The sequence below is a fragment of the Emys orbicularis genome, chromosome 20 (genome assembly GCF_028017835.1).
Source record: "Emys orbicularis isolate rEmyOrb1 chromosome 20, rEmyOrb1.hap1, whole genome shotgun sequence".
NCBI lineage: Eukaryota > Metazoa > Chordata > Testudines > Emydidae > Emys > Emys orbicularis.
In genome coordinates this window covers 10,681,386-10,736,329 of record NC_088702.1, presented here as the reverse complement: position 1 = coordinate 10,736,329, position 54,944 = coordinate 10,681,386, and the positions used below count along the sequence as shown (strand labels likewise).

The window sequence follows — 54,944 nt, the reverse complement described above, 5'->3', positions numbered from 1 at the left end:
GGGCTTGGTGCGGGGAGGGGAAGAGGTGCCCTCCAAGATGCCCTCTGGACACAAGAGCGGCCACTCAGGGCAGGACCAGCTGCAGGGCACTGGCTCCATGGCACAAAGGCTCCCTGAGGCAGGAAGGCGGCGGGCAGGCCCCCGGCCCCCCAGGCTGCGGTGAACGGCCCCGCCCCACGCACACGGCCAGGATCCTGCTCCCGCCGGAGCAAACCAGTCAAAATCCACTTGGTGCCAGGCTCTGCCCTGCCCCCACCGGCTGGGGCGAGAGCAGGGAGCCCCGCGAGGGCACTGCCCCCTCAGCCCACGATGATGCTGAAGCCGCAGTGGAAACGGTTCTTCCAGTGGTTGATGAAGGCGCCCAGGGCCAGGGTGACGGGCAGAGGCAGCAGCTTCTTCTCCAGGACGCCCCCCACGCACCAGTTACTGTCCAGGAGGCCTGCAGGGGAAGGGACAGGAGCCACTGGGAAGCTGGACACATCCCCACCCCCAGCAGCCGAGAGAGACCATGCCCCGAAGCCCAGCCCCCACAGCTCAGACCCCCCCTGCCCCCCATTCCCAGCTGGAGAAACCTCGGTTGGGTCCCAGACTCCAGCTCATCCTGCTCCGCCCCAAAGCCCAGCACAGGGCTGCTCCTGGCCCCGCTCCCTGGGGCTGCGGCCAGCTGCGATGGGCTCCTAGCCCCCCTCAGTGCCCAACAATCACAGCATGTCCCCCCCCCGGGCAGTGGAGCCTGCTGGGAGCCCCAACAGCACAGCGGGCGCCTTGGGGCCATGAGCACACCCCCAGCATGCCATCTGCCTGAGCCTTGGGGACTCCTCCTCCCTGATCCCAGCTCCTCTGGGGCTGTTGCTGAATCAGGGGGGCCAAGGGCTGGGAACCCCAGGCCAGAGGAGCTGCTGATGGAGCAGGAGGTGCCAGACAGAGTGCAGGGAGCCGGGCTCAGGAGGGGGGAGCAGCCAGGCAGCCCTGAGCACACTCAGGGGGCACACAGACGGGGACCTCTCCCGGGGCGAGGCTGAGTGTCGATCAGCTGCTGCCCCCTGGCAGCGGGGCGCAAGGATGTTTCGCGCCCTAGGCAAAGCTTCCACCTTGTGCCCTCCCCCCTCCCCGAGCCCTGCGGCAGCTCCCCCCCGCCCCCCGAGGCGCCTCCCCTGCAGCAGCTCCCCCTGCCCGCCCTGAGGTGCCCCCCCTGCGGCAGCTCCCCAACCCCCCTCTGCCCTGAGGCGCCCCCCCCGCCCCGCGGCAGCTCCCCAAACCCCCCCCCCGGCCCAGGGAGCCGTGCGGCAGCTCCCCACCCCAGCACCTCTGCTCCACCCCCTCCCCGAGCCCTGCGGCAGCTCCCCACTCCCCTCCGCCCTGAGGCACCTCCCCCATGGCAGCTCCCACCCCGCCCGGGGAGCCGTGCGGCAGCTCCCCAATCCAGCTCACCTCTGCTCCGCCCCCTCCCCGAGCCCTGCAGCAGCTCCCCACCCCCCCTCCGCCCTGAGGCACCCCCCCGTGGCAGCTCCCCACCCCCCCCGCTCTGAGGCGCCCCTCCCATGGCAGCTCCCCCCCCGCCCGGGGAGCTGTGCGGCAGCTCCCCACCCCAGCTCACCTCTGCTCCGCCTCTTCCCCGAGCACGCTGTCGCTGCTCCACTTCTCCCGCCTCCCAAGCTTGCGGTGCCAATCAGCTGTTTGGCGCCGCAAGCCTGGGAGGGAGAGAAGCAGAGCGGGGCGGCATGCTCTGGGGATGAACGGAGCAGAGGTGAGCTGGGGCGGGGAATTCCCCTGCGTGCCGCCCCCCCCCCCCTTACTTGCTGCAGGCGGCCCTCCCCACGCCCCCCTGCCCCAGCTCCCTCTGCCTAAATGCTGATGATGACCGGGGCAGCCGAAGATCCGGCCGCCGGGGTCGCCGCCGAAGAAAATGCCGCCTCCCAAATGCTAGCGCCCTAGGCGACCGCCTAGGTCGCCTAATAGGTTGTACCGGCCCTGCCTGGCAGTCCCACGGGACAAGTCACAGGGCACACTGGCTGCAGTCTCCACCCCTTGTGCTCCCAGCACTCAATGCAGTTCGGGGTTGGCCCCACACAGCCAGATCTGTGCCCCGCTCCTGCAGGAGAAAGCCCTGCCTCAGGCATCCTTTGGGAGAGAGCAGCGCTGGCTCAGGAACAGGGCCTTTCTCCTCTAGGGGGCGCCAGCTCCAATCCAGCCCAAGGGCAAAGGGATTGACGTGGGGGATATTGGGCCTTTCTCCTCTAGGGGGCGCCGGCTCTGATCTGGCCCCAGGGAAAGGGAAGTGACTGGCTCAGGGGATGTGAGTCACAGGGCTTTTCCCCTCTGGGGGCACTGGCTCTGATCTGATCCAAGGGTGAAGGAACTGACCTGGGGGATGTGGGGCCTTTCCCCTCTAGGGGGCGCCAGCTATGGTCCGGCCCCAAAGCAGGGGTGCTTACTGGCTCAGAGGGAGATGGGATATGGGGCTTTTCCCCTCTAGGGGATGCTGGCTCTGGTCCAGCCCCGGGGTGGAGGGACTGGCTGGCTCAGGAGAGATGGGATATGGGGCCTCCCCTGTAGGGGGTTCTGACTCCGATCCAGCCCTGGGGGTGGCGGACTGGCTGGCTCGGTGTGGGGGATGGGAGATTTCACAAACCCTGGGCAGAAGCTTCTAGCCCTTTTCACTAATAATACAGCCTTACGCACAATGAAGGCGGATGGGTCGCTACTGCCCCCTACTGGATTGGATACGAACAGCTCTGCGGAGTGCAATAAGCCCTGTACTGCTCAAGAACAGGGAGATTCCCCTGTAGCTCAGGGACTCTCAGCCTGCGCTGTGGTAGCTGGGGGGCCTGCTTCCATGCTTGCTGCCGCGAAGCCCCAGGATGGTGCTGGGAGCTGGACAGAGAAGCTGGCACAGAGGAGCGAGGGGAGAGCGGGTACGGGACAGGCTCCAGGCCCAGGCCAGCCCTCAGCAAGCGGGGTGGAGGGGATCAGAAGCCAAACCCCCTGAGCGGAGTTGACCCCAGCTATGAACATCCTCAGTCCAAGTCCCAGTCAGCTCCCGCCAGGACCACGCAGCCATGTTGGGGGAGGTGTGAGCTTGCACTGTGAGGGCAGGGAGTTTGTGGGTCCAATGGCCCTGGAGACGCCCTGCCCCCTGGGCAAGGCTGGCACAGCCCTGGGCAGCCCCCTGCCCGAGTGGGGGCTGGCCCGGCTCCACACTCACCTCGGAAGACCACGTTGGCCGGGGGCAGGTTGAGCTGGTAGCCGAAGGCGAAGGTCGTGTCCTGCAGTCGGGTGTTGGCCTCCAACTCCACCCCGACCTGCACCTGCAGGGGAGGAAGCGCAGGGTGAGGGGTGCCCCATGGCTGCCCTGGAGGATGGGGGCAGTCCCTGGGGGGGCCGGGCTCACCTGCTCGTTGGCTCTGTGGTAGTAGCTGGCATGGGCCCCGCCATAACCAATGTTCAGCGTCGCCACCCACTTGCGAGCTGCAGAGATACAGAGGGAGTGAAGCTGGCAAGGGGGGCAGGGCTGGCGACGGGCTGGGCACGGCCTTTAACTCACTCAGAAGCGTGCTGGGGTGGAAGCCTGGCCGGGAGGGGACAACTGGGGTAGGCGCTGTACAGGCTTCCCCTGCGATGCCCCTCTGTGCTGACCCACAGCCCCTGCTATCCCAGCCAATGCTCCCCAGTCCCACCCCTGCCCCCCACAATGGGTCTCTAAGCAGGGATACCAGCTGTGCCATCCCATGACATTTCTGTGCCCCAGGGCTGGGACAGCCTCCCCCCCTTTCCCCGAGGCTCAGCTCTGGCACAGGCAGGGGGCAGTGACCAAGCCAGGCTCGTACCCGTGTACTTCCCTGCCAGGGTGACGATGGCGCCCTCCTCGCCCGGGCGCCGGTGATACACCATCTCCCCGCCCAGCACCAGCCGCGAGGTCACGCTCTGCAGGAAGTGCGCCACCACAATGACTGCGGGGAGGGAGAGACCGTTAGCACTGCACTCCGCAACCGCCGCCCCACCTCCCGGGGCCAGCCGACGGGAAACTGAGGCACTGAGCAGGGAGGGGCCTGCCCAAGGTCACAGAACACAGGAGTCCTGACTCCCAGCCCTGCACACTAGCCAACGCTCCCCTCCCCATCTGACATGGGGGGGGGCTCATCGCCCCGCCGCTAGCCCCAGAGCAGCGTGGCCACGGGGCTGGGCACCAGGCTGTCCACACCCGGTAGGGGAGGGGAGGCTGCTCCGTGCCGAGCCCTGGGCTGCAGGTCTCGGGCATGAAGAGGGTGGAAGGAGCCAGTGGCAGGAGAGTTTAGGACAGGAAGTGAGGCAGGACAACGGGGCCCACAGCCTGGGGCTCACCTGATTGGCTGAGCACATCGGGGTTGCTCAGCGTCAGTGTGGCCGTGTAGTCATCGCCACGGAGCTCCCCGTCGAACTGCCACGTCACAAACCGGGCCTGTTGCGTCTGCAGGGAACGGCGGGGGCTTAGCCGGGGGTGCGGCACCCCCTGCCCCAAAACCCGCCCCACCCTCCCCACTACATGCCTGCCCCATTCCACATCACAGCCTCACCCTATCATAGCCCCACACTCTGCCCTGTCCCACACCTCACCCATTGACCCCATCTCATCACAGCCCCATGCCTCGCCCCACAGCCCCACCACCAACCCTGCCCCAACCCTTGCCCAACGCCCCAGCCCATCACAGCCCCATGCCCCACAGCCCCACCCTGCCCCACACCTTGCCCCATGTTGTCATACCATCATGAGGGCTCACCTGGGGAGCAGCCAGTAAATCTCACCTCTATCCACTCTCCTTCCCTCAGCAGCTGGGGCCGTGACCTGACTGTGGCCTCCCCTCAAGCCCCTTGGAGGGCCCTTGCTAGGGCTCCAGGTACAGCTTGGCACAGGGGAAAGCAGAGCCAGACCCTGGCAGAGAGGAGCAAACCCAAAGGAGGTCCCCACCCAAGCCAGGGCAGCTCCCCCGCCTCACTATGATCATAGGGGGCATTCCTGCTCCACCCAGCCTTCCTCTGGCCCCGTCCCGGGAGCTCCACCCAGCCTTCCCCACCCCCACCCCTCAGCCCTGAGGTGCTCTGCCCCCCCACCGGTGCTGCACCCAGATTTACCCCTGCATTTACAGCCTCCCCAGGGAGTTCCAATTAGCAGGGATTAAGCCCCGCATGACTGGTGCACACTGGGACACACCCAACACCCAGGGGTGGGTTGGACAAACTCTGCTCAAGGGGGGAGGGGAAGCTGGGCACCAGAGGGGATTTGATCCCTTCCCAAGCACAATGCCGCCATGATGGAGGCCGGTGAGCAGGGTCTGGCTACAGCCACAGCTGGAGACACACAACCTGTGGCACCACGTAGGGGATGTGAGGGGCCCAGCCAGGCGCTGGAAGGGGGCTGGGCCCTGTCACCGTCCCCACTGCAGAGAGGGAAACTGAGGCACAGCACCCGCCAGGCAGTGTTAGAACAAGCAAGGGGAACCCAGAGTCCTGGTTCCCACCCCTGCTCTAGCCACTAGTCCATGCTGCCCTCATTGCTCCTGTGCTTCTGCATGGAGCTGAGAAACTGGAGCCCCTCTCCCAGCCTCAGCCCTCTCCATTCCAGCCCAGGGCACCCGAGGCAGTGCAGGGACTGGCTGGGCTCCAGCCCCGCACGGCTCTAGGGGGTCAGTGCGGCCAGATTAGCAGCTGGGAGAGCGTGGCAACTGCCAAGGTCCTAGCGCTTAACTCTCAGCGTCAGCACTTTGAACAACACACACACGGCCATGCCCTACCCCCCTCCCCCATCTCCACACACACCCAGCCCCTCTCCTTCCCACACCCTGCTCCCCCAGCTCCACAACCCCCCAGGCCCCCCACCTCCACACACACGGCCAGCCTCCCCCACTCTGCCCCATGCCCTGCCCCCCCATCTCCACACACACACCCAGCCCCCCTCCTTCCCACACCCTGCTCCCCCACCTCCACAACCCCCAGCCCCCCTCTGCCACACACCCTGCTCCCCCCACCTCCACAACCCCCCAGCTCCCCCTCCTCACCACACCCTGCTCCCCCCACCTCCACACACACGCCCAGCCCCCTTCTGCCACACACCCTGCTCCTCCACCTCCACAACCTCCCACCTCCACCTCCACACACACGCCCAGCTCTCCCACCTCCACACACACGCCCAGCCCCCCTCTGCCACACACCCTGCTCCCACCTCCACAACCCCCCAGCCCCCACCTCCACACACACGCCCAGCCCCCCCACCTCCACACACTCTGCTCCCTGCACCTCCACACACATGCCCAGCCCCCCACCTCTACACACACACCCAGCCCCCTTCCTCCCCACACCCTACTCCACCCACCTCCACAACCCCCAAGCTCCCCCACCTCACACACACGCCCAGCCCCTGTGCCACACCCCCATTCCTTCACACATGCCCGGCACCCCCACTGCCATGCCATGCCCTCTCCCCCACACCACACATCGCCCCCCACTCCTCCAACACACCCTGGCCCCCACTCCACCTCTGCCTCCCCATGCTACACCCACATGCCATTCCCCGCCCCACACCCGTCTCCCCCGCTACCCTGCAGGCCCAGGGCGGGGCCTCACCTGGAAGACGGCCTTGGTGCGGATCCGCTCCGCCACCAGGTGCAGCACCTGAGCATTGAGGCTCCCGCAGCTGTCGATGTCCCCGACAAGCATGGGGAAAGTCTGCAGGGAGAAGGGGCACGGCGCTGGGATGGGCTACGCCGGGAGGCGCTGGGTCTCCTTGGGGGAGCCCCACGCCAGCTGCACACACCCCAGAGACGGTGCAGTCAGCAGCCCCGGGGGTCCCCAAGCTGTGGCAGGGGAGCCACCTGCCTAGGGAGCTTTCCCTCCTGCCGTGCTCCCACTCTGTTCGGGGGCGGGGTGCAGCAAGTCTGCCGGGTCTCCTCAGCCTGGCTCCTGGGAGCACTACCTGTGCTGGGGGCCTCCGCACCCCTCCCCAGAGCTGGAGCTCTGCCCCCATCCCACGCCTCACACACGCCTCCCTCGCCCTGTCTCCTGTGCACACAGGCCCTAGCGTGGACTGAGCACAGGCTGGGCTCTCCTGCTCCCCCTGGTGGCACCTTCCAAGCTAAGCGCTTCCAAAAGGAGAGAGCGGACGGGGGCTAAGCCCCAACACTTCAGCCTGACCCCCATTCCCACCCCTCTGTCCAACAGCCTCAGGAACACGCCCCACACGGACCAACACACAAACATGCCCAGCCCAGGCCCAGCCTCCAAGCCACAGCCCTGGCCCACACACACGGCCATGCCAATCCCGTCGGGAGGGGGCGGCTGCCCTGCCGGGGGGGGCTGCCAGCCCTCAATGTTCAAATATCTCGAGTCAGGCTCCAAAGCACCCTGCGATGGCTTCAGAATGAGGGGAGCGCTGGCTCCTTTCCCTCACCTGGGGCCTTTGGGGGGTTCTCTCCCTGGGCGGGAAGCCCATTCAGCACTGGGCCCTGGAGGCAGCTCGGCTGGGGGGCCCTGCAGCATCCAGCCCTCCTCCACCGCGCTGCAGCATGACCTGCAAGGAGCCCCCCGCCCCCCTGAAAGGAGGGGCACTCAGAGCCAGCTTGTGGCCACAGGCCCTCTCTGAAGGGGATGGGGGAGAGCGCTGCTGCTGCCATGGGCCCTATGCCCCTCAGGCACCTGGTTTGCCCAGCACTCCCTGTAAGAGCCTGGCAAGACGGTGCCAGCTGGATGCCCACATGAGCAGGATCCAGGGATTCTAACCCAGACGGGGGGTGAGCGACAGGGCTGGCTCCCAGAGGCTGCTGGTGGCAGGTCACACGTCCACCCAGCAGGCAGAGGAAATCTCCACTATGGCTCAGTCACTAACCTGCCAGGGAACGCAGCCTATGTGGGGATCCCATACATCCCTCAGCAGGGGACCCTTCCCACTGCTGGGGCAGAAACACCAGGGTCCCAACCCTCACCCAGCTCCCTGTGAAGAGGTTGAGGCCTTGACCACCACTAGCATCTCTCCCAGCTCTGCTCCTCCCTAGCACCAGAGCGAGCCACCAGCGTTCACGGACATGCTTCATACACCCTCTGCCCGCTCAGGGAGCTCCGGATCAAACCTGCTGCAGAGACGGGGGAAGGGATCCAAGTCAGTCAGAGGGGGGGGGGATAGAACCCAGGAGTCCTGGTCACAGCCCCCTGCTTTCATGGGGAGATTTTCTAGCATGCTCAGTTGCCACCAAGTACACTGGAGGATCCCCGCCCCCCCATTGAGAACAAGGGGAGCTGTGGGGTGCTGAGATCTGGGCATCTCAGACCCCACTCCATCTTGGCACTGGGAGCTGAGCTTGGACGCCTGGCTCCCAGCCCCTGCTCCCGCCCTCTGTGCATTTGGGTCCCAGCTCACCTCAGTGGGGCTGAGCTGCCGGTCTCCTACGTAGGTGGTGTGGAAGTGGTAGCTGGACTGGCCGACTGTGCTCATGTGAACGGTGTGGCTGAGCTGGGGAGGACACAAGGGGGTCAGGCTGTGCTGGGGTAGGATGCTGTGTGCAACCCTCAAGGGCTCCAGCTCCTTCCAGCCCAGCCAGCGTGGACAGTGCCACCTGATCACTGCCCCTCCCAGCCCAGCCGCGGCTCCCCTTCTCCAGGGCCTCCTCCATCTCTCTGAGGCTGCAGAGCCCAGAGAACACAGCCCCCCCATCGGCGACCCAGTGTGAACCTGCCTGGTTGCACTGCACACTGGGATGCGTAGTCTCCACAGGCCGCACCCTCAGAGCAAACAAGAGGGGTGGGGGAGGCGACAAAGCCCCGGCTCGTTGTGCCAACCCCTTGCCCAGATCCCAGCAGCATCTTCACCTTGACACCCAAGCCAATCCAGCCACCGGGAGGTGTTTCCCAAACAGCCTGTCGGTGGGTACCCAGCTGGTGGGTTTGAGCCCAACTCCGAGAGGGAACATGCCTACATCCCCCATCTCCATCCCTCCAGGCTCTCCTGGCTGCCAGCCCCTGAAGAGGGGCAAGGCATGCACCGGAAGGGGCCCTCCAGCTCCACGGGGGAAGTAGGTGCTAAGCTAAGGCCTGGAGGGTCCCGGGGGGAGGGAAAGCAGTTGGAGGCACGAGCTGCAACTGACCTGGAAATGGTTGTTCGGGTTCTTGTTGAGGATCAGCTTCACCCCTTCCATCTGCTGGGGGAAGACTTCTGCAAGGAGACGGGACGGAGGGGGCTTAGACACACAGCGCAAGGGCCCATGGAGCCAGAGACAGGGCAGCCGGCTCCTCTGTGCTCCAGGCCCCACAGCCAGGGCTGAGCTCAACAAGGACGAGTCGGAGGAATGGAAACTTGGGGTCTTCACCCCCATCCTCCCTAAACCGTTACTAGTCCAGGGCTCGGACCTCGGCTTCCCCAGCCATCTAACACAAGTTAACTACCTCCCGTCTGCACACGGTCACTCGTAGTGCTGCCAATCACAGAACAGGACCCCGGAAACACAGGCGAGCCGAGTGCCACAGCACCCCTGTTATGGGAGGCTGGAGCAGCTGGGAGCTCCCCCCACAGCCAGCGCCCCTGCCCTGGTACCTGCAGCACCCCCTGCTGGCAGAAGAGCACTCTCCAATCCCCTCAACATGCCTCTGTCACAGGAGGGGTGGCCCAGACTCACCTTTGCATTTCCGATGGAGCTCATCGAAGCTGCCTGGGTTGGTAAGCGGCTCCTGCCGGCGCAGAGGTCTGTGCAAGTCGAGCACTGGTGCCAGCACGTTCCCCATCGCCCCACAGGCTGTGCCGCCTGGCCCTGGGATGCAGGGGTGTAACCGCCCTCCAACCCACCCTCAAATCTCTGCCTCCAGTCCGAGGAGGAAAGACCCGGAGAGTTTGGGATCAGCAGGTGCCCGCGGGTTCCCCAGTCAGAGCACACCCAGCTGCCCCCTGCCCCAGGGACCCTACGCACATGACACCCAGCGGGGTCCGACACCTGCACGGAGCTGGGCTGAGATCGTGTCCCCACTCCCCAGCCCTTTGGGCCAGCACCCCGCAGCACAGCTCGGAGCCCGGGAGGGGGGCTGGCTGCCCACAGGAGCTGGGGTGCACGGGGGGCAGGGTGCCCTGAGGTGGAGAGAGGGGGTAACTGCCCACAAGGCAAGGGGGAAGAGGGAACGGGGGGCTAGTTGTCAGGGGGCAGGATGGGGCAGTGGGATCAAGGGGAGGGGATGTAGGGGTGCGGGGTTGGGGGGGCTGGTGTAGAAGGAACTCCCCAGGCAGGGGTTGGGGGGCTGGATGCAGGGGGCTCCCCAGCCGGGGGGCTGCCCCGCACGGTGCCTCTGGGCGCTGCCGCCCCCGGCTGCCCCCCGCCCGGCGTTCACACGGCCCGGCCCCCTTGCTGGGCTCCGCTCACCCTGAGCTTGTTGGGCGCGGCCATCTTGCGCCCGGGCCCCGCCCCCGCAGGAAGTGGCTTCACGGGAGCGGCCGCTGCCCCGGACGCCATGTTGGGAGCGGGCACCCGCCCCCCATGTGCCGTCGGGCTGGGGGCGAGGGGTCGGGCACGCGGGTCCCTGGGGGGCATAGGGTGAGCGGAGCAGCTGTTGACTGAGGCCCCGGGTGCTTTGCCGGCTCACTGCTTTGTACCGCTTGTTCTCGTTAATTATCCCTTGTGTTGCCAGGCGCCCCTCACCCTGGTATCCCGGCCCCGCCCCGGCAATGCCTTGGGGTTTGCCCCCCTCTGACCCATTGCTGTGCTTCAGCGGGCCCGGACGGGCCACGGAGGGACCAGGTGCTAGAGCCGGGCTTGGGTGTCAGGGGCACTTGTGGCACCTGTGACCCTGGACAGCTCCCGTTGCCTAGGGTTACCATATTTCAACAATCAAAAAAGAGGACATGGGGTGCCACCCTAGCCCCGCCCCCTCCCACTTCCCACCCCCCTCAGAATCCCCTACCCCCTACCTGTCCCCTGACACCCCCCCACCCTAACTGCCCCCAGGACCCCACCCCCTATCTAAGTCTTCCTGCTCCCTGTCCCTTGCTGCCCCAACCGCTCTCTATACCCCCTTCTCCCGACAGCCCCCCCCAGAACCCCCGACCAATCTAACCCCCCCGTTCCCTGTCCCCCGCCTGCCCCAACCGCTCTCTACACCCCCTTCTCCCGACAGCCCCCCCAGAACCCCCGACCAATCTAACCCCCCCGTTCCCTGTCCCCCGCCTGCCCCAACCGCTCTCTACACCCCCTTCTCCCGACAGCCCCCCCAGAACCCCCGACCAATCTAACCCCCCGTTCCCTGTCCCTTGCCTGCCCCAACCGCTCTCTACACCCCCTTCTCCTGACAGCCCCCCCAGAACCCCCGACCAATCTAACCCCCCGTTCCCTGTCCCCTGCCTGCCCCAACTGCTCTCAACACCCCCTTCTCCCGACAGGCCCCCACAGAACCCCCGACCAATCTAACCCCCTGTCCCCTGCCTGCCCCAACCGCTCTCTACACCCCCTTCTCCCGACAGCCCCCCCAGAACCCCCGACCAATCTAACCCCCCGTTCCCTGTCCCCTGCCTGCCCCAACCGCTCTCTACACCCCCTTCTCCCGACAGCCCCCCCAGAACCCCCGACCAATCTAACCCCCCGTTCCCTGTCCCCTGCCTGCCCCAACCGCTCTCTACACCCCCTTCTCCTGACAGCCCCCCCAGAACCCCCGACCAATCTAACCCCCCCGTTCCCTGTCCCTTGCCTGCCCCAACCGCTCTCTACACCCCTTCTCCTGACAGCCCCCCAGAACCCCCGACCAATCTAACCCCCCGTTCCCTGTCCCCTGACTGCCCCAACCACTCTCTACACCCCCTTCTCCCGACAGCCCCCCCAGAACCCCCGACCAATCTAACCCCCCCGTTCCCTGTCCCTTGCCTGCCCCAACCGCTCTCTACACCCCTTCTCCTGACAGCCCCCCAGAACCCCCGACCAATCTAACCCCCCGTTCCCTGTCCCCTGACTGCCCCAACCACTCTCTACACCCCCTTCTCCCGACAGCCCCCCCAGAACCCCCGACCAATCTAACCCCCCCGTTCCCTGTCCCTTGCCTGCCCCAACCGCTCTCTACACCCCTTCTCCTGACAGCCCCCCCAGAACCCCCGACCAATCTAACCCCCCCGTTCCCTGTCCCTTGCCTGCCCCAACCGCTCTCTACACCCCTTCTCCTGACAGCCCCCCCCAGAACCCCCGACCAATCTAACCCCCCCGTTCCCTGTCCCTTGCCTGCCCCCCCCTACCAGGCCGAGGGAGAGCTGCGAGCTCCACGTGCAGCCAAACACTGTGGCGCTGCTCTGCGGGGAAGGAGGGAGCGGGGAAGGGACTCTGGCTGCTAGAGGCCCCAGTGGCTGAGAGCGGCTTTCAATCAGGCCCAGCCGTCCAATCAGCCGCGCCGCATTCTGCATGAGGGGAAGGGGGAAATCCCGGACATTTCTACTTTATTAGAAATCCCCCCCGGACGGCCATTTAAAGCTGAAAAAGCCGGACATGTCCGGGGAAACCCGGACGGATGGTAACCCTACCGTTGCCCCTCTCTGCCTCAGTTTCCCCATCTGTACAATGGGGCAGTGATACTGACCCCCTGACTGTTGTGGGGCCGAGATCACTAGTGTCTGTGAAGCGCCTGATGGTCATTAGCCATCCCCCGTTTTTGGTTAAGGGGGGAGGGGCCCCTGGAGGCCTGCACAGACCCCAAACCAGGCAGCCCCACACACACTTTCTGTAGGACATTCCCTTTTCCGAGCCATTGGCACTGTTGCTATGCACTGTTAGCCCTCCCCCCCTAGGTGGCTGCATTTTCACGGGGCTGAGTGATCCCTCTGTATCTGGTTCAATGACTGTGCCTGGCTGGGGCCCCTCCAGGGGCAGGGATTTTCCTGCAAGAGGGCGGAAACTCATCAGTGTGTATTAAAGCAGAATGTGAGCTCCCCTGGGTCCGGTCGAGCAGGGCCTATGACAGGGCAATGGTTGTCCCTCACTCCCGATCCCTGGCTTCTCCCTGCCAGCGCTGGGGTCTGGGAGCCATGCTGAGCTCTTTCCACCTTCCACCCCCGCCCTCCACCCTGCAGGACCCATGGGGGTGGGCTCACAGACTTGTACCTCAGAAGAGACCATCGTGATCATCTAGTCTGATCTGCTGCACATTACAGGCCACAGAATCTCCTGCACCCACTCCTGTAATAGACCCCTAACCTCTGGCTGAGTTACTGACATCCTCAAATCATGAGTTAAAGACTTCAAGTTACAGAGAATCCATGGCCATGGGGCTTCCCAGCAGCGGGTCTGAGCAGCTGCAGTTTCCTGCCCCTGGGCTGGGTTTGGGGGTGTTTCCAAGCTGGGGGGCTGGAACTGGCTGGAGTGCAGCATTGGGGGAGCTGGCTGCTGAATGAGGGAGCGGATGAACTGGCGGGCAGGGGAAGTTGTAGGGTTACATACATCAGCAGGGGTAAGGGGGACCTGTTTTCTCCCTGCTCCAGCTCTCTATTCTGATGGGGGAGGGAGCCCCTTTCTCATCCCTTTCTCCCCAGAACCTCCTCCGATGACCCCCGATCACAGGGCCTAGATTGACCAGGTGATTCCCCTGCAGGGTGGGGTCCTGGCCATGTCGCCTCAGGCCAGGCATGTTAGTGACCCCCCCACCCCACTTAAAGGAGAGGAGCCCTCTGCACCCTGTGACCCAGCTGGAGCAGGGCCCTCACTGGCCAGCTCCTGCTTGCTCTCCAGGGCCCACTGCCTCCCCGCTGTCAACACAGGGCTTTCCTGGAAACAGAATCAAACAAACAAAGTGACCAAGCCGTGGGGGAGAAAGCCTGGCAGGGCCTCTGCGCTGCCCTCCTGCTCTCTGGCTGTGAGGGCAGGAGCCGAGCAGGGCCTGCCCCCTTGCATCCCCCTAGGGCCTGCGACCGTGCCTGTCCTGGGTGTGTTCCCAGCTGTGGGGAAGGAGCCTAGAAAAGGTCTGCCCGTGTGGGGGTGGCACTTATATAACTGGCCCTTTGCACAGAGGAACACAGGGCCTCTTTCAACATGGGGCCTCTCCTTGTGTCAGGGAAGCAGCCAGGTGTGGGAGCAGCCATGCAGCACTTTGGCGGTGCCACCTGACCAGGATGGTTTGTGCTGGACTGCAGAAAATGGGGTAGCCCAAACTCAGCCCCAGACACCTCTGGGCTTTAGGAGAATTCCTGCCTGGGCCCCATTTTAGTGGGGCAGGTGGAGTAGGCCCACCTGTGTTGGAAGGTGGCCCTAACCCAGAGGGCAGGGAGTGGGGCTGTGCCAACACAGAATAGAGCTGGCATGGAATAGAGCTGTTTGCGACCCAGGGCAATGCTTGGGTTACAGATGCCAGGGGTTAAGTCAGGAAATGCTGGTGCTAAGATGATCTGGGTAACTCTAACTGGGCCCTACGGGCATGGGCGGGGGGAAGGCTGCAGGCTCTTTCATTGACTGGGACTCCTCTGTACACAGGGAGTGAGCGGCTGATTTTCACCCACCAATGATTTTCATTTTAAATGAAGGAAAACCAGAGCAAGAAAGATGCAACACGTGGGTGAGAGCACAGTGTGTGTCTCCTCTAACAGTCTGCAGCACGTCTGAGCAAATAGCTGGAGGAGAGGGATGAGGAACATGATGGCGCCGCCCACAGAGGACACCAGGCTGCCCAGTTAGGAGCTCCAGACACTGCAGCGAGCATGTCCCAGGGGTTTGTCTACACACACGTCCTCTGGGCCTGGATGGGATCCTGGCCTGGCCTCTGCTCTCGGTTACAGCTGGGGGAATCCCCAGCAGGTGACTCCGGCTTCGCACTAATGTCAGCGAGATTCTGATCTGGGCGGGTGACCCTGTGTGCGTCCCCCAAGCGCCCAGTCGTCCTGCCAACATCGGGCCAAACCTAGGCAGTGACCCAAACCCATGGTCATTGCAAGCTCCAGTGGAAAAGCAAATGGTTCGGCACCTCTGGGTTGGGGGCTGTGGATCTGTAGGCACAGCGGCATGGGGGGCTCACCCTGCGCCCTAACGCTGTCCGCCAGGCCAGGCCAGGCCAGGCCAGGCCAGGCCAGCTGCAGAACCCCAGCCCACACCCCACCTGCACGGGGGGGGGGGGGGGGGGGGCTGCCAAACTGGGCCATTCTCTCCCTCCAAGGCCCCACACCAGCCGAGCCCTCCCCTCGCCAGGGCTGCCCTGGCACATGCAGCTGGAGGGCTCAGGGTTCCTTGCAGCCCCCGCAGAGGGCCACACGCTTAGGCCAGTGAGGGCTGAGGATCTGTCCTGCCCTTCTGGGCTCAGGGATTTGCTAGCCCCGTTGCCGGCTGCCCCAAGGTCTTGTCTCCCCATAATCCCGTGGCCGGTGAAGCCACAGGGCCCTTAGTACTGTGCCAGCTCCAGGGACCTGCCATGTGACAACAGGAGAGAGCCAGCAAGCCACTTTCTGCTGCTACTCACTGAGGAGCTTTGTCTGAGTCAGCGTCAGGGAAACCTTACAGCTGCTCTCCCTCTCTGCCATGGGCCCACCCAGCCAGGCTCCTCATGCTGGGCGCTGGCCTGTGGCAGGGGCAGTCGAAAGCCCCTGCTAGGTGCTCTGTGGAGTGCTTAGGCACAGGAGGGGGAGTGCTGCTCCTGGCTCTCTTGGGCAGGTCATGCCTTGGCTCTGTGCCTCAGTTTCCCCAGGGGCTGTGGGCCTGATAAATAAATGCTGCTCGAGGGCTTTGAGATCCTCCAAGGACAGGAGCTGGAGAGCAATGAGTGCTCTTCCGCCCCCCTGCACAGCTTAACCTGGAATGTCCCATGGGGCCATTCTCCCCCCCCACCCCCCACCCCGCTGACTCATGGTGACATGTTGGAGGTTAACGGTCAGTGAGTGATAAGATTAAGCCACACTGTCCTTCACCCTGTGGCTCACAACTGCCCCTGGGCGCACAGGCGGGTGCACTAGACTAGTCCAGGCAGGACAGCTCTGAGGGAGAGCAGGGGCTGGTGGGGTGCAGGGAGCCAGGAGACTTCTCCCCCCAGCCTGCACCCAGCTTTCCCCTGCAGGGCTCCAGGTCAGCTAGCAAACCAGCAGCCCCAGCCCCATGGATCAGACCCCCCCGGGGGGCTCCAGCCCCGTGCCCTCCTGCCAAGCAGTGCGGCCCTTTCCCATGGCAAATGCTGGCTAAGCCCCTAGGAGCTGGCTGTCCCTGTGATCTGGTGGCTCCGGTGGGAGGTACTAGTGAGGGTCAGGGAGGCAGGCTGGCTCCGGGCTCCTTCCTGGATCGAGGCCCCAGCAGCTGGAATCCCTCCCTCCTCGCTGGCCTGTGCACCCCACACAGGCTGTAAGGGTTAATGCTCTCCCTGTGGGGCACATGACAGGCAGGGCTGAGTCACCGCCCTGTCCAGCTCCACTAGCCCCACGCTTGCCCTCTCCAGGCCCCCCATTCACAGGGGAATAGGAGATAGCAGTGAGCCCTACCAGCTCAGCCCACAGCCCTGGGACCCACCCAGCCTGCACCATCTGCTTCCTGGGGCAGCCCGTCTGCTCCATTTAATCTAGAGCTCTTACCCGTGATGGGCAATTCCTGCTGCAGCACCGAGCACATCCGACCAGGTGTACAGTGCTACCCGGGGGGGGGGGGGGTTTCAGGTCGGGGATTCCTTCCTGACCCCTGCAGTGACCTGTCTTGAAGCCTGATACCTGCTCCACCTTATGGTGAGGCCCAGCCCCAGAGCTCACTCTTGGTCAGACACATCCAGGGCTGTGCTCAACTCTGACTCCCTGCAGCAGATCCACTGTGCAATCCCCTTTCCTAACGTGTAGGCGCTATGGGGAGAAGAGACAATGCCATTGGGGTGGGTGCCACCCCAGAGCATGTCCTTTGTGGCACAGCCTGGCACGCCACTGCCTTGCTCCTCCCCTGTATCTCATTCACAGCCGCCTTCCTGGCACATTCCCCTGCCTGGGGCCCAATTTATCAAGTCTGTATAAAGATACCATCTCCTTTGCCCCCCGCCCCTCCAGGCCCGAACCCTTCCCCCTGTGCCAGGATTCCACCACCCTCCACCCTGGGTCTGCTTCCCCAGCCCACCCGCAGCCAGGCTTCAGCCCTGCTTCCAGGGGCTCCCTGCTCCTAGGGTCACCCCACAGCCAGGCTTTAACCAGCTCCCTGATTAACACCTGGCCCCATTCCCCAGGTTGTCTGCTGCTCCCCTAAACACGTTTCCTTAAAGGGGGGATTTAGCGGGACAGAGACCGCGGGCCCCGGGCACCACTACCCCTTGAAGGGGACAGAGCGTGCTGCTGCAGTGCCCGTAGCAGTACTGCCCATGGTGCCCAGCAGACCCTAGCCAGTGCCTCACACACTGCCTGGTGACACTGGTGTTTGTCCCGTTGGCCCCATGCACTGTGCACTGGCCAGCACACCCCCACAGCGCGACCCTTAGCCCCGGCCTGTTTACCAGGGATTTGCCAGTTAGTGATTGTACAGCACAACATCAGCACATTCCCCTCCCCAGCACAGCAGCGAACCCCCAGCCGGGGGACCAATGAGTGGGCAGCGTGGGCTGGCCCAGCAGGCCGGGGGATATAAGCGCCTGCAGCCCCAGCCAGGGCACCCGCTGTTCCTGACCAGTTTCTAGCCCAGGCCTCAGGTGAGCAGCCCGGCAGGTCTGTCTGCAGAGCGGGGCGGGGGCGGTTTACAGAGAAACAATGAGCTTCTTTGAGATTTTGAATTAACGTTGGATTTTTTAACTGAGATTCGCCCTCCCTGGGTGGTTGAGAGCTGCCCCCCGCCTGTCTCGTCAGAGCCCAGCTGGCTCATGGGCATGAGAGAGCCTCTGCCCCAGGACTGGATTAGTTGGGTGGTTGGTGCCACTTCGGCCACCCAACAGCGAGAGCCACCCTGGAGCTGGCCCCGGCGGGCGGGGGGGGCACCAGGTGAGGCTGAGCTGCTCATGCCCCTCTCTAGGCCTCCCACAGGACTCAGATCCCCTGCCCCCATCACCCCCAGCTGCACGGCTGCAGTTGCCAAGGGCTCCCCAGGCTGCAGGGCACAGCATGAGCCAGGGGATCCACTCCAAGGCAGGGGAAGCCAGGCAAATCCCACCTTCCTGTCCTGGGGGCCCAGGAGAGCAAGGGTCAGAGACATCCCCTGTTGGAGCCCTCCCTGCCCTCTGGAAATGCACGGGGGCCTGGCCCAAAGGACCCAAAGGCTGGTGGGGGAAGAGATGGGGGCGGTGGGGAGCTGAGAAATGGGGTGGAAGCGTGGGAGACCAGGGACACGGCATAGCAGGACTGAGCAGGACAGTGGGGTGCCTGGGGACATGCAGGGCTGGGGCAGAGCTGAGCAGGGAAGCAGGGGGCAGCAGGCGGGGGGGGGGGCAGGGAGAGGGGACCAGGGAGGGACATGGCTGGGCAGGGCAGCTGACCCCATGAGCTCTGCTCTCAGCATCACAGACCCTTGAATTATTTCCTTCCTCTTCCTAGTGTCTTTCCATGGGGCCCCACCAGCCCTGTGCTGCTCCCTGGGCCGCTGGCACTGATCATAGGGCACGCAGCCCCTTTGCCTCCCCCTCCCAGAGGCCGCTCGGCTCCCCTGGGTCTAGCTCCCCTAGCTCCGTGCTGGCCCATGGCTGGGCGGCCGTGGCAGTGGGAGAGGGGAATTAGCGATTTATTTTATAAACAGAAATTGCCCTGGAAATGCTCCTTGGGGGGCGGGGAGACCCGGGAGCGTATCCAACCCTCGTTGGGAGCATCGGTGGGGTTAGGGCCACTTACTCCATCCAGGCTCTGGCCCAGTGCCCCTCCCCTGGCAGAGGTGGGAAATGCTGTCCCCCATGAGCATGGATGGGCACCGTGGTGTGGACAGGACCCGGTCAGATAGGGCTGGCTGGCAGGGTGGGTAAGTGCCCGCTTGCCCTCAGCTTCCCCCGGCTCCCTGTGCAGCGCCCCGGGGGGAGTCCTGGGTGGGTCCCCCGCAGCCGCTGCTGGAGGAGTCTCATTACCTGGCCTCCAGTGGAGCTGGGCTACCAGGCAGCCCCTGCCATGCCCACAACTACCCCCTGCCTCCTCCCTGTCCCAAGGTGGATGAGCCTTTGTCTCCCCGCTCAACCTGCGCTGCTGTCTGTGGCCTCCCAGGGACTCGGCCTACGCGGGTGGGGAGGCAGGGATCGGCTGTGCAGAGCCCCCCCCAAGGCCTGGCCGAGCTGAGTGCCAGGGCAGAGGGCCATTGTCAACTGGGGAGATCGACAGCCTGACCCCCTCCCCCACAGCTCTCATTGGTGCCCGTGTTAGGGGGTTCCCCTGTGCACGGCCTGCTCAGAGCCCTTCTGTCCTACAGACACCGCCCGGTCGTTACGCCCCGCGTTCCCCTCCGCCTCGCACTCCACAGCACCTGCGCTGTTAGCCAGCGTTCCTTGCCCTTCCCTAAAGGGGGTGCGCCTCCCTGCCCCCGCACGGCCTTCCTGGGCTCCTGTGGCTGGTCTCCTTGTTAATGGGGTAATTAGCCCCCATCTGCCCCTCTCCTTAATCAGGCCCTCCCCAGGGGCCTGACTGGTGAGCCAGGGACAAGGGGGCTGGCTGGGGCAGCTGCTGATTCCCAGCCCCCTCAGCCCTGCAGGTCCCGGAGCGCAGCGCCTGTCACGATGAAGGTGTTGGTCTTGGCCGTGGTGCTGCTCTGCGTGTGCAGCTTGGAAGGTAAGAGCCTCGCCAGGGCTATGCTCTCCACCCCCAGCATGGTCCGTCCGCGCTGGCCCCGGGATCATTGTGGGATGGGCCATGCCGCACGCTCGGCAGGAGCTGGATTCACTGGCGGGTGAGGTTCTTCCCTGTACGCTCCCGATCTCAGCCCCCTCGCCACCCAGTGCCAGCCTCTTCAGGGAGGGAGGGGCTAGGTTAGAGGGTAGCAGAGAGAATCAGGACTCCTGGGTTCTATTCCCAGCTCTGGGAGGGAGTGTGGCCTAGTGGGTTAGCGCAGGGAACTGGGCACAATCTTTGGGGCCCTTCCCACTGGGGCTGAGGGATCTCCTCACTCCCCCCCGCCCCATGGGGCTAACACTCCTGGACTCCATGGGGCTGATGGATCGCCCCAGCCCCACAGTTTGCATGAGGCAGGGGCCTAACCCAGCTCTCCGGGCCACCCAGGTGCTGTGGTGAAGCGCGACGCAGAAACCCCAGGCTCCAGCCTCCCGGATGTCTTCACCCAGTACTTCCACACGGTGTCTGAATACTTGAGCAAGCAGTTGCCGGAGAAGGCGAAGACCGAGGAGCTAAAGACCCAGGCAAAGTACGGGCTGCTGTGGGGAGTGTGGAGGGGGAGTACTGCCGTCCGGGGGTGGGGGGACCTGGAGGGAGAGGGGCAATGGGGAGTGCAGAACGGGCAGAGTCTGCTGGGTGCACCCAACCAGGTGGAGAGCCTCAGCACTTTAACGCTGCAGTGCTGGGAGAGCAGATTGCCCCTGCCCCTGCTCCAGAGCCTCTGACATGCCACCCCAGCCCGTAGTAACAAGGCAGGGCAGGTGGAGTGGGAAGGACAGAAAAGCCACAGTAGCAGAGTCCCAGGCTGCAGTGAGGATCATTTCCAGCCCAGTGCGCTGCACACAGCCTGGTCTGAGGCTGAGCAGGGGGCCAGGAGCCAATGAGTCCAGTGTGAGCCTGGGCAGGACAAAGGCCTGCTCTGTGCCTCAGTTTCCCCACATGGTATAGCGTGCAGTCCCCATGCCCAGGAGGCAGGCAGGGCCCCGGCTGCTGCGTCTCCCCAGCCAAGTCCTGCCCATCTCTAAGGAACCAGGTGTCTGTCACCCTAGGGCTTATCTGGAGCAGGCCAATGAGCAGCTTTCGCCTATCGCCAAGCAGCTGCACGCCGAATTCGTGGACCTCCTCACCAAGCTGCTGGAGACCGGGAAGAAGGCTGTGCAGTGAGTGAGTGGCCGGCTCCCAACAGCCCCGGGGCAGCTGCCGAGCAGGGCTGGGCACTTTCCATGGCAGCGAGAGGAGGAGACGCGTGGGCCGATTGTGGCGTTAAAGAGCTGGTGATATCACCTGACGGGGGGCGGGAAGGGGATCCCAGGAGCAATAAATCTGATGAGACTACTCACAGCGTCACGCATGGTGCAAAGCTCGGAGCAGAGGGTGAGCATGTGAGCATGCGGCCGGTGGGGTGGGTGTGCAAGGTGTGTGCGATGCAGGCAGAGCAGGGTCCTTGTCCCTCAGGCTCCCAGTCAGCACCGCCTGGTGTGTTTGGATCAGCATGTGTGTCAGCGTGGGCGCGTCACTGCCCCCTGCTGGAGGGGATTGAACTCTTCAGCTGTGTGGTTATATTGCCTTCCAGTGGCTGGACGTTTGGAAAGGCCCAAAGTCCTCAGCAGTCCCCATGGAGAACAATGGAGAGTCTCCCTCCCTCCACAGAGAACAATGAAGGGCCCCCCCCTTTCCTTCCCCCCATGGAGGACAATGGAGAGGTTCCCCCACCTGCATCACAGCTGTAGTTGAGCGCCCTCTCTTGTCCACTTATCGGTGTACTGTGAGTGATCCAATCTCTGAGTCCCCAGTGTGTCCTCCCCCCCCAGTCTGAACAGAGTCCAGGGATTGCCCCAGTCTCAGGGCACACTCCTGGGGCACAAATCTTCTATCTAGCACCCGCTCCTGAGAGCTGCAACCACATGGCCGCTGCCCAGCCCAGGGCTGGCCCCTCAGATGACCCCCTGTTGCTTAAAGACACCTGTGATGGGGTTCGGGGGCAATCCAGACCAGTGCGGGGCTGTGTCACCACTTGCTGTGCAACCTTGGGTGCCTCACAGTGCTCTGCCGCTGTAGCTTCCCACCCGGGGCACTCACAACCAGCCAAACAGCATGCAGGTCACACCCTGAGCCAGCGTCTCTGTGCTAGACAGTCCCAGGTCAACCGCTCTGACTCCAGCAGCCTGTCCATAGCCCCACTCTGGCTTCCACCAGCTTTGCTTACACCCAGCAAGAGTATATGATATAAATATATGAACAATAGGACACGGGTTAAGTGATGCCAAATTAAAGGAGTAAAGTTATAAGGAGTTACAAGGAAATAACAATGAAAAAGCATCTAAGAGTCTAAAACTTAATCTAGCAAGATACAGGCTTGGTTCCAGGTGGTTTCTCACCAATATTAAGATCCCAGAGACCTTAAACACCCCCCCTCCCTTGGTTGAAGGACCCCTCTTTCTCAGCTTGTAGGAGCTCCTCGTTTGTCTCAGTCTAATGATGGATGCCAAAGATGGCTTCCGCCCTTGCTTATATCTTCCTAAGTTCAATGAGCTTGTTTCAAGATGCAGGCTGACCTCATGTGGGGTCCCCGTTCCCCTGTATATAAACGGGGCTTCCATTGCTTTGAGTCCACCATGCTTAATTAACATAGGAGACAGGTAAATAGCTGTGACATTCCCTCCTGTCTCCCCATTTGCTCACAGACTTGAAAACATAATATCATGAAGTATCCGTATTTCCTCCTATGGTGTTTACTACAGATATTTCACAATGATAGTAATCCCCAGTGTGTCATTGGCTTTCAGAAAAGACCTCATGCTATACACTTCTACAATACAACATCATTGTATAGACAGTTGATTCAATTGCTTATCACTTGAGGTTCACCCCCCCACCCCGGTCTTTATAGACCCGTAAACCTTTGCAGTGGATTCTTTGAAAAGTAAAACCTAGACCAAGCTTCTCTCTCCTGCTGGGTTTAGACACCATGCTGTCTCCTCCCCCACCTGTTAGAGTCAGGTTTGCCTCCACCCCTTGTTAGCTTGAAGGGTCTGTTTACATGATATGTGAATACATTCTCATTGTCTTTCAAAGTACTTAGGAAATAACTCCCAGGTGGGGACAACACATTCCTTTGTCTACTGCAGCCCTGGTTACTAACTCCTCCCGGACATGCCTGGTTTAAACACACTTTAGTCATAATTCTAGCATATATCCATAACTCTTACTACCCACCACGTACATACATCACACAAGAATATTGATGATCAATGTGTTATTAGTTTTCAAATGACACCTCACAAGGCATATTCTGTATAAAGATGCTTACAATAGTGTGTAGGGTGTGAATACAGGGATGCTTTGGTGACACAACACCCTCTCCCAGAATTCCACCCGAAGGTATGAGCCTGTTGGGTTACCTCTTCAAGGGGCACGTGACTGGTGTAACACACAGACACTTTGCACAGGATTCTCACACCATTGCTCTGTACTTAATCACATGAGAAATACACAGATCTAGACAAAAAGAACAAACCCTCCATGCATTTTCCACAGCACTCCAGAGCATTCTTTGGGCTGGGGGCGGAGTCCTCTGGGGCATCCAGGGACCTTCTGCTGCGGTGCACAGCTTGGGTTCTGAAACACAGAGCCTGTTCCCCCGGCTCCTTCCTTCTCCTGTGAGTCCTTTTTTACAGGCTAGCATCACCACCTAGGTGTCCTTGTTCTTCTGCTGGGACCTTTCCACTCTGCAAACCCTCAGCTCCCTGCTGAAGGAAGTTAGAGAGAACTGGTTCCCTTAGGATGCGGTTACTCTTTCTAGCCTATCTACTGTCCAGTCAAAGCACAGTCATTCATCTCCATTGTCCCTAGTTTAGGAGGTATGGGCTAGGTCCTGTCAGCCCATGGTGAATACACATTGACAGCAGGACATTCCACAATACAGCAATTTTCATAGCAACAACGTGATCATGTCACCCAGCATTAATAAATTGTACAGATTTCCCCACCCATCACTGTGATCCTTTCGAGGTTACATGGTGAATTGCTACTGGCTGTTTTTAGCACCAGGGAGCCTTGTCTCTCCCCACAGGGAAAATTTGCCCAAAACTACCAACTGCTGGCACCACAAGTGCCCCACTCCAGGCTCTGCAAGCCCAGCTCTTCCCTCCTCAGGCTGGCAATTTGCACCCCCCAGCCCTTTGGCTCCCTGAGCGAGTCCTTGGGGCAGAGCAGAGAGAACGTGTGGCTAAATCTCTGGCAATAGTTACCCCAGCGTTTTGCTCTGTCCCCAGGCACTGATCCCTCCAACCTGTCTGTACGCCCCCACTTCATCGCACCCAGCCCCTCGACTTCTTGTCAGTCCATACAGACCTTGTCTAGTCAAGAGAGCTGGGATCCACTTTTCACGAGACACCCCCGCTGGCAGAGGGTTGCCTCCATAAGGGATCCCCTCTTGTGCCTTTCTTTCTCCTTTCATACAGTTCCAGCCCTTTTGTCTCTTGTCATAACTAGGACGTGGCTGGGGCAAAAGCTGTCAATTGTTTTCCCTCCTCGTGAGCTCTGAGAACCACCCTGCCCCGGTCCCCTGCTTCCCCTCCAGCAGCTTTGGACACAATATCCTGCATGCTACATAACTCTGACATTCCGAACATCCATCCTGCAATAACTGTGGCACCCAGCGAGTTCCTAGCAATCAGCAGAGACCGCTCATCACAGCCCCCTTCGGTGGAATACTGTGAAGATGGCACCGGGCGCCGGAACGGGGGGGCCAGGAGGACATGCCTATGCCCTCCCGCTTTTTAGGGGTCGTAGGGGCGACTGACGGGAGGGAGGGGGGCAGAGAGGAACAAGCAGAGGGCGGGGCCTCAGGGGGAATGGGTGGTGCAAGGGCAGGGGCTCGGGGAAGGGGCAGGGGCCTCAGGGGGAATGGGTGGTGCAAGGACAGGGGCTCAGGGAAGGGGCGAGGCCTCAGGGGAAGGGGTGCCGCGGGGGGGGGGGGCACAGTTTGGGCACCTGTGGGAGCCCCCCCCCCACATTTCTAGGGACCTTCAGTTGTCCCTGGATGGCGATCACAGGGGAAATATGCCTGTCTGGGCATGTCCCTGGGTATAGACTTGGAACTGTGTACCCGTCTGGTGCCAACCTGGGGCACCTGGGTCACAGTCACCCCCAGCCACAGGGAACAATGGAGAATCCCCTCCCCCATTGAGAACAATGGAGAATCCCCCTTTGCCCTCCATAGAGAATAACAGAGAGCTGTAGGGACTGGCTCTTTCTGCAGTCTCTGTTGGCTCCAGTGCCTAGCTGTCCTGCCGAGAGGAGGTAAACTGCACCAAACTGCCCAGCAAACGGGGGTTCTCCTGGCGATCTAGGGTGAGACTCCTGGGCTTTGGGCACTCTGGGCCTGGCTCCAAGTCCCAGTGCTGCAGCCAAGCTGGCCCGGAGATGCCTCACGCTGGCCTAGCGAGTGAGCATGGTGCATCGGGGAGGAGCTAACACTCAGCCCCAGCTGGCCTCGCTCATGATGCCACTAAAGTGAGTGAGGGGCCCGAATCTCTGCTCACCCGCAGGTCTGTAAACCCAGAGGCAGTGCAGTGAGCTCTGGGCTCCACCCCACAGGTGTCAGTCATGTTGCTCAGTGCATGACTGGAAGGTGCTCAGAGGCTCTGGCGACAAGCGTGGGATAAGAACTTTTCGAACAGGCTAGACTCCCAGCCTGGGCTCTCTGTTGTCGTACACCCCGGGCAGAGTGGGGTGAAATGCTACAAGGCCAGCATTGCTTTGTAAATGACAGCAGGAGGTGCCAGGCTGGGGAGACACGCCTGGGACTTGTGGGGTCTTCTCCTGCCTTTGCCTCAGTCTCCTCAGCTGCCCTGAGTCCCCTCCCCCCTCCCCAGGAGGCTGTGAGGACTCATTAGCTCATGTCCATAGAGTGAACTGACAATGAAAAGTGCTATCCAATGGCCCAGCGCCCACTGACCTAAGTGCATTTCCTGAATAAGCAGCAGATTCGGCCCACAGGCTGCCCTGGACCAGAGCTGTATTCACCCAAAGAAATCAGAGTCCTGAGATGGCGCAGCCCCAGGTACCGAGAGCAGGACGCAGTCTGCACGGTTAGAGAGCAGCTCAGCCACATTGGGACTTGTAGGATCTCATCAGGGTTCCCAACCCCAGCAGGGCTGGGCTGGATCAATAGCTAAGGAACATCCAGATGCCGCAGGAAATACTGTTCATGACTCAGCAGAGAGCACGTCCCTCTGGGTCAGTGCTGACTCCAGTGCCTCAGCACGGTGCTAGGGGGTCCTGTGCTGCAGAGATTGGGGTGGGGGCTCAGTAAGTGTCACCTTCCCCTGTGTATCAGTGCTCACCCCAATGCCCCAGCGCAGTGCTGGTGAGTGCTGTGCCACAGGGCGGGGGCTCAGTAAGAAGAGGCGTCCTCCCCACTGGCTCAGCTCAGGCCCCAGCGCAGGGCTGGACGTACCTTGTTGCCCCACAGATTATCAGTTGCATATGATAAACCTTGGCCACTTGTGTATGAATTACAAAACTGGAGAGCAGACAGCGAGGGAAGAGGAAGAACATGCTCCCCCCACCCATAGCTGGGGGGTGGAGAGTCTGAGAAAGCTGCCCACTCCCCTCCCGCCCCTCCCTCCCCAGCTCAGCAGCCAATGACTCCCCAGCCCCTGGCTCAAGCCAAGCAGAAGTGCCCCCTCCACCCCCAGCAGGTCCAGACTTGGGGAGGAAGGAAATTGTAGTGTGGCCTATACCTCCTTACCGCAGCGGGGTGCACCCCCCCAAAGTGACCCCAGGCTCCAGCACTGATATGGGGACACCCCTTGGCTGCATGCAGTGAGATGAGCTCCACTATATGGTGAGCAGGGGGGAGCTGTTGAATTTGGGGGGCATCTGACCAAATATTAAGCAGCACAAACACCTCCCACCACCCCAGTAAGGTACAAGAATTCCATAGATGGGAACTGAAAGTCCACGAGCAGCCAGCAAGGCCAAAGGCACCTATTAATCCCCATGTCCCAGCCCAATTCAAATCCCTGCAGAGAACAGTGCTGACCCTGAGGCCTTGGCCAGGTTCCAGCCACACCCCATATCTTGTATTGGCCGAACTTCTGTGGGTGAGAGAGACAAGCTTTGGAGCTCACACACAGCTCTTCCTCAGGGCTGGGAAATGTACTCAGGGTGTCACAGCTAAATACAAGGTAGAACAGATTGTTTAGTATCAGGATTAACACATTTCAAGGTGAAGTGGCCTGTTAACACCTCCACCTCTCCAATCATAGAAAGGGAAAAGAAAGGTAGGGGTGTGTGGGTGTGTGTGTGTGTGTGTGTGGGGGGTGTTACAGATTGTTGTAATAAGCCATAAATCCAGTGTCTCTGTTCTATCCATGATTTTTAGTGTCAAGCAAATTTATGAATTTAAGCTACCAGGCTCCTCTTTTGAAGATGTTGTGCATGTTTCCTTGGAGGACAAGGCCTGAGAGGTCACATACAGAGCGATCTCTTTGTGAAGCATGTTCACCTGCAGGTGCAATGGTGGTTTTGTCTTTTATCATTTTTCTGTGAGACAAGGGGGGATAAGGTAATATATTTTATTGGAACAACTTCTATTGGTGAGAGAGACAAGCTTCAAGCCACACGGAGCTCTTCTTCAAGAAGCAGCAGCAGCTCTGAGTTAATTCAAGAGCGTAGTGATTGTCTCATTTCACCCACATAGTGGTTATTGGGGCATTCAGTGTGCTGGATGACGTACACCACGTGTTGTGCTAGGCCTGTGTAGGACCCATGGATCTTGACAGATGTGTTGTGGAGGGGTGTTGATCGTTGTAGCAGCAGAGCTATGTCTACAGGTTTTGTATCTGTTGTTCTGGAAGAGTCTGGTGCAGGGTCTGGTGCTGCTTTGAGTTGGTGGGTACTGGTCTGTGAGGAGCCTGCTTCTGATGACAAGCTTGGTGAGGTTGGGGGGGGGGGGGGGTTGCTTGAAGGCTAGAGTAGGGAGTTCAGGAAAGATTTCTTTCAGGATGTGATACCCATCAAGCATGGGTTGTAACTGTGTAATGATACCCCGTATGGGTTCCAGTGTGGGGAGGTAGGTGATGACTAGGGGTGTGTGGGCAGAGGTGGTTTTATCTCTGTATTGAAGCAGGTTCTCATGGGGTATTTGGGTGGCCTGTTCCATGATGTGATCTGCTTCTTTGGTGGAGTGTCCATGTTTGGCGAAGGCGGTTTTAAGTGTGTTAAGGTGTGTATCCTGGACTTCCTCCTCAGAGCAATGTTTGTGGTATTTGAGTGCCTGGCTGTAGACAACAGGTTTCTTGGTGCATTTGGGTTACTGGATCCGTGAAGGCAGGCGTGGTGATCTGAGGGCTTCTTGTATATAGTCATCTGGAGGGTTTCATTGTTGAAGTTGATTGTGGCATCCAGGAAGCTGACGCAGCAATGTTCTAGAGAGAGTTTAATGGATACGTGTTCGTTATTGAAGTTTTGATCAAATCTATGCGGGAGTTCAGGTTGTTTGTCCAGATGATGAAAATATCATTGACGTCTCTCAGGTATTCATGGTGCATTTGTCCAGAAATTCTTCAAGGTGGCCCATGAAGAGGTTGGCATAATGGGGAGCCATCCTAGTACCTAGGGCTGTTCCCATGGCTTGGACAAAGTGTTTGTTGAACGTAAAATTGTTATGGATGAGGATGAAATGGACGCATTTGACGATGTGTTTGGGGCGGCTATCTGAGGGTTACCCATTGTCTGTAGGCAAGCAGCAATGCTGTAATTTAGAGTAAATGTAATAACACTCCAGTTTTAAAACGGTTCCTGGTCTGGGAGTGTAACGGGGAAGACAGCAGCAGCATAGAGGGGGACCTGCAGAGCCCAGCACATGGGGGGATCAGGGGCAGCATGGAGCTGGCAGGGCCTGCAGAGCCCAGCGCAAGTGGGGGGGGGGAAGGGACAGCATGGAGGGGGACCCGCAGTGCCCAGTACAAGGTGGAGCAGGGGCAGCATGTGGGGGGGGCGATGGGGCTCGTGCGGGTTTCCTGGCAATGACGAGTTACCACTTGGGTAGCGGCCATCGCGCCAGGCCTGCCCCCAGGGCAAGGGCACCCCGCCGCCTGGGCTGGGCACTGAGGGGGCGGGGCGCGAGGCGCGGCTGGGTCCCGGCCAGCTCAGCACGGATTGGTCAGGGCTTCCTCAGCCCCGCCCCATCGCTGCCATCAACAAACATGGCAGCTCTGCCCAGCCCGTGCGCGCGGTCATTTCCGGTGCCCTCCGGAAACATGGCGCCTCTGCCCAGCCTGAGCCTTGTTGTGACACCACTTCCGGTCCTTCTCCCCCAGTAAAGATGGCGGACGAGGCGACCCGGCGGGTGGTGGCGGAGTTGCCGCTGCTGAAGACGAACGCGGGGCCCCGGGACCGGGAGCTGTGGGTGCAGCGGTTGAAGGAGGAATACCAGGCGCTCATCAAGGTCAGGCTCTTCCGCTTCCGGGAAGGGTGTCACCGGCAAAGGGGCCGGGCGGAAACCGCTTCCTGTCAGCGCTCTGCTCCCGGGGTCTCTGGTGCGGGGAACGGGCCGCCCTTTCCTCTGGTGCCACCCGGTGTCCGGACGGGGAGGCCTCACTGTGGGGAGCATGCGCCCCTCTCGTACTGATGGGGCCCTTCCCAGACGGTGGCCAGAGAGAGTCATACTCAAATGTGCCCCCCCATCTCTCTACAGGGGACATGGTCTGCCCCTTCCCCCCATCTCTGCAGAGGACCTGGGGCTGCCCCCCCCCGTCTCTGGAGCATTAGCCAGGCCCCATTGGGGTTCCCTGTGCTCCAGGGGGTGCAGACTGCCCTGCTCCTAAGGTATCTGGGGGCTGCAGTAGCCGCACAGCGCAGGGATCTGTGGGGAGAGTATAGCTGGCTCCCAGGCCCAGAGTGAAGCACGTCCCCTGGAGGGACATTGGGGTGCCCCAGGGCGCCTACCTTGCCCTAAACTCTCCAGTTAGTGTAGCCTAAAGGACAGGTCACCTGGAAACCAGCAACATTCTCCCCCCGTGCTGCCCGGCCAGGCCTGTGTACTAAGGGCATCCCATGGGCAGCAACCAGACCCAGGAATCCTGCAGTCTGCCTCATGCCCAGTACCCCAGGGCTTGACAGAGTCTGCTTTTGGTGGCCCTGTGCGATGCTACTGCCAGTCTTGTGTTGCTGGCTGCGGGGCTTTTACAGCTGGTGTTCACCACAGCAGCAACAGATCTTTCTGCCTTGTGAGGAACATGCCTACGCTGTAAACATGTCCAGAGAGATCTCCATTATCTATGTAGATTTGGGGAACAGGAATTTTGGTTTCTGTGCAAGCTTCTGATGGATTGGGAGGCTAGACACAAACTGCATGGTATGGGGGTTCTGATTTTGTGGGGTTGCCTGTACCCACTCACTGCCTTTGTTTTTCCCTTCCCAGTATGTGGAAAACAACAAGAACGCTGACAATGACTGGTTCAGGTTGGAGTCCAACAAGGAAGGGACGAGGTAGGCATGGATAGGTTGCAGGGCGTGTTTGTGGCTGCCATGGCTCCAGGCCCTCCTGTCTCTCTGATGGGTTTCCTCTGCTATAGCCCGCTCTCTAGCCTTTGAGTAATTGTGAGCATACCAAGTCCCAGTCCTGTGGGAGCCCTTCACTGAAAAAGGAGCAGAGGGCTGAGTCTCTGGCAAACAGGTCTTGCCTTCCGATAGCTGCTGGGGTTAGAGGCATGAACAAGAAAGGGAATTTTGAACAGTCCTTTCTCACCTCTGTGTGACATCCTTCCTATCCTAATCCTGCTAGCTCTCTGGTTGGCCAGAGATCCCTCTGGGGTTGCGGGGAACTGAACATCTACTGTGCAAAGCATGCAGAACCCTGCTCCTCTCCCAGCTCTCCCTCCATCCACAAGGAGCAGGGAAGGCAACAAGCCCTTTTTCCCTTTGCAGGTCCCCCAGGTTGTGCCCTAATCTATCTCTTGGTGGAATAAAGTATAATAATCTCAGCCCCCTTGGCCCCTGGAGGCCATTTCTCATCCCTGCTTAATAAATATGGACATGTTCCATTACAGAGAATGCAAGGTAGGTGATTAGTGATCCAGTCTGCACTGTGCTTCCTGTGGTAGGAGGCACTGAAATGCCACCCCTCCCTGGGCTGTGTGGCATCTCGCCAGGAGCTCAAGGGCCACCCCCAATGTGTATACGAGGGAACAGGCTGCAGCTGCCCTTTTCAGTAGCAGGGAGATGGAAGTTAGGGACCTGCAGGCAATGTGGCTTGACTGCATGGGTCAGGATGGAGCACTGCATGCTGGGAGCTGTAGTCTCCATTTGGCTTCATCCACTGCAAGAGTGTTGGGGGCACCCACTGTGCTCCAGTGGTGTCGAGCAGTTGGAGGTGGTACTGCCCAGCAGGAGGGAGTACAATGCAGCTGGGTGCCCCACGTGTCCATGGACTGCCAGTCGTAGCTTATCCGGCTGCTCCTCTGGGACTTGTGACCCATTGCCAGGTGAGCTAATGGCTTCATAGTGCTCCCCGTGCCGCACCCGCCTTCCACCCAGGGCTCCTCAGGGGCTAGGATAGGCATCGATCCCCTATGTGCCACTCTGCCATTCTCATAGAGGGGCTCGGCTTGGGCCCAGCTGTTAGTGACACTGCAGAGAGGTGCCTACCCTTGTGCTCTCGCTACCAGCCCCCAAGCCCGGGGCTGTGAATGGACCCCCGCTTGCCTGCCTGCAGCATTGCTCCGTTGGGGGCAGTGCCCCATGTGCCCACACACAAAGGGACTCATTAGTTTGATGGGATGGAGCCTGGATCAACTGAGTGCCATGGAGAACGGGTCCAGGCTGCAGCAGCCAGAGCAGAGCTTTTAGCAAAACATCCCATCTTGAGTCAGACCTGGCCAGCGATGGAGGATCCCCCACGACCTTGGTTCCAATGGTTAAACTTCAGCTTCCAGCAATTGGGTCTAGTTAGACCTTTGTCTGCTGCACTGAAGAGCCCCCACTTGTCAAATTTCTGTTCCCCACATCCCCCCTTATCCGTCTCTTTGTTAAGCTGAACAGACGGCGCTCCTGGGGTCTCTCCGTGCCCCCTCCTTCCCGTCTCTCTGTCTTGCAGGTGGTTCGGGAAGTGCTGGTACATCCATGACCTGCTCAAGTATGAGTTTGCCCTCGAGTTCGACGTGAGTGTCCCTGGGGTGGGGGCATCTGAGGGAGGAGGGCCCTCCTGCTCTGCTCCGAGGCTGGGGAAGGGAGGGGTGTCTCGTCCACTCCCTGCGGCACTGGAGGGAGCAGGTGGGAGCTGGCCCTGGCTAGGTTCGCAGCATCGCTGTCCCCCTGGGCCACAGGAGCCAGGGGCTGAGGAAGGGAACACACCGAGGATGTTAACCGGGACGGGGCAGAGAATCGCCCGCCCCGCAGGGTGAGAGCGAGCAGGAAGGAGTCCGGTGGGACTTGGGTAGTGCAGCCCAGCCCCTGAGCGAGCCGGGAGCAGGGAGCCCTTTACATAGAGCTTTGCAATGGAATGCGCCACAAACCGGACCAATGGGATTGTGTCGGGGGACTTTGTGTAACGTGGGGCTTGCAAAGGGCTCTGCCTCAATGGGGCCCTGCCCCCTCCTGCCCCTCCTAAACTAGGGCATCCCCCTCCCGCCTACCCACGAGCTTCCACTTCAGCATCTGGGATGTAAACTCAGTAGGGAGCTCACAGGGGCCTAGGCTCAGTGCTCCCAGCTGTGTGGCTGAGCAGAGAGAGCAGCAGCTGGGAACTTGGGGTACACATACTGCTCCCCAAGGGGAGGGGGGCTGGCGTGGCCATGGGCACACTGAGCGGGTTTTTTTGTTTGCAGATTCCCGTCACTTACCCGTCCACCGCCCCCGAAATCGCCATTCCAGAGCTGGATGGGAAAACGGCCAAGATGTACAGGTCAGGCAGCCCTGGCCCGCTCCCACCTCCGCTCTCTGCAGGCCCTAGGGACCAGAGCTCCTGACTCAGATCCCAGGCTTTGGTTGGGTCTGTCTTTATATCGCTTCTTCCATCCCACTGATGTGTATAGGCTGTGGGAGGAGTCTCAGCTGTTGGTAAATGCAGCTGCCTCTGGGGTGAAACATGGCAGCTGTTGCTCAAAGCACAGGAAAGCAGCCCCTTGATGCAGGACAGGAAGTGGAGGAGATGTCATGTCTGAGTGGAACCCCAGGCGTCCTGATGAGGCAGGGGAGATGGTGCCAGGTCTGTGAGAGCTGCAGCTCCGTTCTGGGGCTGAGTGGGCTTGACACCCCTATGGCAGTGCCTCCGCATCTCCCCTGGTCCCACCATGCCAGGCTCTGGGCTCTATCTCCCCTCCGCGTCTCTCGTGGTCCTACAAGCCAGGCTCTGTCTCCCCCCGCCCCGCGTCTCCCCTGGTCCCACGACACCAGGCTCCGGGCTCTGTCTCCCCTCAGTGTCTCCTGTGGCCGGGGCTTCTCCCTCACATCTCTTTTGTCTCTTGCAGGGGAGGGAAGATCTGCCTGACTGACCACTTCAAGCCCCTGTGGGCCAGGAACGTGCCCAAGTTCGGGCTGGCCCATCTCATGGCCCTGGGGGTGCGTTTCCGTCAGTGGGGGGTGGGGGGAGTCTGTGTCTGAGCCGCGCTCACAGCCCCCTGTGCTCTTTGCCTTGCAGCTGGGCCCGTGGCTGGCAGTGGAGATCCCGGACCTGATCGCCAAGGGGCTCATCGAGCACAAGGAGAAGTGAGGGGTCCAGGCTGGCAGAGGCCTGCATGGTGGCTCCAGATGCTCCGGCGCTCAGACCTTGTCTTTCCACGCAGACACAGCAGCCTGCTGGCCCCGCGGCCCTGCCCTCAGTGCGGGGCAATGCACTCACTGTGCTGGGGACTCACGATTCCTGTCTGCTCCAATTCCATGTAACCCCTGCCCAGTTCCTGTAGGGGGGAGCTGCCCAATCTCCCCCAATAAAAACTGTAGCCTGACTAAGGCCTGCCTGGCTGCTGCCGTGCCTGGGGGCTCTTGCCAGGGGTTGCGTTCTGCTGAGGTAGCTGTGCTCTAGCTGCCTCTGCTGAGTCCCTGCTCCCACTGCACCAACTGCAACATCCTGATGCTTCCTGGTCCCTCCTGCTTAAAGAGACGGTTTGTAACTGAACTGGTTTCCAATTCACCATACCAGTGAGTGGGGGGCTGGCCCCTGCGTGTGAGGCTCCATCCAGTTCTCCTAAAGGACTCCCTAAGCCGGCCCCTCTGAGTGTACGAGCTCCCCCTCCTCTGCTGTGCCGCCCTGGGCCTCTCCCATGCAGGGGCTGGGATATGTCTCCTGGAGCCCTCAGTAACTTCAGCAGGAGGCTCGCTTCTTGTCACTGGTCCACCTAGCTTCTACCTGCACAGAATCACACAAGGGGGTGTCAGCTGGGGGCTAGATCAATGGTTTGTGCAGCACCTAGCGTGCGGGGCGGGGGAGGGAGAGGTCCATGGCTGAGGGTCCTAGGTGCTACCGTAATACACCTAATAAATGTATAGCACCTGGCACAGTGAGGCCCTGGTCCATGGCTGGGGTTCCTCAGTGCTGCCATAATACACCTACATGCACACGTAAGAACAGCTGTAGCAGGTCAGCCCAATGGTCCGTCTAGCCCAGTATCCTGTCTTCTGACTGTGGCCAGTGCTAGATGCTTCAGAGGGAACAAACAGAACAAGGCAATTTCAAATGATCATCTCCTGTCGTCTAGTGCCAGCTTCTGACAGTTGGAGGTTTAGGGGCACCCGGAGCACGGAGTTGCATCTCTGATCATGGCTAATAGCCATTGAATGACCTATCCTCCATGAACCCATCTAATTCTCTTTTGAACTCAGTTATACTGTTGGCGTTCACAGCATCTCATAGCAATTAGTTCCATGGGTTGACTCTGCATTGTGTGAAGAAGTACTTCCTTTTGTTTGTTTTAAACGTGCCTGTTAATTTCATTGGGTGACCCCTGGTTCTTGTGTTATGAGAAGGGGTAAATAACACTTTGTATTCACTTTTGCCACACCAGTCATGATTTTATAGACCTCTATCATATCTCCCTTTAGTTATCTCTTTTCCAAACTGAACAGTCTCAGTCTTTTTAATCTCTCCTCCTGTGGAAGCTGTTCCATACCCTGAATCATTTTTGTTGGCCTTCTCTGTACTTTTTCCATTTCTAATGCATCTTTTATGAGATGGGGTGACCAGAACTGCACGCAATATTCAAGACGTGGGCGTACCATGGATTTTTATAGTACCAATATGATATTTTCTGTCTTCTTATCTATGCCTTTCTTAATGATGCCCAACATTCAGTTCGCTTTTCTGACTGCCGCTGCATATTGAGTGGATGTTTTCAGAGAACTATCCACAGTGACTCCAGATTGTCCTTGAGTGGTAACATCTAATTTAGACCCCGTCATTTTATATGTATAATTGGAATTCGTTTTTCCAATGCACATTACTTTGCATTTATCAACATTGAATTTCAGCTGCCATTTTTTTGCTCAGTCACCCGGTTTTGTGAGATCTCTTTGTAACTCTTTACAGTCAGTTTTGGACTTAACTCTCTTGAGTAATTTTATGTTGTCTGCAAATTTTGCCACCTCCCAGTTTACCTCTTTTTCTGGATCACTAAGGAATATGTTGAACAGCCCTGGTCCCAGTGCAGATCCTTGGGGGACCCCAGTATTTACCTCTCTCCATTGCGAAAACTGACCATTTATTCCTATTCTTTGTTTCCTATTTTTTAACCAGTTACTGATCCATGAGAGAACCTTCCCTCTTATTCCATGACTGCTTACATTACAGAAGAGCCTTTGGTGAGGGACCTTGTCAAAGGCTTTCTGAAAATCCAAGTACACCGTATCCACTGGATTCCCCTTATCTCCCTGCTCGTTGACACCCTCAAAGAATTTCAGTAGACTGGTGAGGCTTTATAAAAGCCGTGTTGATTCTTCCCCAACATATTGTGTTCACGTGTGTGTCTGATAATTCTGTTTTTTCTGTAGTTTTAACCAGTTTGCCTGGTACTGAAGTTAAGCTTACAGGCTTGTGATTGCCAGGATCTCCTCTGGAGCCTTTTTAAAAATTGGTATCACATTAGTTATCCTCCAGTCATCTGCTTCAGAGGCTGAGTTAAGTGATAGGTTACTATCACTGTTAGCAGTTCTGCAATTTCATATCTAAGTTCCTTCAGCACTCTTGGGTGATACCATCTGGTCCTGGTGACTGTTTAATTTATCTACCTAACAATAATACACAGTGCCTGGCACAGGCTGGGGCCCCTAGGCGTTACTGTAATACCCCTACTAAATAATCCTGGCAGTTAGCTAAGGCTGTAGAGCAGACTCATTTTATCTCTCTCTCTAAGTGGTCTCGGCACCACTAGCTGGGACAGAACAACACACCCAGAAGGTGTGTGGGTTACAGTAGCACCGCACCTCCTGAGGTGCCGTACCAGCACAAACGCTGTGTGCGGAGCAGGCCGTCAGCTGCTTTGCAAACATCACTAATGCCTCTAGCCTCTGTCAAAAGGAGGCTGGCGGATGAGACGAGACAGAGCGAGAGAGATGAGGGGGATGATGACGTCTTTGGAGTAGTGATGTCACTGGACTTGATGTCACCGGAAATGACATCCCGACTGCGATGTTACAACCTCACCCTTTCCCTTCTGGGGCCTGACCTAACCCTTTGTGTCCCGAGTGGGCGGCTCACCTCGCCTAGGGAGGGAGGTGGTTACAGGTAGTGTGAGGCCCAGGACTGCAAAACCAGTGGCTGGTAAGGAGCCCCAGCCCCAGGGAGGGTAAAGAAACACGGGGCGGGGAAGGGTGAGAAAGTGAAAATGGAGAGAGAGAGAGAAATGTGTTTTAAATGATGTGCAAAGAAACATACTATGGGGAGAAATGCTTGTTTGTAAATGGTCACAAATCTCTCCAGTGCGCTTTCCCTCATGAATAACGAGACGGGCCTGATCCAATCCTCTTGCTCTGAGGTCCTCTAGGGCAGCAGTTCTCAAACTGGGGGTCATGACTCCATTTTAATGGGGTTGCCAGGGCTGGTGTTAGACTTGCTGAAGCCCGAGCCTCACTGCCTGGGGCTGAGGCTGAAGCTGAAGCCTGAGGGCTTTGGCCTGGGCGGTGGGGCTCAGGTTACAGGCCCCTTGTGTGGGGCTGAAGTCCTAGGGCTTTGGCCCCTCTACTGCCTGGGGCGGTGGGGCTCCGGTGGGTTCAGGCTTCGGTCTCCCCTCCAGAGGTAGTGTAGTAATTTTTGTTGTCAGAAGAGGGTCACGGTGCAATGAAGTTTGAGAACCCCTGCTCTAGAGTCTACCCTCCCTACCTAGAGAGGCATTTGGGGCATGGCCCAGCACCCTACTCCAATGAGTGATTCATAGATTCTAGGACTGGAAGGGACCTCGAGAGGTCATCGAGTCCAGTCCCCTGCCCTCATGGCAGGACCAAAGACTGTCTAGACCATCCCTGATAGACATTTATCTAACCTACTCTTAAATATCTCCAGAGATGGAGATTCCACAACCTCCCTAGGCAATTTATTCCAGTGTTCAACCTGTTGACTCATATTTAGCTTGTGGTCCACTATAACCCCTAGATCCCTTTCTGCCGTACTCCTTCCTACACAGTCTCTTCCCATTCTGTATGTGTGAAACTGATTGTTCTTTCCTAAGTGTAGCACTTTGCATTTCTCTTTGTTAAACATCATCCTGTTTACCTCAGACCATTTCTCCAATTTGTCCAGATCATTTTGAATTATGACCCTGTCCTCCAAAGCAGTTGCAATCCCTCCCAGTTTGGTATCATCCACAAACTTAATAAGCGTACTTTCTATGCCAATATCTAAGTCGTTAATGAAGATATTGAACAGAGCCGGTCCCAAAACAGACCCCTGCAGAACCCCACTTGTTATGCCTTTCCAGCAGGATTGGGAACCATTAATAACAACTCTCTGAGTACGGTTATCCAGCCAGTTATGCACCCACCTTATAGTAGCCCCATCTAAATTGTATTTGCCTAGTTTATCAATAAGAATATCATGAGAGACCGTATCAAATGCCTTACTAAAGTCTAGGTATACCACATCCACCGCTTCTCCCTTATCCACAAGGCTCGTTATCCTATCAAAGAAAGCTATCAGATTGGTTTGACACGATTTGTTCTTTACAAATCCATGCTGGCTATTCCCTATCACCTTACCACCTTCCAAGTGTTTGCAGATGATTTCCTTAATTACTTGCTCCATTATCTTCCCTGGCACAGAAGTTAAACTAACTGGTCTGTAGTTTCCTGGGTTGTTTTTATTTCCCTTTTTATAGATGGGCACTATATTTGCCCTTTTCCAGTCTTCTGGTATCTCTCCCATCTCCCATGATTTTCCAAAGATAATAGCTAGAGGCTCAGATACCTCCTCTATTAGCTCCTTGAGTATTCTAGGATGCATTTCATCAGGCCCTGGTGACTTGCAGGCCTCTAACTTTTCTAAGTGATTTTTAACTTGTTCTTTTTTTATTTTATCTGCTAAACCTACCCCCTTCCCATTAGCATTCACTAGGTTAGGCATTCCTTCAGACTTCTCGGTGAAGACCGAAACAAAGAAGTCATTAAGCATCTCTGCCATTTCCAAGTTTCCTGTTACTGTTTCTCCCTCTTCACTGAGCAGTGGGCCTACTCTGTCTTTGGTCTTCCTCTTGCTTCTAATGTATTGATAAAAAGTCTTCTTGTTTCCCTTTATTCCCGTAGCTAATTTGAGCTCATTTTGTGCCTTTGCCTTTCTAATCTTGCCCCTGCATTCCTGTGTTGTTTGCCTATATTCATCCTTTGTAATCTGTCCTAGTTTCCATTTTTTATATGACTCCTTTTTATTTTTTAGATCATGCAAGATCTCGTGGTTAAGCCAAGGTGGTCTTTTGCCACATTTTCTCTCTTTCCTAACCAGCGGAATAGCTTGCTTTTGGGCCCTTAATAGTGTCCCTTTGAAAAACTGCCAACTCTCCTCAGTCGTTTTTCCCCTCAGTCTTGATTCCCATGGGACCTTACCTATCAGCTCTCTGAGCTTACCAAAATCCGCCTTCCTGAAATCCATTGTCTCTATTTTGCTGTACTCCCTTCTACCCTTCCTTAGAATTTCAAACTCTATGATTTCATGATCACTTTCACCCAAGCTGCCTTCTACTTTCAAATTCTCAATGAGTTCCTCCCTATTTGTTAAAATCAAGTCTAGAACAGCTTCCCCCCAGTAGCTTTTTCAACCTTCTGAAATAAAAAGTTTTCTGCAATGCAGTCCAAGAATTTGTTGGATAGTCTGTGCCCCGCTGTGTTATTTTCCCACTATCCCTAGAAATGATAGAGAACTGCAGAGAAAACAAGGAGACAAGCTTCGATGTGAAAAGAGAGAGCAGGGAGCCTTAAAATACTTGCAAAGAGCCCGATAAAGGAAAAAGGCACAGGGGTAGATCTAGGCATTACCAAAACCTCCCCAGTTTGTTTCTTCGCATGAATATTTGAAAAGAAAGTAAAAGGCCGCCCTGGGATGTTGTAAAAGGGATTTTTAATAATCTGTGAGATAAGTGTTATATTTTTATTACACATTTTTTCTTAGAAAGCAAAGGGTAGGCTTTGTATTTAAAGATAAACCGAAGTGTTGGCATCCTTAAGTATTAAAAGAGAGGAAACCAATATAACAAATAGGGAATATGGCAGCACGGAGGCGCTGTAGTTATGTGTTCAAGTAGATATTCATAGGGATTTGTAAAAGTTCTGTCAATCAATTTTTAAAATCAGATCATCCCATTTTCCCCATCTTTCCTCAAACAGGTCAACTGCTCATCTAATACAGGCAGTAGGTCACTCCATTTCTTGTGATTCTTGTATTCTGCCTCTGTAGATGGTTTATGTTTTTGCAATCAAAGCGACAACGTGCATGTGTTGGGTGCAGCCACAAACATTCCAAACAGGTGCCCGTCTTTAGTTCACTTCAGACACAGCAGGATAATGTTCTTAGCCCTTTGGCCACAGGAACTTGGGGGATGTGGGTCCTGAAAGGACTTTTGCATCAATTTTCTTACATCAGAGCAGTGCTTTATACCTGATTTTAAAGCCAAAAAGAAAGCACATGTATTGTCAACGTAGATATGCTTTTTTATGTTCTGATTAACCCTTTATACCCATGAATGGAGAAAGTACTTGTAATACAGCTACGTTTTAAATTGTTACAGTTAAAAGCCATGCAAACAGGATAATGTTATTACAATCATTGTATTCATTCTTACTGGTGCAGAGTAAACACCACTAAGTGTATGCAGGTGCTCACTCTGTCCTTAAGGGGGAGGGAATTGGGGAAAATGTCCAGGTTTTCACATGACACTAGTTAGCTTACTTTTAAAGCCATAAACACACACACACATGCCACCAACCCATACCCCAGTGGTTCTCAACCCGGGATATGCAGAGGTCTTCCAGGGGGTAAATCAACTCATCTAGATATTTGCCTAGTTTTACAACAGGCAACATTTCATTTCATGCAGACAGTGACTTGTTTATACTGCTCTGTATCCTATACACTGAAATGTAAGTACAATATTTATATTCCAATTGATTTATAATTATATGGTAGCAGTGAGAAAGTTGGCAATTTGTCAGTACCAGTGTGGCTGTGACACTTGTATTTTTATGTCTATTTTATAAGCAAGTAGTTTTTAAGTCAGGTGAAACTTGGGGGTACGCAAGACAAATCAGACTCCTGAAAGGGGTACAGTCATCTGGAAAGGTTGAGAGCCACTGCTGTACCCCATTCCTCTCTCTTCCCAAAACAGCAAAACAGATATTCAAAGTAACTGAGATTGATAGTTTAAGGCCAGAAGGGACCATTGTGATCATCTAGCCTGACCTCCAGCACCAGCAGAACACGGGCCAGAGAACTTCCCTGAACATGGATCCTATTACACAGATAAGCCACTTGAAGCATAGAGTCAAGTATCAGAGGGGTAGCCGTGTTAGTCTGAATCTGTAAAAAGCAACAGAGGGTCCTGTGGCACCTTTAAGAACTTCTTACCCACAAAAGCTTATGCTCCCAATACTTCTGTTAGTCTTAAAGGTGCCACAGGACCCTCTGTTGCTTTTTGAAGCATAGATACATTCAAACCAGCCAGTCCTTTATTGCACAGCTACATCATGCACCCAAACATACTGGAAATACAACTGCAAACTAACAAATGGGAAAGAGAATTGCAGATTATCCGTTTATTTAACTGGCCCAAACTCCTAAGAAAAGTTCCTTGAAGAAGCAGTTGGTTTTTCTCTGGCATCTTCAGCTGTGTCTGGGATCACCAAGCAGCGGTTCTCCATGGGAACATACAGACCTGTTTTCATGGATTTATAGATTCCAAGGCCAGATGGGACCACTGTGATCATCTAGTCTGCCCTCCTGGATAACACAGGCCAGAGACCTGCCCCAAAATAACGTATTTTGAACTAGAGCACGTGGTTTTTAAAACAATCCAATCTTCATTTTAAAATGGCCAGTGATGGAGAATCCACCACAAATCTTGGCACGCTGTTCCAATGGTTAATTTCTCACACTGTTAAAAATGTACGGCTGATTTCCATCTCAATTTGTCTAGCTTCAGCTTCCAGCCACTGACGTTGTGTGTATAAAACACAGAGAAAAAGCATTAAATCCATTCTGAATGGCTGCATTATGGATCACATCCTCCCCCCCAGCCCCCTCCCCCGCAATACACCCCCTTCCCACAGCACGCTCCCTCTTCCTTGTTACAGAAAGTGCTGATAGTGTTAAAATCTCACAGTAATGGGGATAACTGTCTGCAGGGCAGTGTTTGTGGAACAGGGGAAAGGCTTTTTGTCAATTTCACAGCCCCCACATACTGCTGTTTCAGTGTGGTACAAAGGGATATTGATGTGGGGGGGGGCAGCAGCATGAGCTCTTCAGAATTATAACACAGAGAAATATCAAACAGGTGTTTGTTGAAACTATAAATATCCATTGATCAGCACCAGAAGTTTGCACTGTAACCGACATGTGTTACCTGTTGCTTGGTCTTTCCTTCTCTGCCCAAAAGGAGAAGCATGTGCAGAGGAGTCTTGTTTTCATAGGCTTTCTTTTAAATTTTATTTGATGGTTACGATTATTGCCATTTATAACTATACCTGTTGCCATGTGTTTCTGTTAGAGAAGGCGGGGCAAAGAAATATGCCTCGCACGTGGAGTGGAAAGTGACATGGTTTGTGACGGTTCTTAGTTCTCGGGGGAATTCATTCACAGTCTCGGGGCAGCCCTGGAGAAAGTTCTGTCTCCTGCCCAGACAGGCTTTACTCTTATAGTTGAGAGCTCCATTGAGCCAGAGGAGTGAAGTTGTTGACCACGGTCTTCGTCCTGGAGCTCTTAACGGTCTTTAAGTATTCTGGGCCCAGGGCATGGAGCGCTTTGAAGATAAAAACCGCAACCTCGAACTTGGTCTGATTTTCTGTGGCAGCTGGCATAGGGAGCAGAGGATGGATCTGATGTGCTTGTGGCAGCCTGTGCTGCTGAAGAGACGTGGCTGCAATGTTCTGTACCAGTTGGAGTTTCCTGAGTGCCAAAGCCTTCATGCCCAGCCTATCACCTGGCTGCCATCCGGCTGAGAGGTGACGAAGACGTGAATAATTTAGGTCAGGTCATCATCTGCCAAGGTGGGACAGAGTCTCCCAGCCAACCAGAGATGGTGGAAAGTGTTACTTGGGCAGTTGCTATGTGAGTGCTCAGCATCAGCAAGGAACCCAAGAGTACTCCTAAATTGACAGACCGAATTAGCCAATTGCAGATGTGACCCTTCAGTCAAAGGAGACTGCATTGTGGCGGCAAACTCTGGAAAATACTATCCTCTGCACCAGCACCACCTCTGTCCTCCTCGAATTCAGCTTCAGCCAGCTCTTCTTCAGCCATGAGCGGATCTCAGCCACGCACAAGTTTAGTGTATAGAATCATAGAATATCAGGGTTGGAAGGGACCTCAGGAGGTCATCTAGTCCAACCCCCTGCTCAAAGCAGGACCTAATCTGAACTAAATCACCCCAGCCAGGGCTTTGTCAAGCCTGACCTTAAAAACCTCTAAGGAAGGAGATTCCACCACCTCCCTAGGTAACCCATTCCAGTGCTTCACCACCCATCTAGTGAAAAAGTTTTTCCTAATATCCAACCTAAACCTCCCTCACTGCAACTTGAGACCATTACTCCTTGTTCTGTCATCTGGTACCACTGAGAATAGTCTAGATCCGTCCTCTTTGGAACTCCCTTTCAGGTAGTTGAAAGCAGCTATCAAATCCCCTCTCATTCTTCTCTTCTGCAGACTAAACAATCCCAGTTCCCTCAGCCTCTCCTCGTAAGTCATGTGCTCCAGCCCCCTAATCATTTTTGTTGCCCTCCACTGGACTCTTTCCAATTTTTCCACATCCTTCTTGTAGTGTGGGGCCCAAAACTGGACACAGTACTCCAGATGAGGCCTCACCAATGTCGAATAGAGGGCAACGATCATGTCCCTCGATCTGCTGGCAATGCCCAAAATGCCGTTAGCCTTCTTGGCAACAAGGGCACACTGTTGACTCATATCCAGCTTCTTGTCCACTGTAACCCCTAGGTCCTTTTCTGCAGAACAGCTGCCTAGCCACTTGGTCCCTAGTCTGTAACAGTGAATGGGATTCTTCCGTCCTAAGTGCAGGACTCTGCACTTGTCCTTGTTGAACCTCATCAGGTTTCTTTTGGCCCAATCCTCTAATTTGTCTAGGTCCCTCTGTATCCTATCCCTACCCTCCAGTGTATCTACCACTCCTCCCAGTTTAGTGTCATCTGCAAAGTTGCTGAGAGTGCAGTCCACGCCATCCGCCAGATCATTAATGAAGATATTGAACAAAACTGGCCCCAGGACCGACCCTTGGGGCACTCCGCTTGAAACCGGCTGCCAACTAGACATGGAGCTGTTGATCACTAGTGTAGTATTTCCCCACCGTATCCCTGGGGACCCCTGCATTTGGGAGGGGGTACGGGACATGCCAATGTACCCTATAGGTATGCCAAGAGACATGTCCTCCGTGGGCAGGCTGGCTTAACCCTTTTACTTACACATCTAGTGCTGCATCTCCCCACCCTGGTAGCATAGATGTAGTGTGTCCCACACCTCCCAGCACAGGGGGCCCCACAGGATGTGGTATGTCCAGTACCCCCAGCACAGGGGTCCCCAGGGGACATGGTTAGGGTTAACACCGTGGTGTGTCCCCTGCCCCCCCAGCACAGGCGTCCCCCCAGGGGATGTGGTATATCCCGTGCCCCCAGCACAGGTGCCCCCCTCGCATGTCTCAGACTGGGGGGGGCTTGTGACGATAATCGGGTGCCAAAGCTCCCTTGAACAGCAGCAGCCGGAGCCTCGGCGATCCTACTGTAACTTTCCCTGTTAGTGCTACTGTCTCTTTAAGGGTGGGGGGGGGGACGCCTCTCTGCCTCCATGGCGACGGGATGTGTCATTAGAGCAGGACGGTGACGCACGCGCAGACTGGGCCTAGAAGCAGAAGGCTGCGGATGGCAGCGCATGCGCCATGAGTCGACCGAAGTAACTTGTAGCCGGGCAGCGGGGACAGAAACAAAGATGGCGGCTTCTGGTGCGGGAGTTGTTGCTATGGCGTCCTGCAGGAGGTAGGGTCCGACCCACCTCCCAGGGCCTCGGAGGGGGTGGGCACCCTCCATGGTATGTGGTGTTAGGGGGGTTTCCTCGGGCTATAGGGATGGGGGTGAGGTATATAGGGGGGCTGTATATGGGGGTTACTCTCTTGGGGCTGGGGCCTGCATATAGGGTGTAATGTATATATGGGAGTTACTCTATAGGGGGTTGGGGCCTGCATATAGGGGATAATGTATGTATGGGAGGCTGTATACAGGGGGTTACTCTATAGGGGGTTGGGGCCTGCATATAGGGGATAATGTGTATATATAGGGGGCTGTATATAGGGGATTGAGGTTTGGGGCCTCCATATGGGGGTGTAATATATATATATATGGGGGCTGTATATAGGGGTGATTGCTCTCTCTCTAGGGGTTGTGGGATGATGGATAGATGCCTCTGCATAGGGTTATGGAATGGTGTATAGGGGGCTGGGGCTGTAGGGGGTCTCTAGGGAGCTGGAGGTCACATAGAGTAGATGTGGTTTGGGGGGCAGGGTGAGGGAAGGCTGGAATGATCAGTAACTGGGCTCTGCACAAGGACACTGCCCTGCCACTTGTACTTGAGTTCTCTCCCTTCAGGCAAGGGGCAGGCTGGCTGGCTGGCAGCAAGGGGTGTGTGAACTGGGTAGGATGAGGAATGACGGAGGTGAGCGTGGCTGGTGGGGGAACATCACAGAAAGTTTTGAAAATAAATGTTCTTTATTTGAGTGAGCCATACAGAGATTGCCTCAGGAGATGAAAAGTCCTTGCTGTCTGGGAAATGAAAAGTCTTTGCTGTCTGGCGCTGTCCGTGGAAGTGCGGCCTGAAGAGACTACTGGTCCCAGCCAGCCATGCAGCACGGCTGCTTAGCTTGAGAGGGAGCACTGCATGCTGGGATCTGTAGTCGCTGTGGGCAGCACCTCTATGTATAAGATGGAAGGCGGATGCAGCTTTCTCCATTTTATACAAATTTTGGGCAGCCCTTGGGCTCCTGGCAACTTGACCAATGCCATGCTCAGATGGGCAGAGTCTGCGCACTGCGCCATCCTACTTGCAAGGGGAAGTGTCATATGACTTGGCTTTGACTGGCCAGCTGCTCTGAAGCCCTGGCCTGGTGTCCCAGTTCATGGCATTCCCCTGTGCTTTCCCTTTCTGAAATGCCACATACTCTGTCTTGAGGCCATTGAGCAGTAGCAGGGGCCTGTGCTGGTTTTTCTGAAGCAAATCGCAAACGAATCGTGCTCCTCTTGTCTCAATATGTATTGCGGAGATTTGCTATTGTGACACGTTTGTGGCTTCCCAATTGCCATTATGCTGGACCGGTAGGAACTTCATGATGACATCAGGGATAGAAAAAACACTGATCCTCCTGCTCCAAAAGCATAGACCTCTGTTATTTGAGTTAAAAGGGAATCCCCATTAGCTTTTGTGAATATCGGGCCTATGACACACAGCTGAGTAAGTCTGATTCCATGCAGAAGATGGCAGCATTGTGCATACACATTAGCCAGTTACCGACAGTGTACAGAATTGTGCCGATGGACCCTAATTAAGGCTTCTAGCTCTCTTTGATCCTATATGCCAAATATTGGCTGGCTTCATTGTGTGGGGTCTGTGCCCTCTCCACTGTTCTGTGCCGGATGCCAGAAGGCAGGAATGGCCAGTGCTCCTGTTCTAGAGCGCGGGGGTGGGGAATCAGTCAGTTTCTTTGCCAGATATGAGCACTGCTTCTGGTTATGAGCTCTGCACTGGCAAAGCCCAGCCCCTGCCAGAGGCGGTTGGTGGGAGTAACTGGCAACCCACATCCTGACTAGAGGCTCAGTGACTCACCCTAATCACCTCTGTAGTTCAGCGAACAATGAGAGCCTCACTCGCCCAAATCCCTCAGCTCAGTTGAGTGAGAGGTGAGGGGGTTTGACAGTAGCACCGTATGGGGAAAAGTCCGAATGGAGAGCAAACTGGGACCGCTGACGGGCCTTAGCCATGCCATGGAGAGACCCCTGCGGGAGAGGAGTCTGGTCACCAGGGCCCGTTCAGCCCTTGGCCTCTCTGTCAGACTGACACAAGGCACCCATTGATCCCCATGTGGTGCAGGCTCCTGCTCAGTAATTGCAGCAAGATCAGTGGCTCCTTCTGCACAGACCACCTAGCTGCAGTTAGCGGCAAGGCCTCAGAGGGTATGTCAGTACTGTGATTAGACACGCATGGCTGGCCCGTGCCAGCTGACTTGAGCTCACAGGGCTCGGGCTAAGAGCTTGTTAACTGCGGTGTAGATGTTTGGGCTTGGGCTGCAGCCTCAGCTCTGGGTCCCTCTCACCTCGCAGGGTCCTAGAGCCAGGGCTCCAGCCCGAGCCTGAACATCTACACTGCAATTAAACCGCACCTTAGCCTGAGTCAGCTGGCACAGGCCGGCCGGGGGTTTTCACTGCAGCGTCGACATACCCTTAGTTACACCTGCCTGGCGCTTGGTGGTCTTGGCTGGAAGGCACCAGAGCCCATTAACTCTCTCCCTTGAAAACCTGCTGAAAGGGGAGTAAAAGGCCGTCTCAGGAGACTGTCCTCGAAGCAGAGCGGAAAGGGGGGTAGATGGCGTGATGCCGCCTCTAGCTAGGCGCAGTCACTCCTGGCTCTGCTGTGTGATGGTGCTGGTGCATTGTGGGATAGGGAGAGCCTGTGCCCAGCTTTCTCTCTTCACTAGCAGCACCACCTGTTGCCCTCCTGAGGATACCGCATCATTTCCCACCCAGATGTGCAGTATCCTACTCTGGTGGGTGGAGTCCCATGGGGCCTGTCTCACTGCAGACCCTTCCTCCCTTTCCCTTGGGACATGGACCAGTTTGAGCCGCTCTGGCTCTGTTGCCTTTCAGAGGGTTTCCCAGAGATTCTGGCGGCCAGAAGTCCTGGATGAAACTGCCATAGGAGCCTGTGCGTGGATCATCCTGTCTTGTGTTCTAGGGCCTCAGCCAATGGGAATCTCCACCTGGACAGCCACCGTGGAGGGGTGTGAGCTTGGCACTGGTGGGGAAGAGACGCTCGCAGATTGTGAGAGGTATGTCTGGTTGTGCTGCCTCGGAGCCCCGGTCTCTGCAGCCCAGCATCTGTGCCTCAGCCGTGGCCAGTACCTGATGCTGCAGAGGAAGGTTTCTGCTTTCCATAATGCAGCTAGCCAGCTTCGAATTCCAGAGAATCCACCCAAGTTACACAGGGAATCGGCGCTGGAATCCAGGAGCCTGGTCTCCCATTCCCTTGCTGAACCCACTAGACCACACTGCCCTCCTGGAGCTGGGATTGGCAGCCTGGAGTCCTGCCTCCTGGTAGCTGGGCTCCATTTGAGTGACACTGGCTTTGATCCGTCGCGCTGACTCGTCTTTCTCCTGTCTCCCCAGGATTCTCCTCTTCATTGTCTCTACGATGCCCCAGGCCTCTGAACACCGGGTCAGCCGGGCTAGAGAGCAGGTCATCACATCGCAGCCCAAGGCCACCACCAAGCTCCTGAACGGACACCGGGCCGTGAACCAGGAACGTCACACCTCAGTCTCCCCTGCACTGGCCAATGGGCTCTCCATGGCTCCCAAGCTTCGCCCGCTGCCTCCCCGGCCCAGCCCGCTGGACGATCGGGGGAAGAAGCAGGAGCTTGAAAGGGGCCGTGCTTCGAAGCGCAGCGACCAGCTGCGGGGCTCGGTGCCCAGGCGAGGGCCAGTGAAGGCTGACCATGCGGTCAAGGTGCCCAACTCCCCACAGCCTGGCACCATGTCAGGCAGCGCCTCCTTCTCCCTGCCATCAGGAGTGTTGCTGGTGGAACGAGACTCTGAGCGTAGGAGAAACAACCTCGCCCGCTCCAAGTCTATCAGCATTGGGGACCTGAGCCAAGCGGGGGGGCGAGGGGAGGAGCTGAGCATGGTGCTCAGCCGCCTGGTGCTCCGGGACCGCAGCCCGTCCTGCAGCCAGAAGCTGGGCCTGGGGCCCTTGGCTCTCCAGCGGAGCTCCTCGCTCAGGAGGGTCAATGTGTCTCCTGGGCTGGATGGGAAGCCCGCAGGCACACTGCTCTCTGTCCGCACTGAGGGCTGCACCAGGACTCTCACCCCCGATCCTCAGGTCTCCGAGTACGTGCACCCCCAGGATGTCCCAGTGGCTGGGAGCCCACCCCAGGGCAAGGTACCGCCTCCAGCTCCGAGCAGGCCCAACAAGAAGGTGTCTGCTGTAATTGCTGTTTGACATCTACTGAGCGGGGCGGGTAGCACTCCGCGTTGCCATCCTCCCTGTGCTCTGCTCCCAGGCCTGCTGGGGTGGATGAGCCTCGTTACTGCAGACTGCTAGAGAGTGGCAGTACCTGGCCTGATGTCTGGGGGCTCCAATCTGGGGCTTCCTCAAGGGGGAGGGGGGCTTTCTCCCATCTTGCCCCAGCCCTTACTTTCCATGGTGGAGTCTAGGCCAAAGGCTCCCCCTTGAGCCCTGGTGCTCTGTGGTTTTGCCCCAAGCTGCCCCCAGCCTCCTCGTTCCATGAGAACCCAGCACCTTGTGGGTGGGATCCTGGGAAAATGAACTTGTGGTCGCTGTGATTCCGGCTTCAACCTGCTGAGCAGGCAAGTGGAAAGCCAGCGCCACCATGGACTCTCCCGGTCTGCCTGTCCAGTTGAGCACTCTGCCTCCCATAGAGCTAGCGACAGAGTTGCTGCTGTCAGAACGACGCTGCCAGGAGGCAGAATAGCCGGGTGTGCTGGGTTGGCGGGAGGGTGATATGCCTCAGCAACGTTGGCAGCTGGGACTTCGAGGTGGAGTGATTTTTCGAGTCCCTTGTCTGGCTGTGCTTCTCCCAGGAGCATCCTTCCACCACACCATGCTTTCAGCATCCTCCTATCTGCCCTCATACACGTGCAAGCCTGTGGGGACTGGGCTGCATCAGCATTTAGTCGCCGGGCCTGCAGGAAGTCTGGGGGGGTCTCTGGCTCTGCTGAGCAGGCGCATGGCATGCCAGCAAGCAAGCAGTCCCAGCGTGGATGATATCCCTATGGGCCCTGACTTGCCTCGCAGCAGCGACTTTGGCTGCTCCAGGAACTGCATCCAGCGCTCCATCGGCTGGGGGGCCCTCGGGGTGGGAGGGGCAGAGAACCAGCTCGTGGTTTCAGTGAAGACATCTAGCTAGTGGGATTGCGTGTGAAGTTAACAGATGCCCCGACAATTGTTGGATTGCTCATCCAGGAGACTCTGGGATGTGTGATGGGGGGGCGGTGAGTGATGTGCAAAACCACAGAGGTCAGCAATGGCCCCTCAATCTCTCTGGAGATTGATACTGCAGGAGTATCCCCTACAACAGATCTGATGTCCAAGGCTCTGCCCCAGGTGATCAAAGTGGCCGAAACTGTCCAAATACTCACTCAAATCTTGAGCTACCAGCTTTGGGATTCCCCCATAGCCTGACCCAGACCTTCCCCTCAGCCCCTGCCTGCAGCTCCTCATCTTCCCTAGCAAAAGAACCTCCCAGGTGTGTCCACCAAGCACTGGCTGGAAGTGTAATCAGTTCCTTCTAGGAAATCTCTTATGTAATCTGTCTGAGCACAGGCATGGGGCTGACCACTAGGCATGGCCTGTCGCCCCGGGCAGGGCTAGCTGGCTGTGCAGAAGCTTGGCATGTGCCCACCTAGCAATCCAGTGCACTATGGCAGCCCTGAGACAGGTCAGCCCGGGATAGCTGGTTTCTCCCCTACCCCCATCCCTTCTAGGAGTGTGCTGTGCCTGCTGCATGGTCGGTGAGTGTTTGGTTGTATTTTCCTTCTCTGTTCCATGGTTCTTCAAACACCCATTGTCCCCAAAGTAGCTCTCCTTGCTAATTAATCCCACAGAGATGAGCCTCGAGCAGGGCCCGGAATAGCCAGGGGAAATCGGATCAGCTAATGAGCTGATGGTTTATAGAGGCAGAGGGAGGGCCCTGTGGTCCCTTCAGTTGGTGCCGCAAGGCAAGCTCAGCGCTCCGGCTGCCCGCTCCTCCGTGCGGCAGGAGCCATGCCAGGCCTGCAGGGAGCCACCCTGGTGGAGCTGCCTCGAAAGCTGCACCGCACGTTGGCCACCAAACGAGAGCTGCAGGGCAAGGGGGCGGATATCTCAGAGTCGGTGGTGCACACGGCGGTGATGGGGCTGCTGCTGATGACCAGTGAGGTAATGCACCATGCTCTTCCTTCTGCTGGCTGTAGGCAGTGGGACACCTCCAGCCTCTGGGGGCCATGAGCTGGCTGTGTGCATGTGTGTGTGGAGGGAATGGGTTGGCCTGGCTGTATCTATGGATGGGCTGGCCATGTGTGGCCATCCTCCTGGGGAGACATGAGGTAGAGATCAACCTATTTACAGTATTACGGCACGGACTCTTCCTGCTCATGCTTTGCAGTCCCTTTCCCAGGTGTTCATCCCATCTCTCTCTCATCTTCTCAGACACACCACACCCTCCTCCTGGGCTCTGGGCACATTGGACTCCGCAATCTTGGCAACACGGTAAGCACCCGGCGTTCAGTGCTGGGGAACCCTGGGCAGCGGGACACCACCCCACACACACACAGACGCTGGGGGGCAGGATGTCCCCTGTAGAAGGCTTTTTGAAAAGCCATTAGCCTGTGTTTGATGGTGTCAAAAATATCAGTTGGTGCCTGGGAAAGTGTTTGACATGCAGAGGGGCTGGAATTGGGAAGACTCGAGGTAGCACGTCCTCCCCGCATTGCACCCCCCTCTGCTGTGCCCAGTTCAGGCCTGTTTCTCCCTGTGCAGCCCTCACCATTGTTCACACCAGGGCAAGATGAGCACTGCACCATGGTGTTTCACACCCGCTTTGTACTCGAGTCAGTGACGCAAAGTGCAGAGAATGGAGACCTGGGCTGCCTGGTTTCTACATGACTGGGGCCATGATTCCCCGATGTGCTATGTGGGGGTGCCCCTTCCCTTGGGGGTGCCCCACCAAGGAGATCTGAGGTCGCTGAGTGCTGTAGTTTCTCACATGAGTCTAATGTCATCATGGTCTATGTAACCTCCCCCAGTCGTCCTTTCCTCGGTGTTCCCAGGTCTGTCCCTTCCCTGATGCGATGAGCACCCTTGGAATACTGCTCACCGGCCACTGTTCTCCCACTGCCGCCATCTGAGCCAGCGCCTGCCTGCCTGCTTTAATCCTGGTGGGATTGGGAGTGCAGCAGCCTTTCCCCAGCAGTGCAGATGGGCTCCCGGAGCCCTTGGGCTGGGACAGGCGGATGGGGGCGGTGATCAGGGGCTGTGCCTGTTACTGCCAGCAGTGTGGTGGGCCAGAGCCTGCACATGCCGATACAAAGACCCCGTTGAGTCCAATCAAAGGGCTGTGCCTGTGTTGCATGGAGGAGCCAGCAGTTGTGCTGTGAGTGGAGCTGACTCACCTGCAGCCACCTTTCCCACCCAGCTGTGGTTCCCCTTGCACCCCCTGGGCTTGTTGCCTCTGCGCTGTTCCCTGCAGCCCCGGCGCTGGAGGGCACTAAACCATCCCAGGCTGCTCTGGGGGCTTTCTGGCCCTCTGCCCAAACCCTGCTGTGTCTAGCACCGTGTCACTGCTGTGTCTCAGAGGCCCTGTGCTGCTGATGGAGATTCTCCTGTAGCCCAGGTGGCAGGGGTTTGGCTGAGCCGAGTTCTGCCTGTGTTGTGTGAGAGGCTCCAAGAGACCCTGGTGCAGCAATGAGTAGCAGCAGCTTGAGTCTAGCTGGGGAGGTGGTTGAGCAGCTGCACATGGCCAGTGACTGTCTTCCTGGTGGTGTTGGGGGGTTTGATCTCTAGGGACCCTCCTCCCCATCACCAGCATTGATCCGCTTCACTGCGGGTGGCCCCCTCCTTTGGGAGCCCATTGGTGCCCCTGCTACATCTGCTGCCAGCCAGCCCGGTCTCTGCACAGTGGCAAGAGATCTGTGGCTTCAAGAGCACCCTCTTGTGGCTGTCAGGATGGCCGGGTTTGGAGGGGGATGCTTGGAGCAGAGCTTGGCAGGGTGAGCTGGCTGAGAGGGGTAACGGTGGGTCCCAGTGCCCACGTGCCTGCACTCTGTGGGCTCGCCGCTCTCCATGGCGCCTGTCCAGTAGGAACTACAGCCCCTCCTGGGCTGGCCAATCCCAGCTGGCCAGGTGCTGCATGCAGACAGCTGGGGGAGCCAGTGCCTGGGGCGTGGGGCCCATTGTGACTGCCTACCTGTGCCCCTGCAGTGCTTCATGAACGCTGTGCTCCAGTGCCTGAGCAGCACCAAGCCTCTGCGTGACTACTGCCTGCGCAAGGAGTTCCTCCAGGAGCAGCCCGGCGCCTCGCGGGCCCAGCAGGAGCTCACGGAAGGTAGGTGAGCCGGCCGGACGCCTCCCTGCTGCTCCCCAGCCCTGCGCTCACACAGCTGGCTCGCTGCCCAGGAGCTCCCTGGGGCCTGGGTCTGGCTGCCGTGGGAGCTAATCCCCGCGCCAGTGACCAGGGTTATGTAAGCACCCTGCTGAAGTGAGGCCAGCTGGAAAGTTGGTTACATAAGCAGCAGGGCCGAATTCCCTGCTGTGGCAGTAGTGATACTGTGCCCAGCATGGGAGCGGGGTGGGCACAGGCGTATGGAGGATGGGCCCTGAGTGCTGAGTGTGTCCGTATCGCTCTGGGCACCGCAGGGCAAGGGCAAGGCTGGAGGGCCGTCACGAAGCATGGGGGAGAGATCTTGGTGGCAGAGTCAGGAATAGGATCCAGGCATCCTGACTCCTCCTGGGCTCCGCTCACTGTCCTACGCTCCCTTTGACCCCATCTAGCTGTTCCTTCACCCCTCCCTGTCCCCCAGTCTGTGCCACATGCAGGGGTTTGGGAGCAGCAATACCCTGTGGGTCTGGGGATATTTCCTGCTTCCCCCTCTCCCCCTGCCCCCAGGGCTGCTCCAGCACGGTCCAGTTGGAGATTGGCCCCTCCCCAGAGGCAGGGAATCCCGCTCCCCCGCCCCATGGCTGCCATGCCAGCTGGGGTGAGTGAGCTGGCTGTGGGGCGGTGCAGGTGGGGTAACGTGGCTGGTGGCTTGTCTCCCCTCAGCATTTGCAGATGTCATCAATTCCCTGTGGCACCCAGACTCCACCGAAGCTGTGAACCCCGGGCGCTTCAAAGCCGTCTTTCAGAAATACGTCCCGTCCTTCACTGGTTACAGGTGAGAAGGCTCCATGTGTGCCCTGGACCCCTTCTCCCACAGCCATGGGGAGGTGCCGTCCTAGAGCACCATGGGAATGCAGCCACCTCTGGGCAGAGTTTAGCAGCCAGCATAGTGTGCACCTGGGAGGAACCGGTCTGGCCAGGGCTTGGGATCCCTGCGATGTCAGGTCTGTGCAGAGCAGCCAGGACCTCCTCTGGGTCCTGCCTGACAGTCCCTTCCCGCAGCGGTCTGCCAGAGCTCTGCTCCTCTGCCCTGGCAGGGTGATGTGCTGAGTGAGGGGGGGGCCAACAGCAGCAGTGCTGGGCTCAGAGCCTGGCTGCCAGAGCTGCAGGGAAAGCCCCACCGCTGATGAATCTTGAGTGTGGAGAGCTGTGGGGCCAGGGGAGGGGACCCTGAATGTGGACAGTCCTGCGTGGTAGAACTGAAGCCAGGGGAGGGACCCATTGTGTAGAGGGTCCTGGGGGGCAGGGCTGGGGGAGGGGACCAAGTGTATGGAGGGGGCTGGGGACAGGGCTGAGGCTGGGGGAGGGGACCCAGTGTGTGGAGGATGTGGGTCTGGGGTAGGGGATGCAGTGTGTGGAAGCTCTTGAAGGGTGGGGTGGGGCTGACTGGCCGTTCCTGTCTCTAGCCAGCAGGATGCCCAGGAGTTCCTGAAGTTTTTCATGGACCGGCTGCACGTGGAGATCAACAGGAAGGGGCGCAAAACTCCCAGCATCCTCTCTGATACCAAATGGCCCTCGGTGCTAGAGGACTCGGACCCCCTGAGGTGAGCAGGCCAAGCTGGTCGGGGGCTGCAACTCCCAGGGACGCAGCGAAATGTGGCTCGTGTTGTGAGCTGGTCCTTGTAGCCCTGCACTGAGGGTCTGAAAGCAGCAGGACTGCCCCTGGCAAGGACTCCGTCGCTGCCCGGCTGGGGCTGGGGGCTCAAGGGGGCGGGAACCAGGCCAGTGTCCTGACTGGGTCTGGTTAGTCTGGCCTTGGCTTAGGCCCCGGGGACAGGAGCGGCGAGAGCCCCAGGGCCAGCAGGCAGCTCTCAGTGGATTTGGGGCATAGGGTTCCCAGGCTCCCCTCCCAGCAGCTGCATTGTCACCCAGGGGGCAGGGAGCCTGCGGCGGGGGCAAGGGGGCAGGTGGGGAGGAGATTGACAATAGCACATGGTCTGCTCTCAGCCTGGGGGCTGCCTGCTCGGGGCCTGGGGCGGGGAGGACTTTGGGGAGTCTCAGCCCCGCCAGCAGGATAGGAGCCCCCAAGGCACAACCCCGCCCCTGGCTGCCTTGCAAAGGGGCTGCGGAGAGCCCAGGCTGGTGTGTGGAGGGAGCTGCCCTTGGGGTTCCTCCCTCAGCAGCCCCCCACTATTGTCTCCCTCCTAGTGATGACGAACGAGCCAACCAGATGTGGAAGCGCTACC

At 58.0% G+C, this 54,944-nt stretch overlaps 4 protein-coding genes across 6 annotated transcripts in view; 3 read left to right on the top strand and 1 right to left on the bottom strand.

Moving 5' to 3' along the window:
• Window positions 1–299: 299 nt before the first annotated feature.
• On the bottom strand, window positions 300–9,881 carry TOMM40L (translocase of outer mitochondrial membrane 40 like). Of its 3 annotated transcripts, XM_065420282.1 has the most exons (9): window positions 9,636–9,881; window positions 9,108–9,175; window positions 8,384–8,476; window positions 6,598–6,699; window positions 4,342–4,447; window positions 3,828–3,950; window positions 3,392–3,468; window positions 3,206–3,308; window positions 300–439 (listed from the first exon to the last, which is right to left on the bottom strand). In XM_065420282.1, exons 1-9 carry the CDS (start codon window positions 9,739–9,741, stop codon window positions 300–302), a joined length of 918 nt encoding a protein of 305 aa, XP_065276354.1. In that variant the 5' UTR covers window positions 9,742–9,881. The 3 variants fall into 3 exon arrangements, with proteins under 3 accessions (XP_065276354.1, XP_065276355.1, XP_065276356.1); XM_065420283.1 differs by lacking the exon at window positions 6,598–6,699; XM_065420284.1 differs by lacking the exons at window positions 6,598–6,699; window positions 8,384–8,476.
• Window positions 9,882–19,590: 9,709 nt separating this feature from the next.
• On the top strand, window positions 19,591–20,866 carry APOA2 (apolipoprotein A2). The gene is made up of 3 exons (XM_065419848.1): window positions 19,591–19,642; window positions 20,090–20,231; window positions 20,752–20,866. The coding sequence occupies exons 1-3, from the start codon at window positions 19,591–19,593 to the stop codon at window positions 20,864–20,866; spliced, it is 309 nt and encodes a 102-aa protein (XP_065275920.1).
• Window positions 20,867–29,006: 8,140 nt separating this feature from the next.
• UFC1 (ubiquitin-fold modifier conjugating enzyme 1) lies at window positions 29,007–33,664 on the top strand. The gene is made up of 6 exons (XM_065420001.1): window positions 29,007–29,162; window positions 30,138–30,205; window positions 31,812–31,875; window positions 32,542–32,618; window positions 33,184–33,274; window positions 33,354–33,664. The coding sequence occupies exons 1-6, from the start codon at window positions 29,040–29,042 to the stop codon at window positions 33,423–33,425; spliced, it is 495 nt and encodes a 164-aa protein (XP_065276073.1). The 5' UTR covers window positions 29,007–29,039; the 3' UTR covers window positions 33,426–33,664.
• Window positions 33,665–44,276: 10,612 nt separating this feature from the next.
• USP21 (ubiquitin specific peptidase 21) overlaps window positions 44,277–54,944 on the top strand; it is an 18,195-nt gene continuing 7,527 nt past the window's right edge. The window contains exons 1-7 of the mRNA XM_065420246.1: window positions 44,277–44,380; window positions 47,774–48,587; window positions 50,811–50,870; window positions 52,581–52,704; window positions 53,422–53,533; window positions 54,165–54,302; window positions 54,907–54,944. The exon at window positions 54,907–54,944 is cut by the window's right edge and continues 27 nt beyond it. Coding sequence (XP_065276318.1) covers window positions 44,277–44,380; window positions 47,774–48,587; window positions 50,811–50,870; window positions 52,581–52,704; window positions 53,422–53,533; window positions 54,165–54,302; window positions 54,907–54,944 — 1,390 coding nt within the window. The remainder of the gene's footprint in view (window positions 44,381–47,773; window positions 48,588–50,810; window positions 50,871–52,580; window positions 52,705–53,421; window positions 53,534–54,164; window positions 54,303–54,906) is intronic.

Bases quoted from the DNA above. Each gene is read 5' to 3' on its own strand.
- TOMM40L (XM_065420282.1), bottom strand. From the start codon at position 9,741: ATGGGGAACGTGCTGGCACCAGTGCTCGACTTGCACAGACCTCTGCGC. The intron at 6,700-8,383 runs GTGAGCTGGGAC...TTCTCCCTGCAG, and splicing joins GGCAGCTCAGCCCCACTGAG to ACTTTCCCCATGCTTGTCGG. The intron at 3,309-3,391 runs GTGAGCCCGGCC...CCTCCCCTGCAG, and splicing joins ACCACAGAGCCAACGAGCAG to GTGCAGGTCGGGGTGGAGTT.
- APOA2 (XM_065419848.1), top strand. From the start codon at position 19,591: ATGAAGGTGTTGGTCTTGGCCGTGGTGCTGCTCTGCGTGTGCAGCTTG. The intron at 19,643-20,089 runs GTAAGAGCCTCG...CGGGCCACCCAG, and splicing joins CTGCGTGTGCAGCTTGGAAG to GTGCTGTGGTGAAGCGCGAC. The intron at 20,232-20,751 runs GTACGGGCTGCT...CTGTCACCCTAG, and splicing joins GAGCTAAAGACCCAGGCAAA to GGCTTATCTGGAGCAGGCCA.
- UFC1 (XM_065420001.1), top strand. From the start codon at position 29,040: ATGGCGGACGAGGCGACCCGGCGGGTGGTGGCGGAGTTGCCGCTGCTG. The intron at 29,163-30,137 runs GTCAGGCTCTTC...TTCCCTTCCCAG, and splicing joins AATACCAGGCGCTCATCAAG to TATGTGGAAAACAACAAGAA. The intron at 31,876-32,541 runs GTGAGTGTCCCT...TTTTGTTTGCAG, and splicing joins AGTTTGCCCTCGAGTTCGAC to ATTCCCGTCACTTACCCGTC.